The sequence below is a fragment of the Beta vulgaris genome, chromosome 4, assembly GCF_026745355.1.
Source record: "Beta vulgaris subsp. vulgaris cultivar EL10 chromosome 4, EL10.2, whole genome shotgun sequence".
In the NCBI taxonomy this organism is placed as follows: domain Eukaryota; kingdom Viridiplantae; phylum Streptophyta; class Magnoliopsida; order Caryophyllales; family Amaranthaceae; genus Beta; species Beta vulgaris.
Window position 1 is genome coordinate 62767067 of NC_079205.1, and position 70206 is coordinate 62837272.

General features: G+C 34.6%; 8 protein-coding genes across 11 annotated transcripts in view; 5 read left to right on the forward strand and 3 right to left on the reverse strand.

Moving 5' to 3' along the window:
• Window positions 1-2385, forward strand: part of LOC104890060 (pseudouridine-5'-phosphate glycosidase) — a 7311-nt gene extending 4926 nt beyond the window's left edge. Inside the window, exons 7-13 of the mRNA XM_010675418.4 lie at window positions 110-216; window positions 311-388; window positions 857-902; window positions 986-1106; window positions 1219-1304; window positions 1442-1574; window positions 1981-2385. Coding sequence (XP_010673720.1) covers window positions 110-216; window positions 311-388; window positions 857-902; window positions 986-1106; window positions 1219-1304; window positions 1442-1536 — 533 coding nt within the window. The 3' untranslated portion in view covers window positions 1537-1574; window positions 1981-2385. The remainder of the gene's footprint in view (window positions 1-109; window positions 217-310; window positions 389-856; window positions 903-985; window positions 1107-1218; window positions 1305-1441; window positions 1575-1980) is intronic.
• A 10261-nt stretch (window positions 2386-12646) lies between these two features.
• On the forward strand, window positions 12647-14719 carry LOC104890059 (scarecrow-like protein 3). Its single transcript, XM_010675417.4, has one exon. The coding sequence runs from the start codon at window positions 13221-13223 to the stop codon at window positions 14589-14591; it is 1371 nt and encodes a 456-aa protein (XP_010673719.1). The 5' UTR covers window positions 12647-13220; the 3' UTR covers window positions 14592-14719.
• A 2473-nt stretch (window positions 14720-17192) lies between these two features.
• LOC104890057 (protein GAST1) lies at window positions 17193-20161 on the reverse strand. Of its 2 annotated transcripts, none has more exons than XM_010675416.4 (4): window positions 19992-20161; window positions 19295-19342; window positions 18417-18447; window positions 17193-17698 (listed from the first exon to the last, which is right to left on the reverse strand). In XM_010675416.4, the coding sequence occupies exons 1-4, from the start codon at window positions 20061-20063 to the stop codon at window positions 17517-17519; spliced, it is 333 nt and encodes a 110-aa protein (XP_010673718.1). In that variant the 5' UTR covers window positions 20064-20161; the 3' UTR covers window positions 17193-17516. The 2 variants fall into 2 exon arrangements, with proteins under 2 accessions (XP_010673718.1, XP_010673717.1); XM_010675415.4 differs by having other exon boundaries at window positions 18417-18450; window positions 19992-20159.
• Window positions 20162-26123: 5962 nt separating this feature from the next.
• On the reverse strand, window positions 26124-32033 carry LOC104890056 (DET1- and DDB1-associated protein 1). 2 transcript variants are annotated; one of them, XM_048643741.2, is made up of 5 exons: window positions 31734-32033; window positions 28469-28529; window positions 26820-26881; window positions 26624-26723; window positions 26124-26424 (listed from the first exon to the last, which is right to left on the reverse strand). In XM_048643741.2, exons 1-4 carry the CDS (start codon window positions 31815-31817, stop codon window positions 26634-26636), a joined length of 297 nt encoding a protein of 98 aa, XP_048499698.1. In that variant the 5' UTR covers window positions 31818-32033; the 3' UTR covers window positions 26124-26424; window positions 26624-26633. The 2 variants fall into 2 exon arrangements, with proteins under 2 accessions (XP_048499698.1, XP_010673716.1); XM_010675414.4 differs by having other exon boundaries at window positions 26124-26723; window positions 31734-32028.
• Window positions 32034-35154: 3121 nt separating this feature from the next.
• On the forward strand, window positions 35155-48703 carry LOC104890055 (hypothetical protein). Its single transcript, XM_010675413.4, has 9 exons — window positions 35155-36613; window positions 36709-37317; window positions 39627-40665; window positions 43283-43565; window positions 43661-43785; window positions 44243-44703; window positions 45618-45646; window positions 46337-47002; window positions 47116-48703. Exons 1-9 carry the CDS (start codon window positions 35316-35318, stop codon window positions 48342-48344), a joined length of 5739 nt encoding a protein of 1912 aa, XP_010673715.1. The 5' UTR covers window positions 35155-35315; the 3' UTR covers window positions 48345-48703.
• Window positions 48704-48856: 153 nt separating this feature from the next.
• On the forward strand, window positions 48857-54592 carry LOC125497096 (uncharacterized). 2 transcript variants are annotated; one of them, XM_048643742.1, is made up of 2 exons: window positions 48857-50111; window positions 52874-54592. In XM_048643742.1, exon 2 carries the CDS (start codon window positions 53536-53538, stop codon window positions 54508-54510), a length of 975 nt encoding a protein of 324 aa, XP_048499699.1. In that variant the 5' UTR covers window positions 48857-50111; window positions 52874-53535; the 3' UTR covers window positions 54511-54592. The 2 variants fall into 2 exon arrangements, with proteins under 2 accessions (XP_048499699.1, XP_048499700.1); XM_048643743.1 differs by lacking the exon at window positions 48857-50111 and adding an exon at window positions 50120-51405.
• Window positions 54593-55536: 944 nt separating this feature from the next.
• LOC104898649 (hypothetical protein) lies at window positions 55537-60713 on the reverse strand. Its single transcript, XM_048643744.2, has 5 exons — window positions 60557-60713; window positions 58202-58604; window positions 57478-57870; window positions 56853-57270; window positions 55537-56118 (listed from the first exon to the last, which is right to left on the reverse strand). The coding sequence occupies exons 3-5, from the start codon at window positions 57860-57862 to the stop codon at window positions 55923-55925; spliced, it is 999 nt and encodes a 332-aa protein (XP_048499701.2). The 5' UTR covers window positions 57863-57870; window positions 58202-58604; window positions 60557-60713; the 3' UTR covers window positions 55537-55922.
• Window positions 60714-62405: 1692 nt separating this feature from the next.
• The window catches only part of LOC125497098 (magnesium-chelatase subunit ChlD, chloroplastic-like), a 9069-nt gene continuing 1268 nt past the window's right edge, over window positions 62406-70206 (forward strand). Inside the window, exons 1-12 of the mRNA XM_057394169.1 lie at window positions 62406-62763; window positions 63832-64010; window positions 64246-64330; window positions 64417-64733; window positions 64954-65077; window positions 65824-65916; window positions 66719-66814; window positions 67107-67244; window positions 67342-67551; window positions 67947-68102; window positions 68334-68440; window positions 69978-70206. The exon at window positions 69978-70206 is cut by the window's right edge and continues 48 nt beyond it. Coding sequence (XP_057250152.1) covers window positions 62497-62763; window positions 63832-64010; window positions 64246-64330; window positions 64417-64733; window positions 64954-65077; window positions 65824-65916; window positions 66719-66814; window positions 67107-67244; window positions 67342-67551; window positions 67947-68102; window positions 68334-68440; window positions 69978-70206 — 2001 coding nt within the window. The 5' untranslated portion in view covers window positions 62406-62496. The remainder of the gene's footprint in view (window positions 62764-63831; window positions 64011-64245; window positions 64331-64416; window positions 64734-64953; window positions 65078-65823; window positions 65917-66718; window positions 66815-67106; window positions 67245-67341; window positions 67552-67946; window positions 68103-68333; window positions 68441-69977) is intronic.

Here is a 70206-nt window from a genome sequence, read left to right on the forward strand (position 1 = left end):
TAATTTTAAAATTTCTCCCTGGATGTAAAAGGGAAAATGTTTGTCAGCTTGAGTCAATAGTGACCAACACTCTTATACATTGTTCTTGGTTTTAATACTTTTCTTGCAGCCATGGATGTGTCATCTGATCTTACTGAGCTTGGGAAGACTCCAGTAGCAGTGGTTTCTGCTGGTGCTAAATCAATTCTTGACATATCTAGAACCCTCGAATACTTGGTACTGTAAACCTATGAAAGATCCAGAATTTCATCTTGCCTCCATAACCTATATCAGCTCAAGGTCTTCATTTTGTCCCATTTGTTTGGCACAGGAAACCCAGGGAGTTTGTGTTGCTGGATATAGGACTAATGAGTTTCCTGCCTTCTTTACTGAAACAAGCGGCTGTAAGGTATACTATCATCACTTCTATAATTTCATTATTTTCTGGCGAGTAGCATATAGGAAATCTGGCATTAGTCTAAGAGTATTTAGGCCATCAATTCCTATTTCATATAATGATACTTTTCTCCTTTTCCTATTGGCTGTCATTCGAGGTCATGTACAAGCTCTTAGAAGTTGTGAGTTAATGCATTGATATTTAAAACTGCCAAGTTATAATGTGTTGATATATGTCAAACGAAAAAATCACAGTGCATGAATATATTGAATGACGATAAATGGAATCAGAAGGTCTTAAAATGGTCAGATATCTTTGAACAGAGTCCTTGGCTCCATGTACCTCAAATACCTATATAATCTAAATAGTGGACATGTATCATGTAGTGCATTTTCAGGTCTCTTGAAATATGTTATTCCTGTATATAGAGCAATCTCTTGTAAAATAAGAATATATTATCGTTTAATGCTTTGTTTTTAGGTTTCTTGTCGCATAAACTCCCCAGAAGATGCTGCTCGCTTAATAGGTGCTGACAAATTACTTACCATTTCTTTGATCTCTTATGCTGGATATTTCTTGTCATTTTGATGGAAATCCTTTAAATTGCAGATGCCAACACAAAACTCAAGCTCGGAACTGGTATACTAATTGCAGTTCCTATTCCGAAAGAACATTCTGCTTCTGGAAGCTTTGTTGAATCTGCAATACAGAGAGCCTTGACTGAAGCAAGGTTAGATACTATCATACTAATCTCATAAAATTTCTCAATTATAATTGAGTTAAATCTGCTTGTAGTATCTCTAATTAAGTCTTAATGTGAATTGATTTGGAATATTTTTCAGGGCACAGAACATAAAGGGAAGTGCTGAAACCCCATTCTTGCTTTCGAAAGTAAACGAATTGACTGGAGGAGCTTCATTGACTTCTAGTATCCTTTGGTGCCCTAAAATTCTGATTTAGCTTCAATACAACTGAATCAACTCTGCTGCATTTTCACTCGAGATTCCAACTTCCGATTCTTGATTTTGTTGAATTGGCTGGTATGTTTCCTTGACTTACGTCTAGATATCGCTCTTGTGAAGAATAATGCAGCTGTAGGTTCCAAGATTGCTGTTTGTCTTTCCCAATTAAGAGGATATGATTGTCAAGTCAAATCTTGAAAGTCATCTATACTCGGGATCTTTGGCTACATGGCTGGGTATGTATCTAATCTAACTATCTATATTTTGGACTCCATCTGCGTGAGATTAGAGCTGACAATTTGGGTAAACGGGTTGTGTTTGTGGCTGGTCTCGTTTCGATTTTTGGTTGCTCTCAAACATCAGTCTTTTAAAAAGGTAGGATACATGCATGATATAACAAATTGATCTAATGGGTCGTGTCTAGGTCGATTTTGTATTTGGATCGTTTCTTAGCTCTACTTTAGATGTATGAGCTTGTTGGCGTAATTAACCCAAATGAGGATGGAACATATAGGCCTTTGGTTCCATTTATAAAGAATGACCACTTAGATAATACGAGAAATACATTTTCTGGAGAAAAATACTCTTCATCTAGCCACGGTTGTTACATATAATTTACTAATACAGTTCTTGCTCTTGCAGCTCATACTAGTATGCTACATGGTGTCATAGAACTCTCAAAAGTAATGTTGATGGAAAATTGGTCGGTTTCCACCCTTCATTGCTGAGCTAGGGGTCCCTTAGAGCAAAGCATATCAAGTATGTCGTGTTCGGGTTGAATTGCAGCATTTCCGGCTCAAACGATGGCAATTTTCGGGCTTGTGTCCTGGCATCAAAGACTGCTTGACCCGATTTTGCCCGGCCCATGATCAGTTATGGCTTCATGTTATATGACTCATTTGCTGTCCTCCTTTGGAGACCATTATCTCTTTTTGTGATTTATTTCATGGAAAGCTTAAAATGAAGTACAAATGTTACAAAGCTGAAAACATACTATTATATTTGTATTAGTGTAGTTCAGTTATATTATATGGTCTAGTTTAATAATGTACCAAGTAGTACTTGGTCTAGTGATTTAGTTTGTTGGATCAAACTCCACTAGGAGCACTTTGGGGGCGAAGATTTCCCCTTACCATCCCCTACTTCCAAGAGGCCTTGCCTGCAAATCCAAGTCGGGTTGACCTGTGCGAGATTCTGGTCCAATTAGGACGCTTTCGCCTTACCTTAAAAAAAAAGTTTAATAATGTGAATGGGGTTTGTTTCAAATTTGAAACAGGTGAACGTGGTTTCAACAAAAACTCCACTACAACATTCATGTGAGATCCAAAGACAATTTGGTCATCCAACAACTTATGTTTTTGTCTGCAAGTTTGTGTATACAAGCTGCAGTTGCAGTCCCACTATATCTATATGTTTATAATTATTAATAGGTCGGTTTTATTGTTAAACAGTCAAGAAAATCATACTATTTTATTATAGTATTCATAATTTCAGTTTTTCTAAAATTTATTTATAATATTTTTCCCACCTTATTCTAAAAGTTTATCAAACATGGTATAGTGGAAACATGACTTGGTGGTTGCGTTACGTACTAGTTTCTGTTTTTTTTTTTCTTTTCGTCTCCAAAACCTATCTTTGACTGACAATATCTTTTATTTTGTATTAATAAAAAATAAAGTCAATATTATAAATTTAAATATTGAGAGTGAATCTAACAAAATCTCATGTGAGTATATTTTTTCGTATACATTAATGAGAATAATTGATTATTAATTTTAAAATTTAACTTCCAAAACAGACCAGGAATTATATTATGGAACAAAGGGAATATATTATTAGAAAGTAATTTGACAAAGTTATTATTATAAGAGGAATGTTAAATGTGGTCTCAGATGTTTTTCTTTTTGTCAAAAAGTATATAATCCAATTTGCTCTTTTTATAATATACTCCTTGTTTTACTATTAATAAAACAATTACATCTTTAATATCATAATTGGATATTCCAGTTTAGTTCTTCTCATTAAAAGAAGTTTATTGTATGCCTTTTCACAATCCCTTTAAATAGCCTGTGTAACCTTTTTGAACATTTTTTTTAACCTTTTCATTTCATATTATTTCATATTCGACTTGTAAAGTAAATATCTCGTGTAGATAATAATTAGAAATAAAGGGAGTATATCCCTCAAAAAAAGAAATAAAGGGAATATACGTCATCACGAGAATTAAATAAAATGAAAATTATTATGTGTATTATTTAACTTTGTACTTGTATTAGAAAGCTATTTGTCTTTTTAATTTAAGTAAACATAAAATCTTTTTAATTTTAGTAAAAAGTAATAAGATCTATGGTTAAAAATAACCAAAACTACATTAAAACTAACCAGCAACATTAAATAATGTTAATTAGCATTAGATATAGAGTGGAACAAAAGTTTGCATGGATCCAAACAAACCAAATTTAACCACTAAGATTACATCAAATATTTCTAACCACCAATAGAATTACATCTTTAAGATTTTATATATTTCAGCTCAAATAGTAAAAAGTAAAAATATTTAAAACATGATTAATTTTATGTGACATTTAAAAAGAAATACAAGCATTATATTACGAAAAGAAAAGAGTAATATTCCAATAATATGCCATGTATATGCACTTTACTTGATGGGGATTCTTAATGATGTAACACTGCATGTTAATGTATTATCATACTAAGTTAAATAATACTCCTAGAAAGACATTAAGCACAATATATTAGACACAATAAAGAAGTATATATTGAACCTTAAGATAATGTTTAGTACACCAATTTCTTAATTTATGCCACAAATTACCTTCTGGAGATTATGATTATAGAAAGAGATACATACATCATGTTATATGTAAAAACCATATATTAAAAATTAAGATATTGTAGTATAGCAATATTATATTATGAAAGTCTATTCAGTTTTCTCCCGTAGTCTCCATTATTAGGTTAATTTAGAGTAATGTATACTCCCTCCGTTTCATTTTAATTGTTACACTTTGATATTTTACATTATTCACAAATTTCACTTTGACCATCATTTGTGATTTATACGCGGATGAATATACAGTCATGTGGGATCTTGTTAGATTTATCATAGCATGTATTTTATTAATATGTACTTTTTATAATTTTTACAAATACAAAACTAAAGATATATGTCATCAAAGTTTTGCATTGGCATACGTGAAAAGTATAAGTGTGTAAATTAAAATGAAACAGAGGGCTACTTACTATGTAACAAATAAATTGACTAAGTATAAATTATTCATGTGACTTCAACCACCAATTTTAATTTTTGGTTGAATTGGTTCTTTTAGATGGTATCAAAGCCAGCATGACATAAAGGTCACGGGTCCAAATCTCATCCACCCCCAAAAATTCTCATATAGTTGCGTGAGGGGGAGTAATAGAGTATAAAACTATTCATAGCCTCGTGGAAGTTCAATTATTTGATTTATCTGACACAAATTAACATTTTTTTTTGTCTCTAGAGAATTTCATAAGCACTGGATTTGTGTCATATACTACCGTCAGATTACCTCTTTAAAACTATATGCAAGTATGCAACACCTCTAAAACCACCTCCACAAAATTTTCTCTTATGCTCCATTAATAGAAAAAAATTATGATAAAAGTTAGTATATGAACATTAAAAAAGTGTTTTCTTTATTCTAGAATAATGTAATTTTTTTTTTTTCTGATTATATGTGCATGACTCAAGGAAATGTACGTGAAGAGAGGCATAGCATGCAGGTTCAAACTTTTTTGGCCATTGTGTAAACTGTAAACATAAAAATTTGGCAGAAAAAAAAGAAGAAAAATATAATACTTCTAGGAAACTTTCTCATTGATCTTTTGTAAGTAACTTTTTTTGAAAATGCTAGTAGGGTACTATTTTTTTGACTTACTTTCAGTTTAGTTCATTTCAGTTTAGCTCAGTTAATTTCAGTTCAGTTTAGTTCAGTAGTTTCCTCTCACAATTTTCAACCAGTTCAGTTCAGCACAGTTTAGTTCAGCTCAATTTAATCTAAAAGAACAAGACCTAGTCGAAACGTTAAATTTGCTGTCATTTCTCATGATGACTGACCCCAAAAAAAGCCTTTGATTCATAGCTGGATCTCTCCTGTAAATATTGGACTTTCATGAACAAGGTAACCCACATGGTACTATTGTTATATATGGCCCTCAACTTACTGCAAATAATTAGAGCAGAAAAATCAAAACTTAAATTTCTAAACTTTATGGCTTTATATTGCATGAGTAATAATATGAGCAGCCAACAACCATGACAGTATATGTAATTATAGGAGAGTTTTAAGTAGGTCAAGATTATATATATGTACTTATTAACGCGGTTGTAAGTAGCTAGCATAAATTAGAGCCATGCACAACATACACTACTGTATTATTGTAGGGCTGATTGATCAAAGTATATATTGTACGGTGTCGGCATATGAGCTATTGTCGACTCACTTTAGGGTACAAAATGTGTCAAATACACTTTTTAAGATCATTTGGGTATTTTCGTCTTTAGTTCAAGTTGTCGAGAAAAACTTAAATTTGATCAGAACTGAACTCGAAGAATTCAAATACGACCTAAATTTTACCTAATTATTATAATATGTATGTCGTTGTATTATATCGATTGATGGTGCGACGTGAGTTACTAATTAGCATGAATGAGGTTACTGATAATTGCATATATATTTGAGAGAATCGTATATTACTAAGGTTTCAATGGGAGTAGTTTATCAATAATGATTGTTCTAACAAGCTTAAATGATAGGGATACGAGAAAGCCTTGGTAACCAACTGTTTGAGTCCAAAAAAGACTCAAACACTCAAAAAGTTACACATTGGTACCATTATAACCTGGTATTGGTATCACATTGTTATCAGGATTGGTACCAAACAACCTTACTTTGGTATCAAAATTTCGGACAATGGTACCAATATAACCTAGCATTGGTACCAAACAACACGCGCGTGAAATTTCCAAGGCTTAAAATGACCAAATTACCCCTGTTTGAGTCTCCTAAGAGACTCAAACGGTTGGTTGCCTAGACAAACTCCTACTGATAATACATATATTTGATTACTTTTGATGCTGCACAGTCATTGAAGTATGTTACACGTGTCTAAAAGATGGACCAAATTAATCGTGTATATGTTTTAACCAAATTAACTTGACTCGATCAAGCATGAAATTGACCCCAACCAAACATGATCTCGAGATTGAAACGTGGGCTCATCTCTAGTGCATTATAGCCAACTATCTCGTTTGTTATTGCTATCAATATCTAGTTTATCAAGATAAGATTTTGCACAAACCTAGATATATAGCATAGATATAAATGTTTTACTAGTGGAGCAAACCATAACCACCCCCAAACTTTAGATACAGACAGTAATACTCCCTCTATTTTTTTTTATCTTTCTCACTTTCCTGTGCACATCTTCCAACGCACATTTTTAAACTTAAATATCTTTCATTATATATTAGTAAAAATTATAACGATTGAATATTAATAATGTACTAATTGAGACGAATCAAATAAGATCCCACATGACTATATTTTTTCTTATAAATTGAAAAAAATTTGAGAAAGTTCTCACTAAGTATAAATAGTGCCAAGATTCTAAGTGAAAACAATAAAAAAAAAACAGAGGGAGTACCACTTAGCTTGTACACACAATATTATCATTATTTTTTAATTGTTAGGTAGGTAAGGATGGAGAAATCATAGCAAGTTTGGGAGAATAAATTAGTAATCTAATATTACCAGAAATGAGACTCGATTTCAATACTCCTGAAATCAGAAGTGATACCTATGCAATTAGGTAACACTCGTTGATGCTCGTACAATATTATATTTATTACATCCAATTTAAATGACAAAGATAAATAATTATTGTTGTGTTGGTTGTACTAATAGAATTTTACAAGCTCACCTAATTAGATGTCAATGAAATCAGCTACTAATGCCTATAAAACACTAACCAGCTTCTTCAAGTAGTCGGTGGCATAAAAAGACAAAATTAATTTTCCTGAAAAGTTAAACATAACCATCCCTTAAAGTCTATGAAATTAAGCATTGGACTTTTGCTTCAAAGACCTAGTAAATGCTTTGTCTTATTGCAAAATTATTTACTCACTACAGTACAACATCAATGCATCATCTTCGACTTTATTTTCGTGTGTGTATATATATATTTTAAAAATACTAAAGCTTATTGTATACAATTATTAATGCAGCTAATTCAATACCTGTTTTAAGGTCCATGTTTTTGAATTTCAAAGATTCATTTAAGGAAGGTTAAATAAGTTAATTCAACTGAACACAACATACATCAAATTAAAACGTGTGAAACATAAAATTTATGTTGGAGGAGAATCTGATCACATAAAAGTCTAATAAATATTTGTTCTTTCCGGCCAAAAAAAAGGTTGCACCGTAAAATAAAACAATTGAAAATAAAATATTCCACTGATTTAATTTATAAGTTGCTCACTTTACTTTTGCAATCAACATAATTAAATCGCTAATTCATTACCATCCTAGAGTTAATTTATAAGTTGGTCTCCTATGTTATATAAGTGTATGTTACTTCTTGGAGTACATAGCTATGTACTTTTAGGGAAAGATGAGTAGAGTACCACCTTGAATTTCAGGGCATTATCCAGAGTTTGAATCATCATCCTAATAATATGTTGGGCATTTAATTCTGGGTAGTTTAACCTTATACTCAACTTTTGAACTGATGTGCCCTATATGCTAGTAGCCTAGCAGGGGTTGGTCTTCGGACCAATTATCTTTTCTAATTAAAAAAAAGAAAGATCTATGTACTCTAAGGGGCTTTTGGTTGGAGGGTTTCAAGAAAGGAAAAGGGAATTAAGTTCCTTGTTTCGCGTTGTGAGTGTTTGGTTAGTGCCTTTTTCCCAAACCATTTACCTTTTTCTTATTAGAATTATCCTCTTTATCCTTAGATTGATTCTCCACGTACCACCCCCAAGGTTTGGGATTGTCCCATATCCCTCTACCATACAACTATTATTATTATTATTATTATTATTATTATTATTATTATTATTATTATTATTATTATTATTATTATTATTATTATTATTATTATTATATTATTATTATTATATTTATTATTATTATTATTATTATTTATTATATTATTATTATTATTATTATTATATTATTATTATTATTATTATATTATTATTATATATTATTATTATTATTATTATTAATTATATATTATTATTATTATATTATTATTATATATTATTATTATTATTTATTATTATTATTATTATATATTATTATTATTATTATTATATATTATTATTATTATTATTATTATTATCATCATCATCATTATTATTATTATTATTATTATTATTATTATTATTATTATCATTATTATATTATTATTTTTATTACATATTATAATTATTTATTATCATTATTATTAAAATTAATATATATTTTTATTATCTTTTATTATTCTTACTATTATATTATTATTATATTATTATTATATTATTATTTAATATTATTTTTAATACTATTATTATTATTATTTATTTATATTTACTATTATTATTCATTATTATTATTATTTATTATTATTATTATTATTAATTATTATGATTATTATTATATTATTATTATTATTTATTTATTATTATTTATTAATATTATTACTAAATAATAATATAGTTTTTCATTCTCTTTGATGTCCTAACCAAACAATATTTTTAATCAAAGGAAAACCTTTTTCATTCTCCTTGTAACCATTTCTTATACTCTTTTCCTTTCTTTTTAATAAACCAAACACCTCCTATAATCTCATTATTTATTCAATTTAAATAGGTGCGCTAGAAAAATAAATTAAATATTAAATTTGTATTTTGAAAAGTACATAAAACTATGATTTTGAGATGTATAAATTCGGCCAAATAGCACCAAAAATGAAGTTAGGCATATTATGGGTAAAAACATTGTGCGCGTTACGTTATTTTCCATTTCAATTCATATTGTACTTTGTATCAGTCAAAATTTTGGACTAGTCTTGATTTTTCTTTGTTAAAATTTGTCTTCTTGGTTTTGATTGAAGACAAATTGAAAAAAGACAAAAAGTTGAATTGTGCAATATCAGCTAAAGCTCCTTTTAGTGACCTACAGCTGCCTGTGCTTTATTGTTCATTAAACATGATCTTATTAAAATGGTTGCTTGTAGTGTGAAATTTGTCAAGTAATAAGTTCAATGTAGTATTCTTTCTTAAACTATAGTGTTCCTTTTTTGAAATATCATAGTGTTAAACTGTTGATGTTAAAGATGTTTATATATATGTGTCACCTTAAAACATGTACACATATATTTAATATTAACATCATAATCTAATTTGAAAACAAGAGTCCCTAATAAGTACGACTGTACAAGTAGTCAATAATATATGCTTCCGTTGCTCTAAAATTAATACAACCTTTGTCTTTTTTGAGTAATTCGTTCATTGAAGCAATACTTTTAGTCTTTTATACATGAAAAGAAATAAACCTACACATAGGTACACTTACACAATTACACTAAACAAATATTTTCTCACCCTACTTCAACATAAATATTAACACAATACCTTATTTCCTACTCCATTCTAAATCTCTTTGTCAAAGACAAGTATTGAAATAATTTTGGAGCGGAGGAAGTCTTATTATTATTCGATAGTGAGATGCAACACTTAATGCACAATTCCTTTTTTCTCATCCTCATTGAGTAAAAAAAAAAGCATAATAGTAAAAAATATTTGAAATCTTTGCCTATAACAAATAGTGATTTTATAAGTTTCATTCTTCTCAAATATAATAAACTTATTATAACTTATTTACACCTACTCCAATTTGTTTAAATTGCGAATTCTACTTACATACTCCTTTTCTCAAATGTTTTAATTTTATTTTTTTCCAAAAATTTCTATAAAAGTGAAAATAATAAAACATGCTGATTATGATAACAAATTATACACACAACACAACTTTAAAAATGCTTTTTATAAGATTTTCCATCTTATTTCAAAAACACCCCCCCCCCCCCCCCAAATATAAATCTCATTTCAAGAAACAATATTTTAGGAAAAAAAGAAATAAAATGAAAAAGAAAAGTACTCCCTGTGATTTTTATTAGTTTATTCTTTTTTTTTCACAAAGTTTTAGGAGAAACAATATTGTAGGACATAGAAAGAAAGAAAAACTATTATTTTATGTTAAAGTTGAATATATATGTGATAGAAAGTTAGTGATCTCATTCCAATTTTTTTTTTAAAAAAATAGGTAAATTAATAGACGACACCCCAAAAACAAATACTGATAAACTAATAAAGATCGGAGACAGTATATCCAAAATCTATTTGTATCCCAAAAAATCATAAAGTTGAAGTCATAATAAGTAGTTGGCAAAAGAAGACAAATGAAGGTTTAAAAAGAGAGTCCACATATAAAGATAAATGTGCTATCTACTTTTGGAAGTATCCTTAACCACCTTGTCTCGTTTGTCTTGAATAGGAAGAAAGGATAAATACCAATTTGTATGTGTCTTTGGTTTTGTGTTAGCTTTCAAACAAAATGACTTTTTGGAAGCATTTTTTTTGTGAGGTTCCATGCAAATTCCCACACTTAACCCCACAAAAGAAACAAAAACTTAAGAGATGACTGATGAGAGAGAGAAGAGTAAAAAGAGGCTCTTTTGTTTGTCTTTGTTAAGGCATGTTTGGAGCCAAGTGTTGATTGGGAATAAATTGGGGGAGCTTTTTCTTTGGCTCTTTTCCCTGATTCCTAAACTCACATCAGGTCAAGATGAAACCATCCATTGAATAAAATGGAGACTTTTTTTTTTTTTCTTGTGAGAAGAAAAAGACATTAAATCTTTTCCCATGGATAAAATAATATACTTTTTACTTTTGATTATTATAGTAAATTAATATTAGTTTTTTCCATTACCGTAAATTATTTGTTATTAATCACTTATCGTAATTGAATTTATAAATTTTGTTCGTCTTAATTAGCCTGAATTTTTACTTGTCTACACATTTATAATTGGACTTGAAAAATCTGATCGGACTTGCTTAAATTTGAAAATCTCTATTCTATAAGGCAACACATGGGGGACACCAAAAAATAGAAAAAGGAAAAAAAGAAAAAAAAAAGAGGATAACTAACTGTTTCATTTGAATGAAAAAAGGTGGGAAAGTAGGACATTTAAAATATCAATTTTTTGATAAAATAAAATGTAAAGACAATTATTCTACCCAATTAAATTTATTTTCTACTCCATTTGTTATCACACGTTATTGCACGCATTGCGTGCATATAAGACTAGTTTACTATAAAGACACCCTCTTATCATTATTTGCTCAATCTCCTAAATCTAATTTATGAAGTATTACTTATCACACTAGGGCTCAATCATACTACCTTCGTATTTTTTTAGTTGTATCGTTTGGTTTTATGGCAATATTCATTCACGAACCAACTTTGTTAAACTATTTCGCATTATTATATAAAAAAAACATAATCAAGTATGATCTTGTTAGATTCATCTCAATGCGAGGATTCCAAATATCAGATTTTTATAATTTTTACTTATACCCAATAAGAGATATTAATGTTCAAAGAATCGTCTCGACAAATATGAAAAAACAAATGTTGCAACAAAAAAAAATACAAAAGTAGTATCAAATTGCAAATCTTAACATAAGAATAACCCGCGTTTTCATAATCTGACTTGTATGAATATAATAGTTCTATTTTATAAACTTCTCTTAACTCGTGTATCAATCGTTAAAACAAGTTAAACAAAACACTACTTGAAAATCATTCCTTTATCATTTCGAAGTAATCTAAAAATCGTTCATTTATATACATATTATACAATAAAAGTCAACAATTACTCATACTAGTCATTTTATTTTATAACACACACTATTTACCTCAGAATCATTAACATCACAAATTAATCATCTAATCTAATTAAATATATTAATAATTATTTTTTTTAATTTATACATATAAATTATGATCCTTACTAGTATATATTTTATTTAAATATTAGGAAACAAATAACAACAAAGAGGCTCTCCTTCTCACAAATTCCATATTCCTCTGTTTTTTTTTAGAAAAGAGTAGAAAGAAAGAAAGAAAGAACAACAAAACAAAACAAATCAGTTGACGACAAAAACTACTACCACGCATTGTCTACTAACGTACCCTTCATTCATTTGTGGAGTCCTTCAAATCACACCCTTCTTCTAACCTCCTCTTTTCTTCTCCTCTCTTTATTTCTCCCTACTTTTGCAACTAGAAAAAAAAACCCACCAAAATTTAGGCAAAGAAACAAGAACATATAGAGAAATTGAGCTATATTCAATCAGAAAGTTGAGAACTTTTTTGGGGTTATTTATGGGTTTTGAGTGAATTACAAATCCCAGAAAGATTTTGGTGTATTTCAATCAATTTACTCATCTTTCAAGCTTTTTTTTCATGGTAGTTTCCTCTGTTTTCTTCTATTTCATACCTTAACTTTAGTGTTAAGTTTGATGAAATTGATCTATCTTGTTTGTTTTTGATTAATCTTCTTGTCTGAGTTCTTGCTTAGTTTATGTTATTCATCCAAAAATTCTTGTTGAATTTGACCTGTTAAATCCCATTTCATATAGTTGTTGTTTGCTTAATTTGGTTAGTGTGATAATTAAAGTTAAGATATAATAATCCCTTTTTTGTTGGGGGTTGTTGGGTTTTAATTAGAGGATAAAGTTTTGTTCTTTGTTGGGTGTTATTTGTTGAATGGGACCAATGCTTCAAGATGATGGATCATCAGTAACTTCATCATCACCACTTCAATTTTTCTCTAGAATGTCACCAAATTTAGGTTCACCACATCCTTGGCTTAGAGAGTTAAAACCTGAAGAAAGGGGTCTTTATTTGATACATTTGTTACTTACTTGTGCAAATCATGTATCTACTGGTAGTTTAGACAATGCAAACTTAGCCCTTGAGCAAATCTCTCACCTTGCCACACCTGATGGTGATACAATGCAGCGAATTGCTGCTTATTTCGCCGAATCCCTTGCTGAAAGGATTCTCAAATCATGGCCTGGATTGTTTAGAGCTCTTAATTTCACTAGAATGCCTGTTGTTTCAGAGGAAATCCTTGCTAGAAAGCTGTTTTTTGAGTTGTGTCCCTTCTTAAAGCTGGCTTTCGTGGTAACGAATCAGACGATTATCGATGCAATGGAGGGGGAGAAAATGGTTCATATCATTGATCTTAATGCATCAGAACCTGCACAATGGATTGCCCTTATTCAGGCCTTGAGTGCAAGGCCAGAAGGTCCACCTCATTTGAGAATTACTGGTGTACATCAGCAGAAAGAGGTGTTAGAACAAGTGGCTCATAGGTTAACTGATGAAGCTGAGAAGTTGGATTTGCCATTTCAGTTTAATCCTGTAGTTAGCAAATTAGAGAATCTTGATATTGAAAAACTTCGTGTTAAAACCGGGGAAGCATTAGCCATTAGCTCGGTCCTTCAACTACATACCCTTTTAGCCTCAGATGATGAAACTCAAAGGAAAAGTTCCTCATTAGCATTGTTGAATCATGTAAATGGGGCTGCTACTAATGTTAATAGACGTAGTAGCCCAAGTAATGATTCGGCTTCATCATCACCTACCTCAATCAATGCTTCAGCAAAAATGGATGGGTTTCTTGCTGCTTTGTGGGGGTTGTCCCCAAAGATTATGGTGATAGCCGAGCAAGATTCAAACCATAATGGTTCTGGTCTAATGGAGAGATTGTCTGAGGCATTGTACTTCTATGCTGCATTGTTCGATTGCTTAGAGAGTACCCTGCCAAGAACATCAGTTGAGAGAAGGAGAGTAGAGAAGATGCTTCTCGGGGATGAGATCAAGAACATTATCGCGTGTGAAGGAGGAGAAAGAAGAGAAAGACATGAAAAGCTCGATAGGTGGATGCAAAGGCTCGATATGGCTGGATTTGGGAGCGTTCCCTTGAGCTATATCGGTATGTTGCAAGCACGACATTTGCTGCAAGGCTGTAGTTGTGATGGCTATAGAATTAAGGAGGAAAACGGGTGTGTGATCATCTGCTGGCAAGATCGCCCACTTTATTCTGTATCAGCTTGGAGGTGTAGGAGATGAAATTAATAGAATTTGTTATTGGTTTTGGTTGAATTGGTTTGGTTTCTTTTCAATCCTGTATGAGAAGTTTTGGTAACTAGCGGATGTATACCACAAAATCATATGAGGAAACAACCTCTTTAGTGGTCTTTGGTTGTGTTCTTTGTTCTTTGTTGTTGTTGTTGTTCTTCTTCTTCTTTTTTTTTTTTTTTTTTTTGGCTGTGTATTTTGTATCAGTTTAAGTTACTGCTATTAACATAAACTAAGTTTGCCATACTGTCATGTTGATTTACTGACACCAAATTTTGTGGCAAACCAACAGCATATATTCAGACTTAGGGACAAGCAAATCAGCATTAAACTGCACTTACATTAGACTTAAAAGCTGCCAAATTATGTGATTTCATTACATTATTATGAAATCAAATAGCAATCTGATTTTCTCCAAGAGAAAGCACCAAATGTAGATGTTACTCTTATCTGTGTTGATTAACTATGAAGTTTTCTGTTCTGATGCTTTGGGGTACTGCACTGATGTGCGATGTGGCAAACGGGTCAAACGAGTCGGGTACAGATCAGGTCATAATTGGGTCAACTTTTATTCCGGTTGTGTTCGGGTCGGGCTCGTACGGGTACGAGTTAATATCAGGTCCATGAAATTTCGGGTTAGATCGGGTTTTCGATCTCGCAAATAAATAAAACACATATAAGACTAATAAGAGTAAATTAAATAATTAATGAATAGTGACTAAATGATATATAATATTTCATGACAATATTTTCCTTAAATATGTTTAAAAAGTAACTAATATGATAACTTTTCGGGTCCGGGTCGGGTTGTGGTCATCATTATCGGGCCAATTTCGGGTCGGGTATATTCGGGTCCGGGCCATTTTAATTCGGGTCATGTCGGGTTACTTTGGGTTTCGGATCATATTCGAGTCGTTATTTTCGAGTGAAAAACGAGTTTTAGTTCGGGTCAACGGGTACATACCAATTTTGACGGCTATGAACCTTGTATTAGAGTTTACTATCTTTGACACACCACAAAGTTATTAAGAGAAATACAAAACTCACTTGACATGAATATTACTATATGAGAACAACTTAAACATGACTTCATTTAACCAATTCATCATGTTATGCAGTTATCCTATATGTTGTATAGTTATTTTATATATATTTTCAAAACGGTATAAAATCAACTCGATGACATAGATGTTCACGATCCCGAAATTGTTATCAAGAAACTTGATCTACTCATTTCATCTCAAGTACCATTGTAGGATACACAACAATATAATATAGGTTAGACACTTGCTACTTCATTTTTCTACGGAAACATGAATATTTTTTGTAACATCTTTGATACTTGGCTCCTCTTGATTGGATGTAAAATATTTTTAATGTAAGATGATTTTTCATGTAAAATATTTTACAATGAAAAATTCAATTGCAAAGTTAATTTTCCTTTGTTTGGTTCAGTGTAATAAAAGCTATGGAAAAAAGAAAAATGGAAGGAAAAGGGAGATGCTGGATAAGAGGAGAGTAAAAGATTGCTAAGGAGCGAGGAGGAAGGAAGATCTGAAAATGTGTTCTCCCCATTATTTTCTAAAGGAAAATGATTTTCACCTATACAAGAGCTTTTCTCCATTGATGGATAACTTGTTTTATACACCTTACTAATCAAACGAAAAATAAGTCGAAAATAAAAACCCATAGTCATGGTCTCATGGAAAACATTTTACACCCTCGAGCCTTATATACATATTGTGTTTGTTTTGGGTATTTATCTGTGGATTTCTCGCAATAGGTTCTTAAACTGTGGATTTCAAAGTCCAGAAAAACCAAGGACAAGTTGAGATAGTACATTGTTGCCAAGAAATTTGGTCTAATGTTAAGAATTGTGTGTCATGGGAGAAGGATTTACATCCCTAACTCAATTGGGCTTTAGGTTAGGCCCATCTTATTACCATAAAAAAGGTCATAAACTGTTAGCCCAACCCAATTGAGTAAGCTAAAAGCCCAAATTGTCAGTGGTGCTGATGCATATGTTTGTTTAGACCAAATTTAGCTTTAAAGTCTTATGGGCCTAATTTCTGATTGTCACAGTCAGGTTGTTGCTTTTGCTCAGAATCCAAGGAATACTTCTAGAGTATTTTGCTTTAGAGTATTTTCAGAGAATTTATCCTTTTATGCTTGGATCCTTGAGAAGTTCGAAAAATGTCAAAATAACGGAATTTTTATTATACATCCGGGTGTACTATGAGTATGGTACATTCAAGACTATTTTTTTGCTCATTGATAATTTGAAACTCCAAATGAACATAATCGCATAATATGTAGAGCTCCAAATAAATAAATGAGCAAAAAATAGCCTTGGGTGCACCATGTACATGGTACATCCGAGTGTATGATGAATGCACTCGTCAAGATACACCTTTAATTAATTCTTAAAGTTATGACTTATTTGTAATCAAAATTTTCTTCAATATTTTGCAAATGTACAAACACACTACGCACACATAAAGATTCCATATCTGCTATGTATAAAATTAACTTCATTGTGTTAAATTACTAACCACATTATTGTGCAAAACCCAACTTGCATAATTCATATCGTAATGACAAATTCAATACATTACATATAATTCGAAAAATAAACATACAAATAATCAAATTATAATATGTAATTGCATCAAATAAACTACTTCTATAAAGGACCATTTCTTAGGTGCATGGTTCCTTCTTTTCTTAATAATAGATCCTAAAATACTACTACTAAATATAAAATACTAATGTAGTTAGAACTTAAAAAAGAGTACGATAGTACTACAACTACTTTAAGTAAGAGCAATAAATACTCCTAAATTTGAGTAGTTGGGAAAACTAAAGTAATAATACTTAGAAAAATAAATGAGTCCAAAATAAATAGTCCTAAAATAATTAAGGACATTTAGGTCCTCCTCTCTTGGTCTTCCAGTTGTTGTAGCAAGGGCATAGTTGCTTGTTGCCGTAAGTACCAGGTGGGACACACAAGCACTTAGCACAACATTTCTGGCAGAAAAACAAGCAAGGTTTCTTGTATTGGGTAGCTGAGCATCTCATTGTGCACCTTGGTCCACATTCTGCATTAATAAATTCATTCATCAGCAAATTAATACACAATAATTCTCATTTAGTAATAGTAATAATGGATAGTAAATGAATATTTATTTTAATCCATATGAGTCATGAAGGTAGTACAAAGAAGAGGAGCGGGGATTCGAACATGTGATCTATCGTTTACAGTACCTCAGTCTTAACCAATAGACCAAAATATATTTGGTTAGATAGTAAATGAATATGGTTGTAGTAAGACACTAAAATGGTGGGATCGGGTTCAGGTGAGTCGATCAAATTTTTGAGGATTTGAAGTTCTTTTCATTTCAAAATGTAGCGAGGGTGTTATGATTTTCACTTAACTTTAATTTGTTAGTTTTATCGGATCAGTTCTTGAATGATGTGTTTTCTGATACACGGATCTCATTTTGTAATAGTGATAATGAATAGTAAATGAATATGGAAAAGACACGTATAAAATAATCAATATGAATGTAGTAAGATGGTTGGACCACTTTTCGGTGAGTCAATCGAAATTTCCAAAATTCTTTTCATTTTAAAGTGTAGCGGGGTGTTATGATCTCTTTAATTGCTTTTTTTGGAATTTTTTAAATATAAGCATTTAACATAAATAAGGAGATCATTTTTGTTAATACATTTATTACAATAAACAATTATTCTTATAAGACATATATACTAGGTAAAATCAAAAGTTTGTGGCAAAGATATAGATGGTAGAACTACCTTGAGGATGAAGGCTCCCTTGTGAGGCACCCTGCTGCATATAGATAAGAAAAACAAGGGAAAGGGTGAGTCATTATTTTGTCTTCTTTTTTTATAGGATATTTTGTCTCTTTTAAAGATCGGGTAAGATATGTATTCTGGTCAGGAATCCCAACCAACGATACATATTTATATGATAAATTTTTTTCTTATTTCGTGTCATAAAAAATCAATGACATTAATATTCGTAGATATTGTAAAAATCAAAATTGGATTAGAGGGAATTGTGCTTCATTAGAAATACTTCCACACTTTAATCCATGTTCACAATTATCGTTGATTATTACTATGTAGTAAATATACAAGTGTATGTGTTTGTTTTTCACTTTCGTGAAGGTATACGATAAGTCTATATACTTCCTCAGTTTCATATTACTTGCTACACTTTTCAATTCACGGACTCCTAAACAATTTTTGGAGAAGAAAGAGGTTGAGAGTGAAAAGAAAAGGGATTCATGTGAGAGGAGAGAGATAGAGAGAGTTTATTGTACGAAAAAGAAAGTATAACAAGTAAAAACTTCCCACAATGAAAAGTGTAGCGAATATTATGAAACCGAGAAAGTATAAAAATTAAAGTTTTTTACCTTAACACAGCATGAAATGACAAAAGTAGTAGTACTACACTAGTAGTTTTTTCTTTACTCACTTCTCACGCTTACACTTTCTTTTTCCCTCTTTCTTCATACATATTTGTCATTTACTGAATATTGCTCCCATTATTAGATCATTTTCTTCCAATAAAGCTATATCATTTATGAAACTTTTCCAATTAAAGAGCAAAAATCACAATTTTCTTCAACTTTATTTAATGGCCTATTATTAGTGTTACAAGCACTTACCATTGAGTGGCCACTTTGGATTTGTGGCTGTGAAGATTGACTTTCAGCCTGCAAAAATTCAGTAAATAAATACAAACTTTAATATATCTTACTTAGCAAAATAAAATTGCACTCATAAAAGCAAAAAAGCAAATTATTTGTTAGCAAACAGATGAGAGGAAGGGTAAATTAGTAATTCCACTTCTACAATCTTTACATGCTCTATTATTTCTTGTTTGCTAACAGATTGTTTGTTGTTTAGTCATACTCTTTAAAGAAAGACGACAAAAGCCGATTAATGAAAAAGTGTTTGTTACCAAAGCAAGACAAATAAAAGATATTCTTAACCTTACTAAAGGAGTGTAATGTCTTTATTGCCCTTATTAGCCTCAACTTCACTTCACTCTCCCTCATTTAAACAGAGAACATTTTCTCTAGTGAACAAGAGAGAAGAATTCGTGACACCTATATCAAATTAATTATCATATTTACCCGTACTCACTACAATTAAGAATGAGATTAATGAATAATGATTGCATTTTTGCAACCGTCCAATTACTGGTCACATTCATTAAATTATCGACCATTAATAGCTACCCGCTTTTTGTAGAGGCGAGAGCAATATCAACAAAAATTCGATATTCCCCTCGAAAATTTAAATATGACAAGTTTATTTTATAACATTACAAAGTTGGAAATAATGTCTCATATATTATACCTGGTTTGCTGTAAGAACAATAAGCATCAAAGTGACATACAGTAGAAGAGAAATATTCCTTGACATTGCCATTTCTTAAGGAAAACAAAGGATAATTTTTTTTTGTGTGTGGAATTTCAAGCAAATTTTGTAGTAAAAACAGAGAAGAATAAGTTTGTTGAATGCAAGTATTGATGAGTCGATATGGTATTTATAGGAACTCTATGATCATGTAAAATTTCATGCATATGACTCAACAGACAAAAGTGTTTGAAAATCTTATAATTGTGAAAGTGACGTAGGACCAACTTGTCCTTGAATTAAGCATTTAATTATGGTCTTTTAGCAAGATATTTCATAGTAGATTATTGATTGAACTTTAATTATGAATATTATATCCCCCACAAAAAAAAATTGTATACCATATTGAAGTATTATCATTGTATTCATCTGAATTATTAATTTATATGGCAATTAACACGATCTTATAATAGAAATAAAAATGTTATCACCTTCTTATATTTTAATGCATAAGTTCAAATTTTATGTTGTTAATAATTAATACTGAAATTTTATACTTCCTTCCCTTTATATTACTCGCTACACTTCTCAATTCAAGGACTCCTAGGCAATTTTCGAAGAAGAGAGAGGTAGAGAGTAAGAAGAAAAAGGGACCCATGTGAGAAGAGAGATAGAAAGAGTTTATTGCCCAAAAAGGAAGTGTAGCAACTAGCAAGTAATGTGAAACTTTCCACAATGAAAAGTGTAGCGAATATTATGAAATGGAGGAAGTATATACTTCCTACGTTTCTTTTTACTCGCTACACTTCTCATTTCACGGACTCCTAGGCAATTTTTGGAGAAGAGAGAGGTAGAGAGTTAAAAGAAAAGGGACCCATGTGGGAGGAGAGAGATAGAGAGAGTTTATTGCCCAAAAAAGAAGTGTAGCAAGTAATGTGAAACTTCTCATAATGGAAAGTGTAGCGAGTAAAAAGAAACGGAGGAAGTATATTATATATATATATATATATATTATATATATATATATATATATATATATATATATATATATATATATATGAAATTTTATGGTGTTGAGTTAATATGAGAATGCACACTTACATAAGAAATAAGAATGAATTTTGCGCGCTATAACTCTTATGAATAAGTGATGTAACTCCAAAAAAAGAATATTACAAGAAAAAAAAATCAAACTTAAAATTTTTTTAGGGGTGTATAACTCTAATGAACGAGTGTTGTAACTCTAATTCAATCGTGTGGTTGAGCCCAAAAAAAAATCAATTTTTTTTCTAATATTTTTTTTTTTGGAGTTACATTAATTTTTTATTAACGTTACATCACTTATTCATAAGAGTTATAACGCATAAAATTCATTCTCATTTCTTATATAAGTATGCATTCTCATATCGACTCACTATATAATCCAAATTCCAAAATTCTCGTGACCTTAGCTTCCACTTCGTGCATGATTTCACTCAACCATATCTTTTATGAGGTTATGTAAGGCCACAAATGGCAAAATCAGAGGTATCATGTGCACACAATATCATTGATTTATCCTCAACAACAATACCAAGAGTCTCTTTCTTTTTCAAGAGGGAAAATTAAATTAGTGGAGATTTGGAGAAGAACTATTATTTTCACCTCATTTTAACGTATTATTATTGTCTCCATCTTAATGATTCGGCAAATCTACATAGAATTAGCATTTGATTGACAAATTACTTGTCTAAAAGTTGACGTGGTTTGCATAGATATTTCAATTTTTTTTTGTATTTTTCGATACCTTAGTGAGTTACTCTCTCCGTTTAAAAAAATAAGGCATTCACGCTTTACGAAAATTTGTTTTGATCATAAATATCTCTTATAATATGATAAATAAAAATTAAACTCGTTAGATTCGTCTTGAAAAATACTATGATAACATTATTTTTTTGAATTTGTTATCCACGTAAATTTAGAGTAATTAACGGTCAAAGTTCGACCTCAAACATCGTGTGTGCCATATATTTTAAAACGAAGGAGTAGTGATTAGTGAACGTATTAAAAAGACGGATTTCTTAATTTTTTTTGTATATAGTAAATCTTAGGCTCCGTTTGGTAGGGCGTAAAACGTTTTCTCGGAAAACTGTTTTCCTCTATTTTCAGTTTTATATTGTTTGGTTGGCAAAAGAGTGTAAAATCATTTTCCCTTGGGGTAAACTTACTCTCCCAAGGATGGAAAACCATTTTCCTTTCAAAATGAAGGGTAAACTATTTTCCTTCTCTCTCTTGTACACTCCTCTCACTACCTCCTTACTTTCCCTTTCATTTTCCTTTCATTTCATCATTTTTTTTACATCGAACCAAATAACGGAAAACTAGTTTTGGAATTGTGTTTTCCATTGTAAATTGTTTTCCATGAAAATCATTTTACACTGAAATATTTTACGCCCTACCAAACGGAGCCTTAATGAAGCTATTATAAGACTTTACTCAAACGTTTGTGACATGGTGCACCAAAAAATAGCAACTAGCCATTAATTTTTTTTTCCTACAAAGTAAATCATTTGGAAATATTGCCATCTAAACTTAACTTTTTAATGGAATAGTCCAAAAGGTTTCATGCGTGAAAGAATTCCCTTAATTTCTTACATCCATCTTCATCTTAATTAAGTTGTACGATCTTCACACGATTTATTCTCTTATTTGCTAATAAATTATGAGAACGTATTGTGTCGGACTCGTCCGACCATAATCTTTGGTCGGACGACTTTCAGGTGGTTCCAAAAATTTTTCAGTTAGTCTTAATTTTTTTTCAGGTAGTCTTCATTTTGTTTCAGGTAGTCTTCATTTTGTTTTCAGTTAGTCTTCTTTTTTTTTCAGTTGGTTTTTGTACTTCAGTTAAACTTACTTTGGGTTTCAGTTGGTCTTTATTCTTTTTCAGGTAGTCTTCATTTTTTTTCAGGTAGTCTTCATTCTTTTTCAGGTAGTCCAACTGAAAGAAAACAAAGTCCAACTGAAAGAAAACAAAGTCCAACTGAAAAAAACACAAAGTCCAACTGAAAGAAAACAAAGTCCAACTGAAAGAAAATAAAGTCCAACTGAAAGAAAACAAACTCCAACTGAAAGAAAACAAACTCCAACTGAAAGAAAACAAAGTCCAACTGAAACAAAACAAAGTCCAACTGAAACAAAACAAAGTCCAACTGAAAATGAAAAATATCAAATGAAAGAATAAATGGGAACCTCCTCATTCAAATCCCGTAGCAAAGTTTAAATTCTGGAGTTTTTGCTACTGCAGATTCATGTTATCAATCAAAAGGTACTGTGGAGTGGTGATGTGAGAGTAATAAATAGGAGTTTTTGCAACTGAAATTCCATAACCAATTTGACACACGGATCCTTTTCTTAAGTTTATCCATAACCAATTCGTCGGTCACGAGCTTTTAGTTGCAAAAATACCGTATTGCTTATTTATGTTATTCTTCATCCTTTGCACATTTTCATCCTCTTCATTCCTTCATCTTCATCTTCTCTGCAATTCGTCTTTTAATGGCGACGAATTCTTCGTCCTTGTGTTTTTCCTGTTGCTGGTGGACATGGAAACCTCGACGCTATTAATCGCTTCTCTCTGATCTTTGCATCAAAGGAATTCCTAAGGTTTGTTTCATAAAATTGTATAGTACTGGGCTCAGCCCGTCTGACGAGAATATTGGGTCAGACGGTCTGACCCAATACTTTCACATAAATTATTTGTTGTTTAACCATACTTATAAAAGAAGAAAATTTTGCTTCATAAAAAAGTGTTTATTACGAAAAACCAACCAAATTAATTAGAGATCACTACCGACAATAATGTTCAAAAATAATGATTACATTAATCTCAAAAAGAACTTTTGTAAAAGTAAAATCACACAAAAACTTTTACAATTGATTTAGTAATATGTACAAATTTGATGGCCTATTTTTTTTTACCATAGAAACCAAATATAGAGTCTAAGATAAATGATTATAAAAAAGCAACAATTTTTTTTTGTCCTACCACGAGGAGTTTTCCACCGCCTTTGGCGAGTGGACTAGTCTCTTGTGAGAGTTTACATGAGTACTTCAAAGAGCAGTATCCCTCCCAGATATGATTTTTTTCATACTCAAGGCTCAAACCCGAGACTTTGGTTAAGGAGCGAGAGATCCTTAACCACTCACGTCAATCTCAATCGGCAATCGGTACAAGAAAAGCAATAATAAATGACAAGGTTCACCGTTATACAGTTAGTGGTTACAAAAATGTGGGGACTATTTTACTGGTGGGGGAGTCCATATTATATCATCCATGTGCTATTATAATAAAAACTATCTCAATATACAAAGTAGATAGAGAGTATAGGCCCATTTGCATGTGCTTTCACATGCCCAACTATTTCAATTTTCCCCTTAAATTTCTCCGGATGTTTGGCATACACAAAAAGTGAGACTTAACATAAACACTCCATGTGAATCTAGTGGAGTACATCTTATGGTGTTACACCACAATCTTGTTGGTATCTTTAAGTACTTCTTTGGCCTTAATCTATAACCTTATGCAACTAACATTTATTGAAATAGTGTTTAACACTCGACAAATTGCGATTAACTTTCTTAATTAAAATTGAGTAATACGCGTACGCTGTCTTTTTTTCAGTGTAGAAAGCCGCGATGCATAAACGTAACGATATAGACAAGATTTAAGTTCATATCACTTCTTCAAAAGTTAACCGATATAATGTACAATTGTCTTATTGAAGTTTTCTTTTGAAAATACGAAATGAAATTTAGAAAATTAAATTTCCGGTTAAGATTTGGATTATACGTCCTTGTTTTTTTCTCTCCTATGTTAATACACTATTGCAACGATCTGTTTTGCCTTGCCTTTAAAGAGAAGGTATATGGTTTCTTCATTTATGTCTTAGCAAGCTTCATTGTTTTTTCAGCCACAAAATCTTTTCTTCTTTTTTGTATTTTTGTATCAGAATTTATGATCTGATCCACCATAAATAAAAGTAGATGATACTATCCAATTTATGCTGCTAAAGGGAATGGAGTGTCGGTCCTTTTCTGCTTTTTCAAGTAGATGATCACTTTATTTGTTTCCAAAATTAATGGGTAACTGTATATAATTGTTAAGAGATGATAAACTCACAATATCTGCATTATTATGTGTTCATACATTCTCATAAATTAATAAAATTATATGCTAAGAAGGTAACATCATTTCTTTTTCGTTGGAAACTAAAGTATATTTTGAACTTGCATAACAAGTTCGATATACATATAGAGACAAATTTAATAAAAGCTAACGTGACTATGTTTTTACTTATGTAATTAACCACAAATGATGTCAAGAACTAGTCTTGTGTAGACCCGATCCACACTAATATACAAAGGTGAACATGCTAAACTCTACGATGAAAGTTATTCAACAATACTCTAAATGTCTTTGCTAATTATCTTTTTAAGTTTTGACAATCTTCTCCTCTGTCTCTCCTCACCACTAAATTAAAGAAAAGACTCATACATCTAGAAATCCTAATACTAAGATCAGCTCATGAAATTATTCCACAAAATTACAATGTCTCCATCTGGAATGGCGAAAAGAAGACTGGCTTTGACGGTTCATTTAGTTAGTGATCATAAACAATGGTAATGCATTATAGTATAAATTTGTAAAGAAAATATCATGTCATTATCTACCGTAATGACATCTCATCCCCAAGTATCCATATTCTTCCTAAAATTTCATTACCGTTCATTACCATTTGCAAAGGTGGTATTATATGGTAATGAAAACTTGTAAAGGAATACCCATGTTTTGCGATGAAATCTCATTACCATAGGTATTGAACTATTGATATTAGAAATTCTTTACAAATTTACCCTAAATTACATTTTACCATTACCACTACTACCATGTATGACCACTCACCAAATAGTTGTGTCTTTGTAATGAAACATCACATCTAATGTAACCCTTTTTTATCTAACTGTATGATCTCTCCAGCTTTGAGATTTCACATGTTTAGATCACCAAGTGTAAAGATGTCTTTTCTGTTGACAGGGTTAAAAAGAAGTGCAAAACCAAAAGCACAGTAAAGTGCAAATGATATTGTTATTGGATATGTAATTAAAAATATTAATCTGCAACCAAAAATTGCAAGCAGCTACTATCACAAGCTTATCTGGGACCTGATGCAGGTACCAAGTAGAGTATCAGAGGACACAATGCACACTATAAGGGACTAAGGGAGTACAAGCACAGCATAGATCAATTACATTGATTGTCTGATTGATTATGCACACTGATATACAAGCCACAACCATTACAAACCTAAATCCTCTGTCAAGAAAAGTTGAATTTACAGCAGTTCTCACTGCTCATCTTCGACAGCCCCGGTCTGGAGCTAGATTCCTCATCACCCTACATCGGGCAAATCTGTTACGCTCACAAAGTCCTTATTAACCTAATTATGAGTTTATGACCCCCGACCCCTCCCCCCTCCCACACACACACACACACTTCAAAGAAAAAAAACTTCTGTCCAGAACTATCGCATCTACATGATTGTTACATTACAAGAATATATACATGACTATATAACAAGATCAAGATGTATTACAGGCAATATTTCATACAGCAGTTCCTGAGGAAGATGCTCTTGGATGCTTGACTCCATTCTCAGGAGCAAGGTGTTCTGAAGCAGCTCTTTTGGGTCTCAGCTGCATCCACCCCCGAAAAAGGCCAACATTATTAAGTACATGGGCATATATATATAACTGCACAAATCACCCAAATAATACTAGTTGAAAAGGTACCTTATCCTCTGCATGCTTATAGAAGTGTCTAATCAGAATATTTTTGCTCTCTGTACAGATAACTGCAAGCAGAGTTTTAGCAGGTCAGTAATTTTCTTAAAAACAGAAAGTAAGGACAAGGTTTGATGTTGTCCATAGCTGGCCAATCAGCAGATATTTCAAATGACAAAGTTGCCATAAATTTTTTCTCCAAGTTAGCTTTAAGATTATCAGATGCTCTGAATTAATCTTCGATAATACATTTACCTGAAATTTAGACAGGGGAACTCTAAAGGTCAAAACCAAGACAGCAAGATCTAGAGCATATAACAGTTATTGTTGTATAGAATATTGTTCTGATGAAAAGCTACCAGTTAAAGATACTTATAGTTGTAACTTGCCGACTGGAAAATACTAAGCCTAAACTTTCCCATACTAAGTAACAGGCATCAATGTGTACACAAGGGGGCTAATCCAGTCGAGCAGCTCGGCGAGCAACTTGAACTCGACTCGGTCAACGCTTGGTCAAAACTCGACTCGAGTTGGATCTGGGGCTGCTCGATAATTTTTCTTACATATATTCTCTAAGAATTTAAATTTTTTCAACATAAAATTTTGAGAAATAAGATCCAAGTTACCAAGCTCAATTAAAATTTATCTCATGGTCCACGCCTTCACAATCATACTTCATAAACTAGTAACATGAGTTTAAAAGAAATAACAAATAAAAAATTTGATTTTCGAGTAGTCGAGTCGAGCTAATCGAGCTTGAGTCGAGTCGAGCTACAAAAAAAATTAACGAGCACGAGTAGAGCAAGAGTTTGGCGAGCTTAACGAGTTTTCGAGTCGAGTGGAGCAGGTTTTCGAGTTTTCGAGTCGACCTGGTTTTCGACTCCGGCAGGACCCTGCTCACGATCAACTCGCTCGGTTAGTATCCCTAGTGTACACACATTCACGTCGGTCGTCGGTTTATTACAATAACATAGGGACACGCCACCATGAAATTAAAAACAAATTTATCACAGATCATTAATTAGATAGTATGCAAGGGTTTACACATCTGGACAGACCTATGCGGTTGGGTCCAAAGGAAAGCACCAAGCAACTCTTGTATAACACCTTAAAGATGGTGGTTGAAACTCGGAAGGTGATTCTGCTGCATATAATGATACTTTGATGCTTATAACTGAACTTTTTTTCCTTCCTGCTGCTATGTGTTTCCTCTTATTCTCATATATCCTGATTCGTCTACAGGAAAAACTTGCTTCCACTCACTCTTTTGTCTATATAAAAGAATCTAACATTTGCTTCCAAACCCCCCCCCCCCAAAAAAAAAAAAAACAACTACTCCCTTTTGGTGGGTAACTTAGTAATCGTACTGGTTGATTGTGTTGCTATATTTCTTACTCTAGATGATGAAATGTTACCCTTTTTTTTCCCGTCGGCAGCTGATCACAAATTTTGGGACATATACTTTGGGCCAGATTGCCAAATGGGTGTTTGATAAAACCCCTTCTAAAAAGAACGAACAATATCCCAGATACTCTGCTTGTTATTTGGTAAACATAGTCATGAATCCTATTTCCTAACATCCAAACTTCAAGTTCCACTGTAAACAATATGTAAGCCAATCAATATATAGTGTATTTGCTGTATTAAATTAACATTACCTTGATCAGGTGGTGGAAGAGTACGATTGTGAGTTGGATGGTAGGTGGCAGCTGTCAATGTCTGCACAAAAAAGTATGGGGAACCTATTAGAATGCTACAAAACGGATGTGAGGATGACTTCCTGACTTATAAACACAAAATCTTTCGGACAGTTGATCTTTATTAAATAAATTCTACAATATTTGAGCCACTCACAGGCTGCAGTCAGTTTAATGGATTTTCTAGCATTAAGTAGCACCACCGGAGAACATAAGGACAAAAGTTCATGTTTGTTTTCTCGCTACTTAAACAACCTCAAACTCTTCAAGGCTCCATTAAGGCCTAACAGATTGCATAAAGAGAGAAACTAATTGGTTGAAATAAGGCCCGTGAAGAGAAAACACTGATACAGGTAGTTGGGCCTCAGCTAGGGTAGGGGGGGTCCAAACTTGTGCAGTCTTACTCTTACCCACAACCAGATAGGACAGATGATAAAAAATACTTCTGAGACTACCAAGAAAAGGAGGAGAAAGCTCTATATGAGGAACCAAAACGGGAGGTGGAAAATCATGATAGAAGGGAATATTAAGGGGAAGAAAAGTGTAACAAGCACAAAAAGAAACTAGTAACTGATTAGACACTCATCAACCTCGACATCTTGATTCTAGAGTCTCCTTCGTCTGCAAGTTTAGTCTGTTTAGTGTGCACCTACAGCATCTTTCCTGACTAAGGTTCTCACTTAGCCCACTATGAAGGCCTACACGACGTAGTGACTTCTACCCTATCTAACACTTGAGGTTTTATTATCTTCCAAATTACACTTGAAAAATAACAAATGTCGTAAGAAAAGACAAGAAAACAACCAAATAGCAGAAAGGGAAAAAGAAATAAAGCAAAATATAAAGTGAGCTATTCACTCTATCAATAACCGAGCCATATCTGGTGTATCATAAGGGATTTGCCTTTTCTATTGATTCCTGCAGATTGGATCAAAAATAATTCTTGAATGAGGTATTCAACTCCAGGGATGAATCGAAAAAGAAATTTCTATTGGTTCTATCTCCTATTTTTTATGAAGAGAATGAATTTTTTTATCGAAGGATCCCAAAAACAATGGGTTTACTCAGTACTTAGCAGATCTATTTCCTTATCCTTTACACATGTCAGCCTTTACATGCAAATCGTTTTCAGACTGCGTTACTACTTCAGTATTCTCTAGTCTCTATTATCACACCCTAAATTAAACATACATTCTACTAAGCTCTGACTTCTTACTCCAAAGAGTAACAATTTCCTTTGATGAGGGATCTATATAATGCCAAAACTAGGGCCACGCTTAAAAAAATTCTACTCTCATATCCTAGTACTACTTATTTCTATTTGTTTAAAGACGAATATTGAGTATGTCAATTTCACTTTTGTCCCATTCTGCTACACATAGATTTCCAGACACACTTGTAAGTTTTAGCTTTTAGGAAAAACTAACATGAAGAGAAGAATGATGATCTTTTCTATTGTATCAAAGTCTGCCTGATTTTGCTAGTCAATAGAAAACAGCGTTCTCACTTTTCTTTTCTTTTTTCCCGGTGGTGGCGGGTAAAGGTTGGGCATGTTGCAGTGTAATATGCTTATGTCGACTAAAGGAAAGGTCCCAAACAGTAAACTCATATAGAATCTGAGCACGAGAAATCCTAATACCTGTCAAAATGGCCATTATGAGAACTGCAAATTGTACTGTTTCAATAGTGACTTCTAGAAGGATGAGTTCTGATGCCCACAATTTCACAATGTCAATGTAAAAAGCCTGCTCTTTATAAATTATATTACTATTGTTGGAAGAAGTTGAGTCAATGAGACAGGAGGGCATGAGAGACAGTGATTTTAGTCACAGGTATATAAGACAAAATAAACCTAGACTACATACATGGATCAGGGGTGATAAAGGGGTAATAAGAAAAATGAGGATGAGGCCGTGGACAGGTGGTAGATGGGATGAGGTTAGTGATTCTATAAGGACAAAGAAACGGGAGAATTATTATCCTCAAATTAGGGCTATAGTTGCTACCATGAGGGTGATAATTCACCCCTCCCTACCCCTTGCATTATCCCTACCTCATCCCTTCTAACTCTACCTACACTCATCTTCATTCCCCTTATGTTGTCTTCATTGTCCCGATCCAAGCATTGCCCTGAAGGACTATCCCCTAAAGGCAACATCACTAGATAACTAACAATATAGTATCTCAAGCACAATGCACCAAATTGCTCACAAGTCCAACTGTTTTCTTTTCCTCATATGCTATCTATATACCTTGCCCTGAATGCAGGATATTCCTGCAACGCCCCCCCCCCCTAACTCTCCAACTTCAAACCTATTGAAACAACTTAGAAATTTAATGAACCTGGTCGTTCCAAGTATGCTTAATATTCGAGATTGGAAGACCATCATTCCCAACATAAAAAGTATGTGATTCATTACCACCACAGCAGAACGATTTGCTTGATAAATGTGTTACACTTTAGGTTCCAAGTTATGTAAAACTAGCTTCCAGCTGTTCATAGGGCATGTAGATAACAAAAGACCATACACAGTAGTTCATAGAATATGGTGGTAATAGAAACGAACTTATACCTTAATTTCTAGAGAACTCCCATATTAATGCACAAGGTACATAATTTCATCTCCAAACATGTCTTTTCTCCATAAAGTTTTATCACCACTCAATACCACCTCTAACGAGGTCATGGATGGTATCATGGTAATAAATATCTAGGAAGAAAAACGATATATGGGATGGACAAGCATTTCTATGAACATTGACATGGAAGTTCTTCATAAATTTAAAAACTTCCTTACAAACTCATTAACATTACCACTATTTATTACCATATACTAAACAGGCATAAATTCGACATGTTAACCAATGTACAGAATATGATAACATAAACTCATGAGTACACATAAAATCCATAAACTTACCCATAACACAACTGTACAAAAGCAGAACTTCATTACAAAGAACTACATTGTGAATATTATTAAGAAAAATAGAGATCATGTTTACTAAACATAATTCCACATCTTGCATAAAAAAAAAAGCATGAGCAGCGCAATTTGCATAACAAGTTAGCCATGAATTCAACTACCCCATTTCAATAAATTCACAATTACACATTACCCACCAGAAAATACAGCCAACCCAGATCACATAAAAGCTGATTAGAAAAAAAGTGTAAGAAATCAAGCACTAATTATAGCATTAAGAGGTAAGTTTGAGATCTTACAGAAGCATTTGAAGGATCAGAAGGGCGAAGTTGGCTGAAATTGTGAGGGTCGTATGAGGGCCAGTCCCCGAACATGGACCCCATTAACTATCAATTAAGAAAAAGCAATGAACTCAACAAGATAGTAATTTTAAGTTTATGCTATGGAGAATTGGAGATGATAGGTTTTTGAGGAGAGAGAATGAATATGGCTGAGCATATGATCTGGAAGTAAAAAAGGGAGCACTATCGCTAGATTGTACAATGAAATATATTCAGGTAGTGGGGGTTCATTATATTTCCTTGCATAAACATGGTAATTGACACGAAAGATCCCAACTTTCGATAATTCTGACCTACTTAGAAGTTTCTTTTAAGCATTTAAGGTCTATTTTCTTAGCCCTCGATAGTTCGGTTTTTTTCTCCAAGGCAATGAGGGCTAAAATATCTACCACTTTAATTCTTGTTCTAAAAATAGATAATTTTGTCTCTAATTACAGACCAGTTTAGCCGAATGTAACCGAAACGAATGGCTTAATGAACTTTAAGTGATATGTTGAAATTGGAGCCTCAAAGTTAGGCATCTTCATAAAGTATTTGGTGTCTGCCTTTGTTCTTGAAATACCCAAGTCTCACACTAAAAGAATAAGAGACCAGTTTAGCCGAATGTAATCGAAACGAATGGCTTAATGAACTTTAAGTGATATGTTGAAATTGGAGCCTCAAAGTTAGGCGTCTTCATAAAGTATTTGGTGTCTGCCTTTGTTCTTGAAATACCCAAGTCTCACACTAAAAGAATAAGAGCACATTATATTATTTATACACCTTCATACTCCTTTAAACTTTGTTGAGTAATGGCCCAAAAGATTGGCAAACCACACATGCGTGCGCGGATTGTGGCTTTTTTATGGCCCACTCATATTTTTGTGATTTGTTTTCCGATATTTTATTTTGCGCGATTTTCACAATCAATTTATAACGACAAAGCAATTCTCGCCGATTTTGTTGCAGCTGTTATGCCTTATTTTTCTCCCATAATAGTTCATTACCTTTTCTTTTGGTTCTCTAACCAATTTAACCCCTCTTCTTCTCGTTAGAAATAACATACAGTTTCTTCACCACTTCTCTTCTAATAAAAATGTTCTCTCAATTCGGGCTAAACAACGTCACTCCATCTGCTTGCTTGTGAGTGCACACAAACGAGCGATGTTGTGCTAATCCTGGAGGGTGGTAGTGGGGAGAAAGTTTGCACTCGTGCTACGGCAAAATTCTTCTTTAAGGACAGTGAATTTCTCCACGTCACGACCTTCTCATCTCCTGTCATTTGATAACACATATCTTAGTGATGTATTGTCAGGGCATGAGTGTAGAGGGTGGGAGCTTTGACCTTAAATTTAAACATATTTCTTAAGTTGTTGAGAATATACGAGCATATGGTGATAAAGCTAAAAACATGAGCAATTGGGAAAATTAAGTAGCAGATATAACTGTCCTTAATTAAAGACTATTCTAAATGCATTTTGGACACTCACATTTGATTGACCTTTATAAGTTCTTATATCGCACTAGATAGACACATGCAACTTCGGATGGGATAGTCATGCTTAAGGATTTAAGTAATGCTTATTGTCATAACAATTTGACAAATTGTATTGTTTGCACGAGTTCCTAAATAATATTTTGATTTTCTCAATAACTTCTTCATAGTTCAATTGGACTTTTATGTCATGACAATATACTTATCGAAAAAAACAAACCATTTGTATTGAATATCACATAGTTGTGCAGACAAGGAAGGGAATGAGGTTTCTAATTACACGACTCAGCTACCTCCATATAATCTAAAGTAATGTATATTACCTTTGTTAATTTCAACCAACAAACTAAAATTCCTATAAAAAACACATAATAAGTTATAAACGAAAATAGTAATAACACAATTGGTTTAGTACAAAACCGAATCTCATGAAAATACAATTTTGTATAAGTACGAGAAATTCATAATTAAAAATGAAAATCTTCAAATCGGAAAATACTTACACATCCTTTGACTATCGTAATAATAAGGCCAAATAACTGAAAACAAAATAAATATCATCAGTTCCTATAATTTTCGTTTTAAATGCAATCCAATTATTCAATAATTCCATTTTTGTTATGCCAACTAGCGTAACTCGTAAAGTTGAGGTAGTTTGTGGTCACACGCGCGCGCACACACGCACGCACACACACGCACACACACACGCACACGCGCGCACACACACGCGCGCGCACACACACACACATATATATTGCAAGGAGGGAAGGAAGAATAAGGATCCTTCCTCGCATGGGGAAAGACTCGGTCTCAAGATTTATGGGATCGAAAGTAATGCCAACACCACTAGACTATCACATGTTGATTGTTTGTGGTTATATATAACATTCATTAGAATTTATCAATTTACATACAGACGAACACTAGAACCCAACCTCAATACTCCCTCTTTTTTTTTTAGCTTTTTAACTTTTTTGTGCACATCTCGCAATGCACATCTTTAAACTAAAATATATTTTATCATATATTAGTAAAAATTATAACGATTGAATATTAATAATGTACTAATCGAGACGAATCAAACAAAACCCCACATGACTATTTAATTTTTTTCTTATAAGTTGAAATTTAAAATTATTGAGAAGATTCTCTCTAAGTATGAATAGTGTCAAGATTCTAAGTGAAAACGATTTAAAAAAAAAGAGGGAGTATTAAACATTAGAAAATTTTCGTGAATACTAAAATTGATCAATATACACACAAACGAACACCATAACTCCAACATAGTAATGAATTAAGAAAAAGTCCATAAATATAATAGTTTATCAATATAGTAGTACAATACTTCCCTCGTTTCTTTTTAATCTACACTTTCCTTTTTGGTATGTTTCTTTTTAATCTATACGTTGTTGCTTTTTCTATTTGTAGTAACATGCCACATCTACTTTATCCTCCTTTTCGACCAATGTCATTTACATTTGAATATTTTAATCCACTTTTCAGTTTTTCTCTCTCACACATTCTTCAGTTTATCTCTCATACATTTGTACCTCCTCGTTGATTCTTGTAAGTTTTTTTTGGTCTTACTACGAGGAGTTTCTCGCCGCCTTCGTCGAGTGGACTAATCTCCCGCGGGAATTGGCATGGGTACCTCAAAAGGCACCATCTCTCCCCGCTAGTATTTTTTCCATACCTAAGGCTCGAATTTGAGACCTTGGTTAAGGAGCGAGAGACTCTTAACCACTCACGCCAAGTTCAGTTGATTCTTTGATTTTGATAAGTGAGTAAATTAAAAAGAAACGGAGGGGTATATGAATAGACGAACACCTAAACCCCAACACAATATTAAAATAAGAAAAAACTCCACATATACTTGATAGTATTGGACTATTCATGTGAGTAGTTGACTAGTTGAATGCGAGAGATTGTAGCAAAACTCGCAACACTCAACCTTGAACCTCCCTCTTCTGTGTCCACTAACGTTAATTTTTTCCCTCTCTTCTTTTCATTTTTCTCGCAATTTCTGTATTTCCCAAAACCCTAAGATTTTCCCCCAAAATCAGAAAATGGATGAATTAGTGGGGAAAATCGTGACGAAGAAGTTTAAAGGGTTTGGGATTTTTAAAGGAGTTGTTGAATCATACGATTCGTCAACTGGATTTTTCAGAATTGTGTACGAAGACGGCGATTCCGAGGAAGCCGATCTTTCCGAGGTTTCTCGCTTACTCTCTTCTACTGATACTGTTGCTCACTCAATTGTAGAAAATCAGAAGGTTGCGACAACGAAGAAAGTTGGGAGAAAGCCTAAAAGACGGCGTCGTAATGATCCAGGTATAGCTTATGATTCTTTGGAAATTGATAATTCGCAACGTAAATTAGTGATTGATAATGTGTTAGGTTGTAGTTTAGTGAATGAATTTAATGATTGTGGTAATGTAAATGGTAAGTTAGATGGTATTGTTGGAAATGGTGGATTGGACTTGAACCGCGGATTGAGTTTTGATGATGGAGTTGATAATGTGGAAATTAGGGGCTGTATTGACTTGAATTTGACGGTAGATGATGATGATGATGATGGGGTTGATGAGAATGAGAGTAGGGTTCAAAAGGTTGATTATTTAGGGAAGAAAGAACGTGGGTTCGATTTGAATTTAGGGCTCAATGAGGATAGCATGAATGGGGAGAATGGGACAATGGATGCGGGTGCATGTATAGGTTCAGGTGAAGAAGTGAAAAATGGGGAGACCAGTGTTGTAACTGTTGTTGATGCTAACAATGTTAATAGTAGGGTTTGTGATGCTCAATCAGAAGGGGGTTGTTTGGAGGCTGTCACGCCAAATCAATGCCAGGATGGAAACTCTGGTAGGAAGAAGAAGAAGAGAAAAGTCGAGAGGAATTTGAATTCACCAACAGAAACTGTGTTGAGAAGAAGTGCACGTCGAGCAAAAGTTACTGTTGCTGATGAAAATTTAGCTTCTAGTGCAATGGTAGAGGATGAAGGAAATGATTTGTCATTGTCGGGAATTATTGATGAATCAGAAGAGAAGCCTGTTCCTCAGGTGTTGGAAAAACCTGCAGAACCTCCTGCTCCTCCTTCCAAGATTGAATTGCCGCCTTCTTCAGCTAATTTGAATTTAGAGGGGATTCCTGTAATAGATCTCTTCTCTGTATATGCTTGTCTTAGGTCGTTTAGTACTGTATTGTACTTGAGTCCGTTCAAATTGGATGATCTAGTAGCCGCATTGACGAGCAGGGTGTCTAACCAATTAATTGATTGTATCCATGTCTCAATCTTGCAAACATTGAGAATACACCTGGAATTGCTTGCAAGCGAGGGATGTGAATCTGCATCGTCTTGTTTGAGGTAAAATTTAGACTTTGAATTATGAAAGATAGTTGGCAAATTTAAAAGCTGATTTCGTGATTAAAATCTGTTACTCAATGTTTTTAAAATTATAGGAATTTGAACTGGGACTTGCTGGATGTAATTACCTGGCCTGTTTTTATGGTTGAATATCTACTGATTCACGGTTCAGGGCTAAAGCCTGGTTTTACTCTCAATCATTTGAAGCTATTTGATGCCGAGTACTACAAGCAACCAGCAGAGGTGAAGATAGAATTCCTTCGTTGTCTCTGTGATGATGTCGTTGAAGTTGAGGCCATTAGATCAGATCTTAGTAAGAGGACAATTATTGCCGAGGCTAATATGGAAGCTGGTCGGATGATGTGCAATGAAAGAAAAAGGAGGACCTCCTTAGAAGGTCCTGGAGCCCCCTGCTTGAGTGAAGACGTGAAAGAGGAGATTGCTGATGGAAATAGTGATGAGTGCTGCCTTTGCAAGATGGATGGGAACTTAATATGCTGTGATAGTTGTCCTGCTGCTTATCATTCAAAATGTGTTGGAATTGTCAGCAGTCTTCTGCCAGAGGGTGACTGGTACTGTCCAGAATGTGTGATTGGCAAACTGAATTTTGTCAATAAACCTCAAAAATTCATACGAGGTGCAGAGCTACTCGGAACTGATCCTTATGGACGACTGTTTTTCCGCTGCTTTGACTACCTTTTGGTGTAAGCTCCTTATAATTATGTTTAATTACATTTCCATATTTGTTACACTTTTTCTTTAGCCGGAATATGTGAAATTTTAGATTCATTTGGTCTGACTATGTACCTGTTGTGCCTACGTAACTGCTCTGCTACATTTTTGCCAGTATGATTATAACGTGACAAGCAAATACCTGTCTCTGTTACTATTCCATTACTAGGGTGCATCAGAATGAATAGATAAGCTTTCTTGCATAAGAAATGGTCTCCTTTCAATGAATATTTTCCAAGTACTTTCAATCAATGTAGCGCATGAACGAAGGTTTATTATTTTCTGTTGGTCAACTAGAAAGATGCATGTTGAATGTCTCTGTTAGGGAATAGAGAACCCTTAGGCAGGTTGAGCTTGTAGTTTTTAGAACAGGTGGAAAATTAAGAAGCTCTTTCACGTTTTACTTAATAGGTACCTTTTTCGTGGTCAACATCACTAGAAGAAAAATGGAATGGTGGATAGGCAGCGTAAAATTCAAACTTGATGTATTACTTTATATTAGAAGACGAAAGTCTGAAAAGTACTAGTGCCTTTCTGGTTTCTGTTCTTCTGAAGTTTTCTTTCCCCTAGTTTTTTAGGAATTTTAGCCTAGACGTCTAGTTTGACGCTCCATTTTCTAGAAGATAAATATACTATAAATGCTTCATAGCATGCAGGGACGGTAAGGATACCTTGGAGGCTTACAGAATATGGAAGACATTCCTTGTGTAGTTGTGTTGATAAATATACCTAAAATGGGTGTTGATTGCTGCCTGTAACATAGAGCAGATTTTACCTTTTTTTTTTAGACACAGGCTAGCTGGCTTTACTTGTTTGAAATAAGGTGTAACTTTATTGCTCCATCGCTGGGAATAATTCTCTTGAGGAAGAGGGTGAACCTGATGCTTGAATTTTTTTATTTGGAGACTTAAGTCCTTTTTAGTTCATGGTTATTTACCCCTAAAAAAATGTTACATGGTTATGGTTTTAATACTTGGAGAAAGTCTTGGATTTGTGAGATGGAAGGAAGTTGGGTTTCTATCTTCTGCAGAAGTAGATGTTTCTTCTTTGGTTTTATGTCACTGATGATTCAGGAAACCAATACCAACATTTCTACTCCTTCCACCCCTCTAAAAATGCGAATCTTGTGATTTTTAGCTGACGATATTGGGAGCCACTTAATTTATTTGGACAGTTTCAGTTGGGAGGGAGTAATATACTTCATGATATCACTAATTCCCTTTTGTTTCTTCTCACATTCTTCTTCAAGCAGTATTGTTAACAGGATGGTGTATAGAGTGGTTATTGATATCTGTATCTTCCTTCTGTGTTTCACTGCAGAAGTCTTCCTATAAGTCTATCTGACTCATGAGAACTGGTAGCTATAGGCGTATGCCTTTTTTTTTTTGAAGAGGGGAAATTATATTTATTTAGATTACATTTCATTTGTTGAACAGAAAGATCTAAGGGTTCTATGTGTCTGAAATAGAAGCAGGTGGACAGTGGACCCCCTTACTTGCTTAGATGTGCAGGATTTAGTCTACAGGATTATCTGGGAATTGTGTACTGATTAAAAATCTCAGTTGTCTCTGTTATAAATATCTGTATGGGTAAAAATTCTAGTTGTTCATCGTCTCATGTTAAAATTCATTGTGTCTTTGTCTATATGCAACGATACTCGTATCTGCCTCTTTATGTCAGTTATATATACTTCTTTCCGAATTAGCTGCAACACTTTCCTTTTATGGAAGTTTTTAGAAGTTGCAATATTACTTCATTTGGTTATTGGTTTTCTCTATCTCCCTTCTATCTCATTTCCTCTTCTTATTTCTTTCTATCTCTCTGCTCTTCACATGCACGCCTTGTGTCTCTTCCATGTTGCAACTGTTGGATGGAGGTATATATAATATATACACACACACACACTAATACCTAAATAAAACCAAATGCCTACTAAAGGCGAAGCAGCTAAGAAGAAGTGTAAAGAACGAGAATTGTTGAAACTAGCATATTGGAAGATCAATCGGCGAAAATAACCATGAGTGGCTACGAAATTATAAGTTTCTTCCTCTTGACCAAATATGTAACCTTCATTAGCGGATTCACCGTAAAGAAAGATTCCACACATACATATATATATATATATATATATATATATAAAGTTCCGTAAATGTGAGTATGAATGTATATATGTGTGTCTTTGTTTGATGCTGTCCTACCATTTATACCTGAGAGAGATAGGAGCGAAGAGAAGTTTTTGCCTGGAACATAGATTTGTATTGATATGTTAATGAATTCACAGGTCAGATTCCATTGATGCCGATGCTTCGTGTAGTTATTACCACAAAGATGACTTTGGTGCAGTTATTCAGCTACTGCGATCATCCAGTCTTCTGTATGGCTCAATTATAAATACACTATTTCGACATTGGGACTTTCCGTCCGACTTGTGTCCACCAAAAAGTGATTCGGGGTCTGAGAATCGTAAGTTGAAGGATGGAGCAAATGATGGAAAGAAAACAAAAAGATGTATTGTTTCGCGATATTCTGGTCATTTAAGCTCTGAATTTTCTGGATCTGCTGACTTATTTGGTTCAGATACTGCTGAACCCTTAGAGGCAGAGAATTTACGTACAAGTTCTGAAGGATCTGGTGAAGTCTTACAGGAAAATCAGTTGATTCAAAAATCTCATAGACCTGTGTCCAATATAGCTGCCAAGAGGACATCTGGGAGGAGCGGTGCAGCTTTCAAGCAGAGGAAGAAAAAAGGTTCTTTTGTGAGGAAAGGAAAATCCGATTTGAAGGCTAAAGAAGATGGTGTTTTGCAAGGGCATGCTGGAGATGGCTACATGAATAGCTACAGCTTTGCTCGAATAGCTTCTACAGTTGTTGAAGAGTTATTGAGAAAACCCTCTGGTAAAGTAAATATAGATGTCCCAAAGACCGAGGAGGAGATAATATCAATTCAATTGAAGTTTATATTGAAGAAGTCAGCAAAGTCTTGTTGGACTACTATTCAAGATCTAAATAGGGAGAGGCAGAGAGAAGAATGTGGATGGTGCTATTGTTGCAGGTTTCCTGTTGAAGGAAGAGGCTGTTTATTCAGTGTCAAGAATGGCAGTTCTGTTCCAGATGCTCTCAAAGTAGAAATCGATGGCGTCCTCTCAAAAAGGAATAAGAAAGGGCATATTGTTGATGTTATTTGCTATATTCTTTGTATGGAAGAGCGCTTGCGGGGATTTCTATCTGGTCCATGGCTACGACCTCAATATAGTGAGCTTTGGCGTCAACGTGTTCTTAAATCATCTGATTTTTTGTCACTGAAACTTCCTCTGCTTACGGTAAAGTTTGCTTCTAACTTCCTGATATAAAAGTTCTTTGAGTCTATTATTTTACGGTGTAGAATGGAGTAGCTTCTTGAAGATGGAGGCTTGAGATGTGTATATATAATATTTTAGAACCTGGGATCTCAATTTTCAATGTTCGCTCTTAGTCAGTGAATTGAACTGTAGTATGAAAGCTTTTATGCAATGGGTGTAATTTGTATCTAACTGGCTTAGTCACCCCAATTTTGTTATAAAATGTCAGTATGTCACCCCAACTATTATAAAGATCAACTTAGCTAAGGAGTGATTTAATGACTTCTATGTGATTTGGGGTGACTAAGCTTGTTGTATGCAAAATACACCTTTTGTATACAAGAACCTGTAAAAGTTTCTTTTTGAAGAAGATGATGAAGTCAGTTTTTCTAGTACCAGTGATATGGTTTTAAGGATCAACTTTGAGTTCGAGTGGTAAGAACTCTCAACTCCCAATCATGAGGTTTGGGGGTTCGATCCTTTCTCACCCCGAACTTTAATCGGGAGTTGTTGTGTGGTTTCACTTCTGGGTAATATGCCCACTTTGTAGTCTAAATGGCTAGAGTTTCTTTCTGAGGGGGATCCAATTATCCTCTTTCATCTTACAAGGGCCGTGCTTGCTTTGGGCAGTAAATTTTGCATCATAAAAGTAAATTAAGACAGTGATGTGGTTTTGAATGAATGTGAGTGGTCCTTGGGGTAATATACCTTTTTTTTTTTTTTGGGGGGGGGGGGGTTGGATAGATTATAATTATAAATAAGGAAACGGCTCTGGCTGCATGCTTAAGGAACTGACAGATTGCACTCTTTATTTTTTGACATTAAAATTTGAAATTAGAAGTAGATATTTCCGACCTATTCTGATGCTAGGGCATCTAGCTCACTGCTCAGTGCTCACATACATTGAGCTCTGATAACTAAGAAAATGTCTTCAGCCTTATGAAGCTGACAGATTACACATTGATTTTTGACAATAGATCTTGAAATTGGAAAGTGGATACTTCTATATCAAACCTATTACTTGTCAATGCCAGGACAAGCTCACATACATTGAGCACCAATAAATTTTACGTTATGGAGCTCAGCAGTTTTTCCTGCTTATGTGCAAAATATCTGTTGTTGAGGAAGCTTTGTAGCTGACTCACTGGTCATATTATGCGACTGCTTTCTTGAATTTATTGAACTTAATGCTAGTGATCCTTGTACTAATATGGAAATGATGAACTCTTTAAGTACTAAATGTTTTTAACTGGCAACTGCCAAAAGCAAGTTCCCTCTCATATTTCTTTCTTTCCTTGTGAATGAGGGTTGACCTACTGATGCAGGTAGGCTCTTTTATCATCTTTAGTTGATAATTTTATATATTCATTGATTGTGTCTTGTGGTTTAGTGATATGGTAATCAACAACCCATTTGAAAAGAGTGCGTGAAGGTTTGTATTATATTCTGACTGAGAATTATAGTCACTTAATGTTGGAAGTAGTACCTGTTAAATAATTGATGTTCTTCATACACCTATGTTTAAACTAGTGTTTTAAGTCCATTATTGTCGTACATGTGCAGAAGTCTTTCTTTTAGTTATTTTCTTTGGACGATGGGAATTTGTGAATAACAACACAACTTTTTCAGATAATGAGCTCTGTTAAACTGAAATATCTACACGATGAAGAAGACTTAATGTAACTAATATATATTGACCATAGACGCGAAGATTGCTATATGAAACAACAGAAAGCTGTGATGCATATATTCATAGCAGGTAGGCTGATATGAACCCATGCACTGCATACATCTATGTACTTGTACGAACTTATAGGAACTTTTGCAAGATTGCAAATGTAAAGCGACTTGCTGATTTCTAAAGAATGAGTGTTCTATTTACAGTAGTTGAGACGAGACTTTATAGTTTTACTAGTGTGCAATTATCTCTGCATAAATTCTATATTTTAGATGAATGCACATTTCAATCATTTGTATATTTAATGCTAACTGCTCTTCTAAACCTATTAGTCTAACAAGGGCCCTCAGGGCTTTCTCATAACATTTCTGTGCTAAATCTAGCGGATTCCAAGACCAAAAAGAAGAAAGATCATGTTTAATGTTGGCATGGCTGTCAAAACTGATATCTTTCTTGTTGATCACACTGAAACAGAAAGGTGCAGCTAAGATCAAAATCTTATTAGTTTATTGTTGGAAGCTTTTCTGTTATGATCTTCTGGTAGTATCCTTAAGATGAGTTAGTTAACTAAACGCATATCAAGTGGTATGTTGTTAATTATTGATGTCATTGAGGGAGAGGTAATCAATGAGAATTGTTAGTGGAACTGTGGAAGAAGGATTGACCTGGAGGTCTTGCAGGGAAAATTGCTAGTCTCCAGTCCCTTAAAAATATTGATGCAGGGAATCTGATAGCCAGTCTCGTAGTGTGCAACATGTTAATCAGTGGGTGCTCAACCTGTAATTGTTTTCTTGCTAAGTTATGTTTTAGTAAATGTTAATTTCATAGTCTCAAAACTCCCTTCTTCATTATAATTGGCTTCAAATAATGGGTTTCCTTATTCCAATTTCCTGGTATTTATTTTTGCTGCTGTGCATGCAGCTAGAGTCCAATTTACGTCCTTTGGCTCTTTCAGCAGATTGGTGGAAACATGTTGATTTGGTTACTACTATGGGTTCGGCTTCTCACTTTGTGGCCTCTTCACGTCCTACTTCAAAGAATAATATCAGCAGAAAGAAGGTTAGATGTGCAGACTCTGAGACTAAATCATCAACTGCTGGCAGTGGGTTGGTTTTATTTTGGTGGAGAGGGGGTAGGACTTCTCGTAGTCTCTTCAATTGGAAAGTCATACCTCGCTCTTCGGCTTTGAAAGTGGCGCGAAAGGGTATGCATATATTTTAATTTATTGACGTATGTTGTACACACACTCTTTAACAATCAAGTGATGTTTGAAGTTAGTTGACGCCTGAATTTATGCAGGTGGCCGCATGAAGATACCAGATATACAATATTCTGATGCTTCTGAAAGTACTAGGCGTACCAAATGTGTAGCATGGCGGGCTGCTGTAGAATCATCCACAAATCTTGAACAGCTGGCTTTGCAGGTAATGGTGCTCATTTATTGTAGTTTAGGGGTGACCTCCAGATCTGCCTTTCTTATCTTAGCTTTTAGCCTGTCCTGGTTTGACCACTCTGGTAGCTGGTAATGGGGCAACAAGAGTCTTACCTGGTGGTGGCAGGTTTACTGATGCTACAAATCTCGCTTTTTCTATAGTTTAGCAGTGAGTGTTCTGCGTGTTCAAATTGCTGATTTTCTACTTGAAGCAGTGTGATATTGCCGATTAACTGTAGTTTATCATTCTAATTCGTGTCTGTTCAGTCTTTATAGTATCAGTCCAAGCAGTGATATGTGTGATATATGTTTTGTGCTTCTACAATACTTATCTTATGAAGTATGTCCCAGTGCATTAGAGGAACTGAGAGTAAATGACTTTGTGTTTAAGCTATAATTATTCCTGTGGCTGATGGAGTTTAAGTTCTCTTCAAATGTTGTTGGATCAGGTGAGAGAGTTTGACCTGTTCATTCGATGGGATGACATTGAGAATACTCACCCTCATTCTCTATTGGACAAGGAATCCATTAAGTCAATCAGGCTGTTTAAGAAAGTCATAATCAGAAGGAAGAGTTTAGTAGGAACTGTAGCAAGATATCTTCTGGATTTTGGCAAGAGAAGAAGTGTTCCAGATGTTGTTCTTAAACATGGGCAAAAATTTGAGGAATCGGACTGTGAGAGAAAAAAATTTTGGTTGGATGAAGTGTATGTTCCTCTATATCTCTTGAAGAGTTTTGAGGAGAGAAGAATCGCCCGTAAGGCTGGTAAGAAAAATTCCAGTAAATCCCAAAGGGGTGTTAAATTGAAGAAGAAGTCATTAAGGGAAAAAGGTTTTGACTATCTTTTCTCAAGAGCAGAAAGGGCGGACAGTTATCAATGTGGACACTGTAACAAGAATGTGATGATCAGGTATAATTTTTTAATTAGTGGTATTTTGCTTTGCCTCTTTTCTGGTCTGTTGTCAATTGGCAATAACATAAGAGTTTGTTTAACATTAGGTGATGCTTAGCTATAAACAGGACTACATGATACGGTTAAAGTTATGAATTAATATGTGGTGATATTGCCTGTTTCTATGTTGAACAAAAGAACAATAATTTTGTAGGTCTTTGGCTTGGTACAGAATCCACTTGTGGGTACTTCTTTGGGAGAACTATTTTCTACCTTTTTAGTTTAAAGCAACATAGTTAAGCTTGCTCATCTACTGTTAATTTTGGCCTGCAAATCTAGTAGGTCGATGAGTTTGAAGTCTTCTATAATTTCCTACCTATGGGATGTGCTCTGTGTAGACGTTGAGTTTATGATTCTGCTTTTTTTTTCCTGGACTGTAGGGGGTAATGCAAGATTCCATGCTCTTGTTTAGCATACTGTATATTTATGTTTACTTGGAATTTTCTCTTGCTTTTGTTAGATCCATTGGGTTTCACATGAATACATTGTGATTGTTCCTTTCAGCATAAAGCTCGCATAGATGCCAATGTGCACATGTTATCTCAGAGTTTTTAAGATCGAATGCAAAATGTTCATGGGGGTCAGTCTCATACATATTTTGTGTTGTGTGACAGTGAGTATATTAAAAGATGATTTGTGTTATTTGGAAGCGTTCTTGTTTGGTAGAGTATTACTGAACTGTGACATGTGTTGCCTGGTGTTCTTTTTATTCTTTGAAATCTGTTTCATAAGAACCTCTGATGTCATGTGAATTTGGTATAAAATGAAAACTTCCTTAGTTTTCATTTGGTGGAAGCATCATTATGTGCATTGTTTCCCTTATCTTTATGTTTTGTTTTGTAGAACTAACACAAATCATTTTTTATTTCCAGTGAAGCTGTGAGCTGCCAGCTTTGCAACGGTACGTAAATACTATCTTGATGCCATGTGAATGATGGTTGATGTGTGGTGGGATGTCTTCACTTACTGCTCTTTATATCTGAGAGCAATACATGATTGATACCATGTTTTATGTTTTGGATGTTTGATGGTGCTTGGCAATTTCAAGTCCAGTTATCTAGTGTTGTTTCGTTGTTGCATGGAAGTTTGAATTTTTTTTTGGTATATGCTAATATTACTGATTGAATTGGCACCATAGCTGTATAATAAATGGACTACTGTAACTTTTTGAGGTGATTTTGAAGCTTACTGTTTCCATGAAGCTTACAATAGTGTCCTTTTGATGTTTATCTGGACATGAATTGATATCTAACTTTTTTGTTTGTATTGGAGTCTGGAGATGGGTTCTAGGAGTCTTCTTTTTACTCTCCTCTTTTTCAAGTGCTTTTCTTTACTTATGAACAATAGTGGTTTCTATATGTGAAATATTCTTTGTGAAGTTATAGCATTCATCTCGTCAACAAAGCTCAATCCTTTTCTGTGAAGTATGATCACTTTAGTTCCTCTTATATCTGTACTAAGTTGTGATGGATGATGTTGGAGCCTTCCTTCCCAGTATTGCATGCATATCTTCACTGGTTTCATTGAAATAATAATATGAATTGTGCTTCATTTATCTGGATGATCTGACCCTATGTGTACATTATATTAGGCTATTTTCATAAAAGACACGTCATGAAGTCTTCAGAGGGAATTACTGCTGTATGCACATATACATGCCATAGATGCCGTGCAGGGAAGAATGCAAAGAAAGAAAGCAATCTGCGGAAGCGGAAGTTTAGTAAACTTCAGGAAGCAAAAGATTATAAGGCTGACAGCAAAAGGCCTTCAGCAATGTTGAAGGTTAAGCCAAGGAAAAAGGGGAAAAAATTAGCCGTTCGTAGACAAGTGCTTTTGCGTAATGCTAAAAAGATGCAATACAATGATGAGACTCTAGCACAGAAAAATACCAATGTCTCTACTGGTATTACTCTGCGTCGGTCTGCTAGGAAATCAATGTGTACACCTGTGCAATCTAATAGATTTGTGGAAGGAAAAAAGGGGAAAAGGAATAAGCTAAGGAATGTGGCATCAAAAGTAACACCAAAGGGCGTCTCATGGCAGAACAAAAGAACTCAGATCCTTCATTCATTCTGGATAAACGGTCTTTTGTTGTCCAGAAAGCCAAATGACGAGCGGGTTCTGCAGTTTAAAAAAAGAAATGTTTTTGTCCCATCTGGATTTCCAGCTGAGATTGATGATCAACCAAAATGCTCCCTCTGTTCTCAGCAAGGATCTATGTCAGCTTTGATGTATATAGCATGTGAAATATGTGGAGGTGAAAAGCTTAGACTTTGCTGAACCTTGACTAAGTTTTAAATGTGAACTACTTCAGTGTCGGTCTTTTATGATTTATATGTGGTTTTTGAAAGAGATTTATCCCTTTTGCAGATTGGTTCCATGGTGACGCATTTGGACTTGACAAAGGAAATATTAAGAGTCTTATAGGGTTTAAATGCCATGTATGCCGTGGGAGGAGCCCTCCTGTTTGTCCTTTAGCTGATATTTCAAGGGACGATGATACACTTCTTATTGAAGCTTCAAGTGAGGCTCAGGATGCTCAGAGATTACCTAAAGTTGTTGCAGTTCAAAAGGATGCAGATACTGTGCAAGAGCTTCAGTGCAGTGAAGGTTTCTCTGGTGTCTTGGAGGTTCAGACAAAACAGAATTGTGATGGAAATCTTGACCACGATGAGACTCCGATGCTAATTTATGAGGTGAGAGTAGAAAGCGGGTCACCTACCAACAAGGAGGTTGTATCCTGTTCAAGAGACAATAGTACACTGTTTGTTGGAGGTTCAAGTGACGCCCAGGATGCTCAGGGACTACCTGAAGTTATTGCGGTTCAAAAGGAAACAGATCGTGTCCTAGAGCTTCATTGCAATGAAAGTTCTTCTGGTCTCTTTGAGGTCCATACAGATCAGAATTGTGATAAAAATCTTGATCTGTATGAGACTCTGATGCCAGATTCTGAGTTGAGAGTTGAAAATGGGTCAAGTTCCAGTGTGGAGGTTGTATCTTGTTCAAGGAATGGTACCCTTCATATTGAAGCTTCAAGTGATGCTCTTGATGCTTGTGATGCTCAGGGATTACCTGACGTTGAAGTTCAAAAGGAAACAAATTGTATGCTAGAGGTTCAGTGCAATGAAGGTCTTAGTGGTCTCTTAGAGGTTCCTACAGAACAGAATTGCAATGGAAATCTTGACCAGGATGAAACTCCAATGCTAGATTCTAAGGTGAGAGTAGAAAGAGGATCACCTACCAGCAAGGAGGTTGTATCCTGTTCAAGAGACAATAGTACACTGTTTACTGAAGCTTCATGTGAGGTTCGGAATGATCAAGGATTACCTGAAATTATTGCAGTTGGGAAGGAAACAGATGGTGTGATAGAGCTTCAACGCAATGAAGGTTCTTCTGGTTTCTCAGCACAGAATTGTGAGGGGAATCTTGACCAGGATGCTACTCTGATGTTAGATCCTGAGTTGAGAGTAAAAAACTGGACATCTACCAGCAAGGAGGTTGGGTTCAGTTCAAATGAAAGTGAAGATTTGGACTTGGATACCAAATTGCTGAAAGAGTCTGATGAGAATTCCATATTGGAAGGAAACCAGATAAGCTAAATGATCACACTTAATATCACTAACAGGACGGTGGTTATGCACATCAGTTTTGGATAGGATGGACACAAAATCCTCAAATAGCTGAAGGGTAGATGATTCTTGTGGTAATTTATTATTGTACCATGGTATTTGTCTACAGCCTTTAATCACGTGAAAAAAGAGGCTGTAGTTTCTTGTCAACACTAATTGTAGCAGTGAGGGCTGTTACCTTCATGATTTTGCTACCTCATTTCTGATTCATATGACCAGATACAATTTACTTTAGAGGTAGGATAGTTTTTACAGAATCAAATGATTAATACTTAGTTGATTCTTACAATGTGAATGGAATAGTATGATTAATACTTTGTGTTTTGCTACGATGGTTATTTTAACATGTCATATCTCCAATCTGGACGCTGTTACTTTAACTTTAAATCTGCGAATTTTTTTTAAGCTCTGTAGCTGTGGCCATGCCAAGCATGTGGCAACTGGTTCTCTCTTCTACCACATTCTTCTGTATTATACTATATTATCTTGATTGTTCATGCTTGATGAGAGAGCTGGTGCAGTGCCAAAGTCTACTAGCAAGAAAGCATACATCCGTTTTAGAAATTGCAGATTTTTGTTGCTGGTCAAATGCCCTAATTAACTTTGGTATGTATTTTTCGAAATCATCTTTTGCCATTGATTTTGCGCTTTGTACCTTAATGTATCTCAAGTTGCATTGTTTTCTATGTATCTGTGTCGAGGCTTTAGCTTGACATTATGTTCTGAAAGTACTCACTTGCTTCTTAAAGAACCATTTTTTTTAATCCCTAAAGGGAGCCAACATTTTCATCTATGGTTTGGTATATTGGTGTATTATCTATTTTGGTATTTCATCTGTTTGTATACAGTTGACTGAGGGTATCCATTTGCTTGCTTAAGCTTGGGTTAGCCATTGATAAGGGGACGAATGAGATCCATCTATTTGATACTAATTATCTGGTTTTTCAGCTGTCATAGGTTTTATGTTGGAAAAGATCCAATATCAGAAAAATCGCTTTGTTTTCTGTTTTTCAAACTGTTTGTGTCGGTTATGCATTAGCTGTTTATGGGTAGTTCACTTTATATTGATATATATAGGATTTTGATGATTCAACTACTGAAAACATTCTGAACCTTGTTGCTTCTTCTACATTCACTAGCATTCATATTTTGTGCCTTTTTATGCCTGCCATTTAAATGCTTGTTGCATGTTTATGCAATTACCGGCCTTAACTTAGTTTTCAACAGTGTTTCAGGCTATCAGTTGTGTCAGATTCATTTTCTTTATGGAAACAGCGCTCTGCTAGTCCTGACCGGTGGTGTAAGGGTCTGTTGACTGTTAATACATTGACATGTCGGACATTTCCAGCTTCAGAAATCACACTGTTCATTTTTTTGGTTATCAATTTGTCAACTTGTTTTCTACATATTTATATCTGGTGTGGCATATTCAAATTCAACTTGCAAGTCAACAATTACTACTGACTTAATTATGTATCTGATTCATTTATGTCTTTCCATTGTTAAGATAAAGGAAGAAATGCAGTGAACTCCTGAGGGAATATGTTTGATCCTATAAAAGTAAGAGAAAGGCTTTGGACTGGCTTGATTGTTTTCTCTCTGAACCTTGGGATAGCAGTTTGGAAGCATGTGAAAAGGTGATACAGCCTTTGAGCTTTGTATTTGTTGGACATGCGTGTGATGATAGAAGCAATAGCAAAATCCTACGGCGCTGTCAAGGTGGAATTCATTAAGCAGGTTAGGCAATCCATTTGCTTTGCCTTTGCATGTCTCTATGCTTTGATATCTTTCCTATGGATTAAATTATCTAATTGGTTGTCTATCTTTTCCTATCGTAAAAGAAGGCATATGTCTCAATGTGAATATTATAGCAGTGGCATCTTTTCAAACTTTCACACGGGAGAATTTTCTTGTCTAGGTCTCTCAATTACTTTAAGGATTTTCCTTCTTTTGTTGTTTACTAAGTTTGATGGTGTAAGCAACATTCCTGGTAAGCAAGGGGGATGCTGAGTTAAGGAAGGCACTCAAGTGAACTGACTCTTCACAACCTTTATGTTTTAAACAACATACAGTGTACAGAGTTTGATCTTTGTAACCATACACAATCAGACCAATATGGAATTATCTTCATGAAAGGACTGAGTGACTGAACCTTCTCCTTGCAAAACGCGCAAAGAAATCTTTGGGGCTGTTAGCTCTATGTTTTCATGTTGCATGAGCCCTTATTTCCGCTGGGTTGGAGTTTTGGTCGGGATTAATTTAATCCACTTTAAGCACACACCAGTTTCAGTCTTCTTGTAGTACAATTTAAGAACAATTTAATCGCAAGGAGCTAGGAATTTGATTGCATTGTTTATATCATGTATGGCTTTTCTGATATCTGAGTATCTGACTGCCCTGTGAGGCTGTGACTGATGGAAACACAATCTTCATAGTTTGTGACGTATAGTGTACCATGCTTATCAAGACAATCGTTCTAGTGTGGTGGTATACTTTTTGACCAATGACTAACACCTTGACCCTACTTTTCGTTAGAATGTATGGTCTTACAATATGGAAGTTTTAGCACACATGGAGGCTATGGAGCTACTAGAATTATTCAATTTTTGACTTGATTTTTGATGAAAGGAAGTTTAGGAGGTATGCGACCAAGGTGTGCTAGTTAAATTTTCCAAAACGAGGAAAAGAAATAAGACAGTTGTGAATGATTAGGTGCATTGTCCCTCAGATTGATTCTTCACTTTGCATTGTCATTTATCCCATGACATTACCTTAAGCAATCCTCTGTCGTTTAGGGTTACTGTATCCCTTCTCCTTCATACCCTTTTTCTGTGCTACACCTGTGACTTGTTATTATTTCCCTTTTCTCATTGCTTCATGTGTTTTCTGCACTTAACTTTTACCAAGTCTAGTAGTATAATGGATAAACACCGGGATTTGCACTAGAAGTTATGAAGCCGTGCAAATCAAAAGCTGTCTTTGTATTGGTGCCTCGTTAATGGTATTATATGCCCTCCAACTTGACATATTGGTTAGGACTTCTCCTGTTCAAGATCTTATCAGTCTGCATTTTTTCTTTCCTAAAATTACTATAAGTATACTTGTACAACCTTTTCTCGCCCTCCGAAAGGGAGTAAATTAATACTGTTCTTTACCATCTAGCTAATTAAGCAGCTTTGATACAAAATTGTTGGCCAATTTATCAGTGTCCATCACTCCATCCCTACATCTAAGGTTCCCTAACAGTGAAAACCTTTAGTTTAGCCTTGGAATTTATTTGTGTTCAGTGTGAAATTGTAAAAATATAACTTCTCCCTCAGACAAAGAGAAGTAAATAGAACTTGGGATATGCGAGTAGCTTCTACTATGAAATTTCCTAGTCTAGGGGCTATGTAGATCAACAATGTTGGATTTTGTTACTTCATGGAGTAAAAATGAGCAAAATTGAACATAGCTTGGGATGCGGTAATAGAGTATACAGATTTTGAGAAGGATCTGCATGTGGCAATGACATTAACGACGAGTGCTTCAGATCATTATAGGCACTATGCTATATTTTGTTGAATTAGGGTAATGGTTACATCTTTGTCGGCTTTTGAGTTATTTGGTCGTCGTCTTTTTTTCATCTACTCTCATTTTCAAGTTCAATAATCTCAATTACAAAATTGACCGCATAAAGATCCTAGCCAAGATTACTAGATAAGCATGAGTCAACATGAATGCATATGTTCGGTATCGAGGTTCTTAGTTCTTACCATTAGGCGAAGGAAGGGTCTCCAAATTTGGTTACCAACTGCTTGAAGAAACTTGTAACAAACTTGGAAGAAATGCTCTTTGCATATCTTGACTTTTTAAGACCTATATTGGCGTTGGGTTCTCATGAAAACGTGAACACTTTGTAGTACTCCTTTTGAACCAATATATCATTTTGTCTAAATTGTAATAACTTTTGTCCTAGTTGGGCCAATTTTCCAAAAGGATTACACTTTGAGGGAATCAGGATCATCGTGTTTTATCTTTAAATAAATAATGATTACATTTATATTGAAATGGATTACTATTACGGTGATTTCACGTTCTCATATAAGAAGATGAGAAGTTTTCTCATGTGAACTTTACTATATATATATACAGATATCTGGTATCAACTTAAAGAGCTTTCTTGTCTAACATTGTCTAACATATGTAAAAAAGGATCAGTTCTGGGAAGTTGAAGATAAACTATTCTGAGCATTGGATAGTCTAACTTGGGAAAAAAATTCTTGCTAGCCTTTTGATGTGAAATATGTCATGATTCCTTTAAAACTTTGTCAGTGACCTGTTCAGCTAGTGTAAAACTTTAAAACATATGTAAAAAATTCTTGCTAGCCTTTTGATCTTGGGAGAACATTGATTCCTTTAAAACTTTGTCAGTGACCTGTTCAGCTAGTGTTATTTGGCTGGTTTTGCGTCCATGTATAGTTTACTTATTTGGCTTCGCTTTTTTTTTTTTCTTACAGCTGAGAGCCCGAGACCAAAAATATCATGCTGAGAATAACCTTGCACCTGAGAATGGAGGCAAACATCTAAGAAAAGTTTAACCCATAAACTCGACCATGAGCTACCGCCTGTTGATATATCTCGATAATGATATTGTTAACCAAGTCGTGCTCGATATAATGATATGTTGTAGATGTGATAGCTATATTTGAGTTTTTCTTTTTGCAGATTATACAATAGGGTTTGTGTTCTTCCATTGTCTTTGATGGAGGAGTGAGGGTTATGGTGTAGCTGGTACATTGATTAATTAAGCACAATCAATGTAACTGATTGATCTATGTTGTTTATGTCCTCTTTCATCTACACATTATCTAATGGTTCCTACATTAAACCCTGAGAACGGAGAAGCTTGTGCATATTCTTATAATCCTATTACTTGCTCAATAAATATGTATAAAACGCTGTTGGAATTCCAATTACAGTTGCACTTCTCATGATTTGTTGGCCCTCTCCTGCACTTTGTTGCCAAAAATTAAAAGCAATGATGAATGATTTTATGCATATGATTTAACCTAATGTATCCTTAAAAGTCAAAGAAAATTAATCTAATGTTATATTTACGCTAATATTAAAACATCACTTGCATAGTTATTATTGTTGACTATGTATAGGTGAGGTAAAGATGAGAGAGAAAGTTAGAGAGAGAGGCTCTAGACTAAAGTCTTTGAAAATAAAAAAAAATAGAAAACCTAGCCCCTTGCATTTTCCCCAAATCGATTTCCAGAAATTCCTAGTCACCCAATTTGCGAAATCTTTGCTAAGATTAACCATCATCATCTCCATTATACCAGTGTTTGTAGGATGCAATGGAATCTATTTAACCAAGATTTTCATAATTCATACCAGAAGATTTCCTCAATTTGGGGTTATAAATTCTCAAAAGAAAATTTTGAGTTCTAAGAGAAAGAATTGTTCTCTATCTGATTTTCCCCATCTAAATTCTTCTTCAGTTCAGATTTCGCTCCATGTTATTGTTGATGGTATTAAAGAATTCTTTTTTCTTCCCTTCAAGTTTAAAGTGGGTTTCTTAGCTAGGGTTTTAAGGGTTTCGGGTTTTTCTGCGGTGGATGCTTGGATTGGGTTCTTCTATGCTTTTCGCAGCTCGCTGCTGCTCATCAATGGTGCTCGAGTGGGTGCTGGTGTTTTTCTCTCAAAAGATTTCGGGGTTTTGGTGAGTGTTCTTTCAGAACCCAAACTTCCCTTTTTTGGGGTCAAAGTGAGTGGGAAGTTGCAGTTACTTGTCTTCATTGTTATCTTACAATGGAAGCTTGAATTAGCTGCTATGGTATGGCATTATATAGTCCTATTGCTCTCTAGTACAAGTAATTATTTGTTTTATGCTATAATTATGTTATTCAATAACATTAGAAGCTTGTTCAAGACTTGTCAATTGTTAGGAAAAATATGCAGAAATTCATTATGTCTGCATTACAAGAACTTGTTATTTTCTAAAAACTCCGATTTAGGCTACCGAAGCTATTGGACTGGAATTTTTCACTCCATTCTAGGCCCTAGAAGCTATTGGAATGGAGAAAAATGGTTTTGTCATCATGTGCCAAAAGAGGGCCTTGACTATTTTGTTCATCAGAAAGTTTGAAAAGAAAAATGCAATGTCTTTTTGCAAGCTATTAGTTATGTTTCGATGAATATATATAGACTGTCTGCCATTCAAGATGTAATGCTATCATTTAAGATCTTATGGATGTTTGTTAATGTCAGAGATCTCAAATTTAGAAGTTTGTGTAAGATCTTTCGTTTGTTAAAAAAAATATATAGGATAGCCTTTCATCATGTTCCACTTTTTTTTGACAATTTGAACATGTTTTTTGATCCATAACAGAAGAGTGAATGAAGCATGAGATTATAAGAACATCGAAACATCAATGGGGGTGTTATATTATGTTGCTCCAAGTTCAGTAGGGAAGAAGATTCATACTTTGGTCAAATGCAACAAATTAATGTTATCAGACTTGACATTTTAAGCAGTGAAATTATCATAATTCCTATTTCACAAAAAATAATTTGAATTTGAGTTACCATATGCAAACAGCAATTGAAAAGCCAATGAAAAATTTGGAAATAAATTGGATTTATACTGTTTTGTCGTTGCAGAAACAGGAATTTGGAATGAAAACTGTTAGCAAATAACATGGAAGTACATCCCAATTAAACATCACATCCTACAAACAAATTTGAGTTGGTAGACAACACATTTTTAAGGGTCCGTTCGTTATCATTTTTTGTTTTCAGTTTGTAGTTTTTTTTTGAATAAAAATCAAAAACAGAAAAACCAAGAAAAATTGATTTTCACTTTTTAATTGTCAGTTTTCAAAATCATCATGTTCCCAATAAATTTGACTAATTGTTCATTATAGGACGTATCATATGACTTTGAAAATCAAAAAATCAAAAAATCAAAAAACAGAAAACCACATTAATACCGAACGAACCCTAAATATGCTATTGTTCATCTAAATTTCACTTTTGTAGACCTAGTACAAGCTTATAAGCTGAACACTAAACTACTAATCTAAACTAACTGAAACTTGTTTAAACCATAATAGGAGGCTTTGAGCTTATCAACAATCATTTGTCATAATCAACCCTTATATGACTTCTTGACTTTGAGCAGTCATCCATTGAACTTATATTAGCTTATTTGAAAATAAGACGAGGAGAACAAAACCTCAATCTCATCAAACGAATAATACAAGCCCAAAATCTATTTAGTTGAGTTGTTTTAAGCACAATGGATCGATGATACAAGCATTAAAAGGATCCCATAGCACGGTTTCCTTATAACTTTGTCTGCACAACATTGGATTGGAAATTGCGTCCATTGAAGCAATCTACACTAATACATTTCCCACCCACCCACCCTCTCCTATGAGTAGCTGATACCTGAGGAAACCAAAAGAATTTGATGCATCGATGCCTCGACCAAAAAGACTATGAAAAGCATTTCGATACAACTGTATTATATAAAGAAAGAAAACCGGTAAAGACTACTTATGCAGGAACAGCAGCTGGGGCTTGGTTCGTCTTAGCAAGCAATCTTGCCATGAATTCTGGATTTGCTTTAAGCCTTTGTTTGACATATGATGTTCGAGCCTCATCTACCAATTTATTAGCTTTACCAGCATCCTCAATGATATTAAGCAGGGTTCTCAGACAATCCTTTCTATTCTCTTCACGATCTTCAAACCTGAAAGCAAAACGTCTTATGAAACATTTTCCCAGCGGGTCAAGAAGCCGTATAAAAGATTGGATATCATCTGATTCAAAAACAAGTATCAGATTTCCTTCTCAAAAGGAAAGTGCAGCAGGTATAAAGCACTAAGCAGTAGCCAAAAAAGGAGCCTTTAACCACAGGCAATAAAAGACGCATAAGCATTAAGCAGCGAATCTAAATGAACAGTCATCCAAAATTTAATTTACCACATAACTCATAGAAAATGTAACTTCTACAAGCAATGACATTTCAAAAAAAATCAATCAAATTTCCGATGCTAGTATCTAAGTCAGGTATCCATACTTCTCCACAAAACCTATAGTGTTAAAAGATTTGCAACAAAATTAGTTGTCCATCCAAGAAAAGTCGTAGTGACAAATAACAAAACCCTCTTATAGTGTTTGAAGAACTAAACCAATACCATTATACTTAAAATATACATCAAATACTCCCTTAACGTGCATTTCCATAGAATCAAGGAGTACATACTATATTCAATATTGTCCTCCGTGCTTGATTTCACTTCATTTGCCTAAAATGAGTTCATCATATGCAGCCAATGATTTCCAGAACAAAAAAGAAATTCATTTAATTTTGGAAAAAGCACAAAATGTAAAATAAGCAAGCTGTAGCTGTTGTATGACCACATTTTCTGTGATAATTGCAAGCAAAAAAATCCATAAACTGCAAAGATATCTCAAGCTTACCTCTCACTTATAATTGTTAGCTCATCTTTTCCAGGATGATACCGTTTCCCCACTATTTCTCTTAATCGGCGGAACTGATATTTCGAGAGTCCAAGATCCTTGACTGTCACAGATAATTTCACCTTCCTGTTTTTAGGATGCCACGCATCACCTCCTGGTGCAAATACCACCCGCGATTGCCATCTGAGAACTGGACCCACACCAGGTGGATCATCAGACTTGTTTTTCTTCACAAGATCGGTCACCTCATCCGACTTTGGAGATACCTCTTCTTTTTCCACCTTCTTCACATACTCAGCCACAATCTGATCCTCAAACTCCTTGAAATGCTGATATGCTTCTTCTGGCTCAAGTTCCTCTCTCTCACATTTATCTCCTAATTCATCAAACTTTGCTTTGACCTTCTTCTTCATGTCATCTGAAACAGTCCGTTACTTAACACTTAGCAAGAAGCTCCACACTTTCAACTTTTCAAGCATTGAAAACACATTATAATCATTCTCTCTTTTACAATACTCAGACCATTAAACATTGCAATACAAGAGAATCAGCTAATCAGTGAAAAGTGAACTAGATCAAAGGCAGATAGTGAAACTTGTAAAACATGAAAAATTAATGAATGTACCTGGCAGGAGCTTATCCCAGTCGCGCATATCCTCCAAAATCTCCTCACACTCCCTCATATCCCTTGCATATCCTTTCTCCGTTGCTTCCTGAACAATTTCACCCACTTTGTCATCCATGTTAAAGTATTCATCCTCCATCATCCTCTTGACAACTATATCCTTGGCACTGTACAAGTCAGTAATATCATCATCCGTTTTATGACCTTCCTCAAAATCTGACTCGAATTCTTCACCACCAACATCATCCAATGGGGCGAAACGGAGTTCTTCCGTCAACTCATCATCGGTTTCTTCATGCTTCCCCACTAACCTCCTCGACAGTATCGCCTCAAGAACTGAAGGAAGTACCTCCTCATCACCCTCAAAGTACTTCTCTATCCTCATTTTCAGCTCTAGATTCAAACAACACTACACAATCAGCTACATTTATATTACAAATAAAAAATCAAGGCAAACATCCAAACATGATTCTCTACCATCTATTTCGATCCAATTTTCATCACAATACAAACCACAAATGTAATGTAACTTCTAATACCTCAACCCCCACAAAAATTTCGCAGCAAATGTAGCATTGATTCATATCATTACAAACCCATAAATTATTCACACATAATAAACTTCTTAGGAAAATAAGATTAGGATAAACAATGATATATCACAATACCCATTCATCAAAAGAACCCAATAAAATTAAAGCCAAAAGAAATGATTTTTGATTACCTTTATTGCTGACATCTTCAACATCATTTGTGGATCTTTGATTTCAGGCTGCGCTAAAGTGGCTTCAGATGGAGGAGGTTTAGGGTTTTGGTCAGGAGAATCATTTTCAGAGGAGAAAAACCTGAATGAATAGGAATTTGAAATCTGGGATAATACATTGTGTGGTGATGGATTTCGTATGGAAGAAATTGAAGGAGATGGTAAGAAATTGCGAGAGAAGAGTGGAACATTTCTCAGAAGTGCTCTTCTCATGGCTTCTTTTGTTCAGTCTTTTTTCCGTCTTACTCTCTACCTTGGCTTTCAGGGTTTAGGCTTCTAGTTGGTGGCACCAATGTTGTCAGGATCGCGATCCCACTTTGGATCGTGATGAGCTAGCAGGATCGAATCGTAGGATCGTAATATCCTATGAAATTTGAAAAATTAAGTCAATTTTAGCTAATCTACTTATACATTCCTCATACATGGAGTAAAATGATGCTAAAAACTTATCATTTATCGATAATAGTTGATATTGCATAATAAAAAGATCCAAACATACAACAACAATTGATAGTAAAAAAACAAATACTTCCTCCGTTTCAAAATAGATGGGACATTGTCTATTTATGGGTGTTTCAAAATAGATGATACATTGTTTTTTTTTTCCTTATTTAGTAACTTTTGCCTTACAATTTTACCATTTTACCCTTACTAACTTGTGTTATGTACATTAATCTACTTCTAATAATCTGATTAATCCTAACCTAAAACTAACGATTCCCACCATTTTTTATGACCCACCCACCCCTTTCTCATAGCCACCACCCATCTCTCTCTCTCTCCTCAACTCAACCCACCCCTCTCTCTTAGCCACCACCCTTCTCTCTCCTCTCTGAGACCACCACCGTCACTACTAACCCGACACTACCACCAACTCGACACCAGATGCGACCCAACGCCACCACTACCACCTCGATACCACCACGCCACCAGATGCAACCGAACACAACTAGGCCCTTCTCTCACCTGAAGAGTGATTGTATTCAACCAGAGCATGTATTTTCCGCCATTTATGTCCACCATTTTCGCATGTATTCAACCAGAGCATTGTTTTCTTCGCACACTGCTCTCTGCTCACTCACCATTTAGATTTATTAGGATGAGAGAGAAAATTGAGTGGAATTTCAGAAAGATGATGTATTTTTTCTGGGTTTTGATCAGAAATTTTGATGGAATTTTTAGGGTTTTTTGTGGATTTTGATTTGGGAGTTTTGTGTTGGAACTTGGAAGTAATTGTAATTGTAAAGTGGAGACTGGAGTGGAGAGCAAAGAACCCGCCACACGTACAATCTCTCTTTAGCAAAGAACCCCACCTAGGGCGGTATTTCGGGTGGTGGTGGTTGTTTTTGAGTTTTTCGGTAGTGGTGGTGGTGACGGTGGTGGAGGTGTTGTGTGGATGGCCGGTGGGCGAGTTTGGGGAAGGGTGGTTTTCCGGTGGGCAGGTAGGGAGGGTGGTTTCCGGTGGGCAGGTTTGGGGAGAGGTTTTCCAGTGGTGGCGGTGGTGGTCCCCAATTTTTTCGGCAGCAATTCAAGTGGTCCCCAATTTTTTCTTTCTCCCTCCTTTTCACATGGGACCACTAGAATTAATTATACTACCTAAACATACTTATGAAATTTTGCCTAGGAGTCCGTTTTAATCACAATGTCCCATCTATTTTGAAACGGAGGAAGTATTGAAAATGTTAATAATACAAACCAACAATATAAAGACTTTCTTAATAAAAGTTGATACAAATTAGAATACAAATATGTTGATAAAAATCAGTCCTACTTCCAAATGCATTTTTTCTCTTTTTTTTCCAGATGAAGTTGACATGATCTATCTTCTAAGTTCTAACCGCACAGGAAATTAAAAAAATGAAAACTAATTAGAACAATGAAGAATAACACTAATTGAAATAGAGAAACGAAGAAAAAACAAAATGAAAAACAGAGTAGAAGGAAAACAAAAACGAAAATGAATTATAGCAATGAAACATTGAAACTAATAATGTACAATACTACTGTAATACAGTCAGTAGCACACATCACATGGCTTTAATTTCATAATTTTGCAAAATTCATAGCATATAATTTCAGTGGCAAAATCGCCAGAAGCATGGCAATTCATAGCATATAATTTCAATGGCAAAAACAAAAATGGCAAACAATAATCGAATTAAATCAAGCACAGAGCGAAAATTAGCTTCGAATAGTCGAATTACTATATACAACAAGCAGTCAAGCACAGAGCAAAAATAACTTCGAATTAAATCAGCTTAAAACAAATTAACACCATGAAATTAGAAAACAAATTAGAAAGAGAAATAAGCTTACCACAAATTAGAGATTTAGCTGAATTTGCAGAGTAGAAAGAGAAAATGGGAGGAAGAGGAAGAGAATTTAGGGATTTCGCATGTTTTGGGCTGTTAAATGAATGTTTGGGCAGAATGACTTAGGGATTTCGCATTTGGGCTGCCGTGCTCAACTTCTAAAACTAAAAAAAGTCCATTTGGCCACTAAAACCTAGGATCGGTAAAGTCGTATCAGGATCGCGATCCCAACGATCCTAGCGATCCTAATGCGATCCTGTTAATTACCATATATTAATAGGTGTTCCTAAACTATAAATCGTACCACGTGGCGCTATCACTTGGTGTGTTTACTTCAGGTAAACCACGTACAATAAAATAAATTAGAAAAAAAATGATATTATATAAGATTTGATCCCACGACTTCAAGTTACTATATTAATGTCTTAACCATTAAACCAAATAATATTTGGTGTTATAATTTCAAAGTAAGATATGAATATATAAAAATCATAATTACCAATGGCATAGCATTAGGCCTAAAAAATAGTGTCAATCTTAAAAAGTGACAACATAAAACTTGGACAAAAATTATTAAAAGAGACGGTCTAATTTTAATAAAAAGTAAACCTAGTCACTAAATGGATTAAACCAGCCACCGAAAGTTATTAACCTATTCACTATTGGACTTATTTTCTTTTTAATATTGGGCTTACCATTGTCTAATTTTAATTTAAAAGTAGGCGGTCGCTTACAAGACAAACTCAAACTTGGAAACTACGAAGTTGTTCTTCCCAACTCATTTTCAATTCAGTTCATTTGCAATCAGTTGAGTTCAGTTCAGTCATTTTATTCTCTGATAAAACAATGATAATAATTATTATTATTACTACTATTGCTATAAAAAAATTAACCTAATACTTATTTGATTAGGATTATTTTTTCGAGTCCAAAATCTAAACTAAAATAAAGCGTAAAGACGCATAGTTGTAGAAAAATCAAAATCTAGCACAATCAAACAACCGATCAACGACAAAGAAAAAAGATTTTAAAAAAATGAAAGATTTTGAACTCTTTCGAAAATGATAGTAAAAAACATGGAAAATAATGTACACATCCTATTAAATTTGTAACATTCTTTTTAAGCATTGGGTGATAAAGTATATCCCATATTTTGATATTCTAACTAGTTATTAGGCCCGGGCTATGCCCCGGGTAAGAAAAAAATTTCATTTATTAATATTGTACTTTGATATGATAACACTAAATACAACTTGGTCTAGTAATTTCTAGTTTTTTTATTGTACATGGATTACATGAACTCAAACTCCCTAGGGAGAGCGCCACGTGGCACCGTTCCTCGTTTACGCACGCTTTTTAATATATTAGTATAGATTTTGTTCCTCAAGTTATTAGTTTATCAGTCTATTACGGACTACTCCATCTATCTCACAATAATTTATTATTATTATTTGATAATTTATTAAAATAATTTATTATTATTTTATTTAATAACTTATTATTATTAATTTATTATTAATTTAATAATATTATATTATATTATATTATTATCACTACTATTAGTTATAATTTAATTCACCTTCAATTTAGTTCAGTTCAATACAATTCAGTTGTTTTATGCCGAAGAGAACATGCCCTTACTCTCACATATCAGTTATCACTATTCAGTTCAGTTCAGTTCAGTTCAATTCAATTCAATTCAATTCAAGTCAATTCAATTCAATCCAATTCAGCGGTTTTTTGAAGAAAAAAAAAAAGCCTAAGTAGTAATTTTCAAGAGCAAAATGTCAACTTTCGATAATTTTAAACTAAGAAATATAAAGATATTAATTGATGACCAATGAGATTAATACAAAATTCTCTCCAAGTGGCTAAGGCCTAAGAGAGAAACAGATAAGTGAAGAGAAGTAACTTCCTTCTCTATCCTCTTCAAGCTCAACAACAATGGCGTTAACTTCTTCACCATCTCCTCCACCATGCTTCTCTCTCCTCAATTCACACTCTTCTAACAAATCATTTTCTCTCTCCTACACTACCTTCAAATTTTCTAAGCTCAGCAGCCGCAATTTCCGCCGTTCACCGCCGTCGTTCAAAATTCGCGCTGCCGCAACCCTAAATTCTGACAATGGCGCCGTTATTTCCGACTCCGAAAAACCTAATGAAGCCAATTATGGACGTAAGTTCTTCCCTCTTGCTGCTGTTGTTGGACAGGTAAGGTGGCCTCTCTCTCTCTCTCTTACTTTCTAATTTTGTTCAATTCGAAGGAATCTTTGATTTCTGAGTTGGTCGAATAATTAGGTTAAAATGTTGATATGATTATCATGTTTCTTCTACTCATATAATCATATAATATGATGGTGGGAATCTTGTTTAGAATTTTCATTGGAAAATTTTGATGAAATATCCTGAATTGTGAGTATTGTTTCACTTGAATTACACTGAAGTGAGAGTGATTTTATCCGGATTGAGTGTTTTGTATCTGAGGCCAATTTGATCATGACTAAATTAACTTGCTGGGCTTGTTCCTAAAGAAGTTTATAAGAATTTGTGGATTGGAGAAAATTTTAGGACACTTTGGATTGATTGGAGGCGAATACGTGGGTGTAAGGAGAAATTTCGTTGCTTTTTAGTTATAAATATGAGCTTGTTGTAAATTTGCAATGCTCTTATAGATGGCATGAAGAGATTAAGGGACTTTCTAGACATAACTCAACTGATTGCAACTGAATTGAATTGAACGGAACTGAAATAATTTAAATTATAACTAATAGAAATGATAATTGGAGCTGAACTGAACTGAACTGAATTGAAGTGAACTAGTTGCAACTGAAGTGAACTGGCTGAAACTGAAGTGAACTAAACTAAAAATAATTTAGGTAGAACAGGTCCTAATGCTTAAGTACTACATACTGTCTACAACAGAGGATCCTGGATCCTGATTACTGAAACTATACAGTTTTATATGCATCCAAAATTCCAAATGCTTGTAGAGTTGTAGGTCGAGGTGGGTATAGGTAGCCTTGAAAGAGAGAATGAGAGATACTATCATATTGAAGACTATGCCAATAAAATTGGTTGTATAATTTATTCTCCAAATGTTACGGTGAGCCAATTATATACCCATTTAGATTGACTAAAATTTGATGGGCACTATGATTACTTATGGGTTTCTGGTTTATATTTCTACTGGTCTTGGGGAACATTATATGTATAGCAGTTGTAACCTGCGTTCTCCTGGTTTTTTCCATAATGCGGAATACACGGTACATCCATTTGCAGGATGCCATTAAAACTGCACTTTTGCTTGGAGCCGTTGACCGAGAAATAGGAGGGATAGGCATTTCAGGGAAGCGAGGGACAGCCAAAACGATTATGGCACGTGGTTTGCATGCCGTACTCCCACCTATTGATGTAGTTGTGGGTTCCATTGCAAATGCTGATCCATCCTGTCCAGAAGAGTAAGGTTACTTGTTTTTTTTGTTGTTTTTGTGCTCATATTCTATGAAGTAAATTCCCTCCCTCTTTTAATTTCTCTCCCATTGAGCATTAAATAAATTGCTATATGTTGTCAGTTAACTAGCAGATTTAGGTTGCAGACGGTTTGTGGCACTCCTACTTCATTTATTAGTCTACCTTGCTAGTTGTGTATCTACTTTGCTTGCATAATCATGTAATAAGGTGAAAATATTGAAGGTGGGAAGATGAATTGGCTGATCGTCTTGAATATGACTCGTCAGGCAATATCAAGACCAAAGTTGTAAAGTCTCCTTTTGTACAGGTACGTATCTAAAATGTGAGATATCCTTATCTAGTCATTTGCTTGTTTCTTTAACCTCATCCATTCACTGGTTTAATGCGTTGCAGATTCCTCTTGGTGTTACGGAGGATAGACTTATTGGGTCTGTTGATGTTGAGGAATCTGTGAAAACAGGAACAACTGTTTTCCAGCCTGGACTTCTGGCTGAAGCTCATAGAGGTGTCCTATATGTTGATGAGATAAACCTTCTGGATGAAGGAATTAGTAATCTTCTTCTGAATGTGTTAACCGAGGGTGTGAATATTGTTGAAAGAGAAGGAATCAGTTTTCGTCACCCATGCAAGCCCCTGTTGATTGCCACCTACAACCCTGAAGAGGGTGCTGTACGTGAGCATCTGTTGGATCGTGTAGCAATTAATTTGAGGTATTGTACTTGAGGTTCCTAGAATATGCATAATTGGAAAATTTAAGAGTTGATACTATTCTGATCTGTTAACCTTCCCCTCCTTTCTTTACATTTGGTTATGAGATACGTACTGTAAATAGACAAAAGTATTATCAGTTAGGCTCTATTCTCTATCAGATGATTATGTTCCTTTCTTTTTCTTTTGGTATACTGCCCTGATGTTGTAATCCTTCTGCAGTGCAGATCTTCCAATGAACTTTGAAGACCGTGTTGCTGCTGTTGGAGTTGCAACACAGTTTCAGGAACAAAGCAATGAAGTATTTAAAATGGTTGAGGAGGAAACAGAATTAGCTAAAACGCAGGTAATAAACTAATAGTCATGTTGGTATATACCTACTATCCTGTGTGTATCCCTTTTGTAGTTGCCATTTCTTCTTAGCTATATAGCCTGTTTGATAGGTGGTAAGTCATGCCGGAAGAACTTTTGTGAAGTTTTGCAAGTAAAAAATCATGTCAAATTGTCAATGTCAATGAAAATTTGGTGAAAGAAATCACATGTCCAGAGTTGAGATTACATTTCCAGGTTAATAAGTGGAGGATCAATATTATTTTATAACCATACTGCGGTTTAATATTGTGTACTAGACAGGATGATACTAATAGCACCAAAGCGAAGTAATGTAGTTGTCGGCAGTAGCCCTATTCTGGAATTTCTTCCATTTAAGTCGATCTTAATCAACGATGAACAAATGAAAGAACAGTCAGTCAGGCACCCCCCCCCCCTAAATATTTCCTCCCATTATCTTCCCAAAATTCATAAAAGCGACTTATAGGCACAGCAGAACAGGAGGTACTCACGAGGTAGAACCCATTTTATTTCCGTCATCTTCAATCTATTCCAAAGATATGCAGCCACCTCATAATGCCTCCTTTCTAAATGAAAGACTCCTCTTACGCTTCCTTTGCATTAATTAAGTCACAGATGATCATATCAAGCCGCCAAATCTATCTGTTATTAATAGTGTTGTCTTTGAAAGGCTTCTACCATCTCTGGAACCTGGATTTTCAAATATATGTTTAATGCTTTGTCTTTTGGCATGTATTACAGATCATTTTGGCGCGGGAGTACTTGAAAGATGTTACTATCAGCAAGGAGCAACTAAAATATTTGGTCATGGAAGCAATACGAGGTGGTTGTCAGGTTCTGAAAAATTGACTCTCTTTTGTTTCATCACGATTATATAATGATCTTTCTTCATTTGCTTTATCTTTTACATAAAAAATGTGCATGATTCTAACCCTTTGGGTTCTTTTTAGAAATTTCATAGATGGACTCACATGCTTGTTTAGGTTACAAAGGCCAATTTTCCTTTTGCAATTACAGAATATAACTGTAAAATGTCGTTGATGTTCTCTTGGTTCATAGAAAGAAATGTAAAATGTAGAATTGTTTTGCATGCAATAGTTTGTGCACCGTGTAGTGATCTGGTATTCTGGTCACCATGTTTCTGTTGGACATTATTTTGTTGCTGAAAACTTACAGGCTGGCTGCTGTATGGGTTGTCATGGTGTGTTAATTTCAAATTGGAGAAGAAATAATGAGAAAACTGTAAATGTGAGGACATTTAATAGGATAATGCATAATATAATAGAGTAATATAGGTTGATGAATGATGATTCTTTCAAGTAGGAAGTGTGACACTTCACGACAAACTAAAGTGGTGTAATAAAAAAAGACTTGGATGGGCCACACCTGTTATATACAGCTGGTGGGAATTCCACTCATCACCTTGTGGAGAATTGTTAGGTTGTTTTACATCATTGACTGTATGAAAAAATACTGCATAGCTGCTTATGCAATCAACACACTAATAACTTGGTATGCTGATTGGTTATGTTTGAGTTTGGAGCTAACTATCTTTCTTTCTAATGTAGAATAAAGTATATGCTTCTTATATGTTGAATGAAATCTGAGCCGCTACTTGTATTACATTTATTTGCAGGGCCACAGGGCTGAGTTGTATGCTATGCGCGTTGCTAAATGCCTGGCTGCTATAGAAGGACGTGAAAAAGTCAATGTGGATGACCTAAAGAAAGCTGTTAAGTATCGTTCATATAAGCCCTGCTGTCTTCTGGATTTTCTTAGGTTGCATTATGTTAAATTGTGATGTCAGATCCCTTCTTGAGATCACCAGAAAAGGTGTCAATTTAATGGTCAAAGAATTATAGCCAACTGAACTGGTTAATGCATCATATCTGCTTGGCAAATTGGTCTTTTAGATTTTAAGTGTACTCATGGTCTGATGGACATCTTCAGTGTCGTGGGAACTCTTAAAGTACCCTGTGAAGCACATGACTAGTTTTCAAAGTCTTCTATGTTGTTTCTTTCAGGTGGAATTGGTAATTCTTCCTCGTTCAATCATCCAGGACAGGCCTCCCGAAGATCAGAATAAGCAGCCACCGCCTCCACCACCCCCTCAACAGAATCAGGATTCATCTGAGGAGCAAAAGGAGGAGGAAGACAAAGAGGTTCCTTTTCCCTTCCCTGAGTTCTAGTTCCTGATCGTTTTGTGGGTTGTGATGGTTGTTTCTTGACTTACCTTTTAGAAGATATTATGTGTTGTAGGATGAGAATGATGAGGAGAACGATGAGGAGAACGAACAACAAGACCAATTACCCGAAGAGTTTATCTTTGATGCAGAAGGAGGTTTGGTGGATGAGAAACTTCTTTTCTTTGCTCAGCAAGCTCAGAGACGCAAAGGGAAGGCTGGGAGAGCAAAGAATGTCATATTTTCAGAGGATCGAGGCCGCTACATTAAGCCAATGCTTCCAAAGGTTTCTAGTGCATCATAGCATTTCTATAATTTCCAGTTCTTGACTCCCTAACAATCTACAATATGCCAATGCTTCCAAAAGTTCCTCTTGTTGTCCTGCATCGAGGCTTGTCAGTCTTATTTCCTTATAGCTTCCTCTGTCCCCTCCACGCCCCCTCTCTACCCGCCACCCAAAGTGAAAATGATAAAAAACAAAAAACAGGATAGACAGGGTAAATATCCCCATTTCATTGCTTGGGCTGGACAGGTTTGTGAACATTAATGAGAGTTTAAGAACCACAATATGTGACAATTTTTCTTGACTCAATAATCCTGTCGGCTGCATTTGCTATACTTTAACAAGTATTGTGCATCAACATTCTTCTATATCCAATAAAGAAGAGTTATCTTGAACAGGGTCCTGTCAAGAGATTAGCTGTGGACGCAACCCTTAGAGCAGCTGCTCCGTATCAGAAACTGAGGAAGGAGAAGGATGTGCTCAAAGGAAGGAAAGTTTATGTGGAAAAGATGGACATGAGAGCCAAAAGAATGGCTAGAAAAGCAGGAGCTTTGGTATACACTGCTGCTCTGATTCGCCTATTTGATTCTGTCATTCTCTTCGTTTATATTTTGACTTTATTACTTCCCTGTCCCCCCAATACACTAGGCACATGCTTTTCAGAGCTTGTGCCTAAAACCATAGCACTAAATCAGAAATATGATCTTCGACAAGTGAAAATAAATTGAGAAAAGGCTTCACTGATAATACTGTATTTCCTTGGCTTGATGATCATTTGATGACAGGTTATATTTGTGGTTGACGCTAGTGGGAGCATGGCATTAAACCGTATGCAGAATGCAAAAGGTGCAGCACTCAAGTTGTTGGCTGAGAGCTATACAAGTAGAATCAGGTGAATCTAGTGCAATTTTGGATGTTATTCTTGATGACTTTTGCATAGGTAGGCACAACAAAATATGGAATAAGCTACAAAGCACAATTCCTAAAGATTTGCGGTTGGCACTTCGCAAATTTTTTTATATATATAATTTCTAAAAGCCTTATTTAAAACTGGGATTTCTCCTTACTTTAATGCAGCAATAATTTGAGTTTTCCATGCTATACTAATGCTGAATGGAAATTCAATGCCATCATTCTTCGTTTTTTGTGTTCTTAATTATGAAATGGAAGCATATTAGGAAACCTCCTTGAGAATCTTTCATAAATGCATCAGCTTTAACAATTGCATCAAAGCCAAAAGCTGGAAAGGTTCCTCTCTTGAGATTTGAAATTATTGAAATCTTACCTCTTCTTGGAGGTAGCAAATTAGCATACTGTATTTCCTACTCTCTTAGCTCCTTTTGGAATGTCTTTGGTGCAGCTATTTTTTTGAGAGGGGGGGGGGTCCAAATGTGTGGTGCTGTACATCTTTGAAATCACCTAAAAAGGGATGCTTTAGTCACTCCATTTACCCACCTTTAGATTGTGTCTGGTTGAGAGAATTTGAAGGGAAGGGAAGGGAAGGGAAGGGAAGGGGAGGGAGGAAACAGGAGAATCCAATTCCTCCCCCTCTTCACATTAACAACCTTTTGAGGAAGAAAGCAAGACCACTTCTTTTTAGACTTTCCCTCTTTCCTCCCCATCCCTCCCCCCCCCCCCCCCCCTCTATTTCCCTCCGCCACTGCTACCCAAACATATTGTTATTCTTGTGCATAATTATAGATTGCACTTAAAAATAATGGACGGAGTACTTGACTGCTCATTGCCCAAGTTTGTCTAATGATTAAGGTACTATAGTAGAATTATAATTTGGACACCCTGGTGAAGCTCCTGCTTGTTCTGTGCCTACATTAATAATTTAGTGCATATAATCTTGTAACTTTCACTGTGACCTTAAACAGACAAAACTGCTTTCTGTATCTACATATTGGTTTGTCACTTCTTCACAACTTCTATAGTAATAGCCTTGCCACTAATATTCTGTAGTGTATCCCTACCTTCTCAAAGGAAGATTGAGAACACCCTGTTATATTATTTATGCACTTGTATTTTACTCTATGTTGGTTGCACAGGTCTCTATCTTCAATGGTTGAGGAGAACGAATAAATATCCCCTCCCCCCAATTCCTCTCTCCTGACAGATCCAACATCTAGGTTTTTTTCCGTTGCCAAGATCTGACATTTGGATCCTAAAACCATTTTATTCAGAAGATGATCCAGCTAAGTGTCAAGTTGTCTCACGTGACATCATCACATACACCCAGAGGTGGTTGGAGTTGGACATGATGCTAGGGCATATATATTGTTCCGATGCAGTTAGATACTTATATTGTCTTTAAACTTGATGATCAATACAGAAAAAACACTTCGGTTCTTGTGTCTTTGTGTGTTTGCACCTTTACAGAGCCTAATGGCCACTATCTCCTCTATCAAAGAAAAAACCAGCAAATAACTTCGTCTTCTCATATTTCATTTCAGTGTGTCCAATAGAGGGATTATTATGTCCCAATCTGTTGAGTCACTTCTATTGAATATTTTAATTATTGTTATGGAGATTCCCTATGTTGATTTTTTTGGACAATGTTTACTTAAGGTTGCTATCATTCCATTTCGTGGAGACTCTGCCGAAGTTCTCCTGCCTCCTTCCAGATCAATCTCAATGGCAAGAAAACGTCTTGAG

Excerpts from the sequence above, each read along its gene's own strand:
- LOC104898649 (XM_048643744.2), bottom strand. The coding sequence starts at position 57,862 with ATGAGGATAGAGAAGTACTTTGAGGGTGATGAGGAGGTACTTCCTTCA. Across the intron at positions 57,271-57,477 it reads CTGGGATAAGCTCCTGCCAG|ATGACATGAAGAAGAAGGTC; the intron begins GTACATTCATTA and ends GGACTGTTTCAG. Across the intron at positions 56,119-56,852 it reads CTAACAATTATAAGTGAGAG|GTTTGAAGATCGTGAAGAGA; the intron begins GTAAGCTTGAGA and ends TTTTGCTTTCAG.
- LOC104890057 (XM_010675415.4), bottom strand. The coding sequence starts at position 20,063 with ATGGCAATGTCAAGGAATATTTCTCTTCTACTGTATGTCACTTTGATG. Across the intron at positions 19,343-19,991 it reads TTGTTCTTACAGCAAACCAG|GCTGAAAGTCAATCTTCACA; the intron begins GTATAATATATG and ends GAATTTTTGCAG. Across the intron at positions 17,699-18,416 it reads AGGGAGCCTTCATCCTCAAG|AATGTGGACCAAGGTGCACA; the intron begins GTAGTTCTACCA and ends TTATTAATGCAG.
- LOC125497096 (XM_048643742.1), top strand. The coding sequence starts at position 53,536 with ATGAGAGAGAAAGTTAGAGAGAGAGGCTCTAGACTAAAGTCTTTGAAA.
- LOC104890055 (XM_010675413.4), top strand. The coding sequence starts at position 35,316 with ATGGATGAATTAGTGGGGAAAATCGTGACGAAGAAGTTTAAAGGGTTT. Across the intron at positions 43,566-43,660 it reads TTTGAAAGTGGCGCGAAAGG|GTGGCCGCATGAAGATACCA; the intron begins GTATGCATATAT and ends GAATTTATGCAG. Across the intron at positions 44,704-45,617 it reads AACAAGAATGTGATGATCAG|TGAAGCTGTGAGCTGCCAGC; the intron begins GTATAATTTTTT and ends TTTTATTTCCAG.
- LOC104890056 (XM_048643741.2), bottom strand. The coding sequence starts at position 31,817 with ATGGGGTCCATGTTCGGGGACTGGCCCTCATACGACCCTCACAATTTC. Across the intron at positions 26,882-28,468 it reads TCTTCCACCACCTGATCAAG|TTATCTGTACAGAGAGCAAA; the intron begins GTAATGTTAATT and ends CTCTGCTTGCAG. Across the intron at positions 26,724-26,819 it reads ATAAGCATGCAGAGGATAAG|CTGAGACCCAAAAGAGCTGC; the intron begins GTACCTTTTCAA and ends GGGTGGATGCAG.
- LOC104890059 (XM_010675417.4), top strand. The coding sequence starts at position 13,221 with ATGGGACCAATGCTTCAAGATGATGGATCATCAGTAACTTCATCATCA.